Genomic DNA, 71412 nt, shown 5'->3' with positions numbered 1-71412 from the left:
TAAAATTGACAGTAAATATACCCCATGTACATTTGTTCTTCCAATTAAATACTAATTTAAAAATAATTCAAATTAATATGAGTCTTTTTAGATTTAATAATATAATATTAATTTAAATGTGACATATATATATTATTATAAGAGTAATATATATTATAGTATTTAGTGAAAAATTATATAATTTATAGTTCATTATAAACTAAATATTATAACATAAATAATATATATTATAGTATTTGAGATTAAATGTATTTTTTTTTCTTGTATTTATAGAATGTTTGTGGACCATATGGAGAATAAATGGAATTAAGAAAAGAGAAAGAGATTATTAAGAAGAAACAATTAAAAGAAACAAAAGAAAAAGATAAGGATAGTAAAAAAGAAAGAGGTAGCTAATCAAAGCAGGAAAAATTAAAATAAAAAAAATTAAAAAAAAAAAAAAAGAATTTGGTTTGATAAAAGATCAATTCGACAATATATTCAAAATACATGCATGTATAAGTATTTAAATAAATAATTAAGTGCATCTATAAATAATTTGTTTGAATTTTGATTTTATTATATTATAAATTATTTGAGAATTTCTTAAAATTTTGTGGGGGATTTTAGGTGACTACAATAAATAATTATACAAAAATGTAAATAAAAATAAAATAAATTTACAATTTATTCATATACCAAAAAATAGATAAAATATCACCACTACATAAAAAATAGAAAAAATATCTATAATAAGTGACTAAAAATAATCACCACTACACTCAAAAAAAAAAAAATTATCACCACTACATATATCATTCAAATATTCAAATGATTAAAAATAAAATTTCATTGAAATAAGAAGCCCAAATTAATTTTATATCTATGGGAACTATGGAGCAATTAAATATATCGAAATACCTTTATATATATTAATTAAATATGTGAAATTTTTATATATAATTACTAAAATAAACTTATTTATTAATTAATGCTGTACTCAAACTCATACATACATGCATGCATAAGTTGAGAATTATTACATAAGAAAAAAGACATGAAAAACAATACAAATATTATAATATAATAAGATCAATTTTTAGATTGAGATGCTATTGGGAATTCCTTTGGCAGAGAGGCCTTCCTCACCATTAGGCATAAGCAAAGTATATGGAAAACTAATAGGTCCAACTCTATTCTTCATATTCCTATCTTTATTTCTACTTGTAATTTTGTCTTCAATTTCACTAAGTTTCTTTCCAAATCTTTCAAAAGCTTGCAAAGGATCCGATTCCGAAGTCCAATCAGGATTTTCTCTTTGCCCTAGATAGATTTCATCCGAAGCATGCCTTGACAAAATCTCAACAAGGGAAATCCCAAGAAGGCTTTGAAATTCGGGTGTAATTATCGATAAGAAACCTTTTTCGGGGTCAGATTTAAGTTCCTCGTACTTTGGAGTACCCTTTTCGGGCATAAACTCTCGACTTAATGTAGGGCGATTTAGAAGGAACCCTTCGTAAGCATATTGTCCAAAGTTAACAGCTGCATGAAGAGCGGAAGATATCCATATAATTGTGGTGCATGACTCCACAAGTTCCTCAATGGTTTGCATTTTTGGCCACCAAGTTTCATCTTTCTTATCGCCATGACCGACTTCTCTAATTTCTTTCCACCATGCTTGAATTTCTGTATCGTTTTGAATTGTATCATCAGTCTTGTAGTAGTACGAGCAATATTCTTTAACCCATGAATTAATTGCAAACCAAATCTCTAGCCCATCAACAGCATAAGGATAGTCCTCTATTAGAAGACGAAGTCCGTGTGGAGAATTTTCATCCTTTACTGCCACTCCTCTGTATTTATAAAGTCATGCATATACAATATTATGTTACTAAAGATACAAAAGAAAAATTAGATATTAGAAAACAGTTTCTAAACTCTTAAAAAGTGTGTTTAGAAAGTCATGCAACCTCTAATTGAATCGAGGTAATTACGTAATTTAATGTGTTTGTCTTACTATATAATTACACTATAATCATATAATTAGAGGTAACTGAGAGTCCTAATTACTAAATTCTAATGATAATTCCATGAGAATTGAGTTACTAAAATCTTTCTATTTATTGTATTAATTATAAAAAAATATATATTTTTTTAATTACTAACTATTTTGTCAAACATAATAATGATAGTAATTCATATATAATTACTGCCCTAAACAACTTTACAACACAACCTTAATTTTTTATAACAAATTCTAAAACATGATTAATTTTTAAGTATTTTCTATGCCTAATAGAGACTACTTGCCTTTTAAGAAGATCTGTTGGGAGTGCTTGCTCAGTAAAAACCCAATCTTTATAAATCAATGATGATGATTCCATAGCATACTTTCCTTGAAAAAATGCTAACTCAACAAGACCATCTGCATTGATAAGAGTCTGCCTAGCAAGTGCATTTATGTTCATAGTATCACGAAAATGGGGTTGTAATAGTTTGTGAATTGGATGTAGTACACTTAATTGCCTATTTGTGGCTATCACAAATGGCTCACTCACACAATGTGTCTTCAACCTGTTAATTAAACCAAAATTTAATACATTAATAAAAGAAAAAAAAATTAAACTCAATCAAACCTATATATAATTAGGGTTTCGACCTTATATTTTGTAAACATTATCGTAGATTTTCAGTTTTGTTATATAACAAAATAGATTATATATTTTTCAAAATGGTACAAATATACTACTGTGAGCACATAACCAATTTTATCATAACACATCTAGGTTATATTATACTGGGTCCAATTTATCTTTTAATAAAATAAATGGTCTAATTAGTAGTTTTTGCAAAACCCAATATCTAAAACAATATATACTCATATAATTATGCAATTAAAACTCTTTGATATGTATTAGTTTCATACCAATGACTATAGACTTGATGGTAGCAAACATCATTTACAGCTACATAAGCTTTAGCCAATTGCCAAATGGTGCCTTCAACACCTTCTTCAGTTGGAGTATATACTTTACTAACTGCACCATGTTCATCACCATCTTGATGTGGTAGGCTTAATTCAATGGCAATAGGCTTTAATGTGCCATCCTTAGTCAAAAAGAGGATTGTTCGAGTTGCATAAGCCTTTGTAAGAGTTGTGTTTATCCTCCTCATGTATGGTATGAATGAATCATGGTGATCCAATATGAATAGTTTGTTTTGATTCAGTGCCTATTAATGAAGTCATGTAATATATTGTCCACATTAATATATAAAAAAAAATAAATAAACAAAAAACCTTAATTTCTTTAAGCACTTTAAATACTCCAGGCCTGAATTTGGGCATAGATGGACTAGGCCTGTGCCTAGAGCCCACTTAGTCCAAGGGCCCAAAAATATTTGTTTCCCTTTTAAAAATATAATTTTTTTTACTTATTTTTAAAAATACCACATTTTTTTTTCTAAAAAAAGGCCAAAAATATTTTTTTTTCATATGACCTACGAAATTTCAAGATCGACCCTAGGTATCCCTACAACTCTGGGCATAGGCGGGTTAGGCCTGTGCCTAGAGTCCACCTAGTCCAAGGGCCCGAAAAAATTTGTTTCCCTTTTAAAATACACATTTTTTTTACTAATTTTGAAAAATACCATATTTTTTTCTAAATAAAGACCCTAAAAATACTAAAATAATAGGGATAAGTTGAGGAATACTTCTTTTTTGTATTTAATAATTAAAAATACCCTCATATTAAATTTTATTAAAATGTACCCACTTTTATGATGTGGGTTCCCTAATATATTCTCACCCTCCTTAAATCTAGCACATAATTTATATTAACCTAAGGAGTATAATGGGGACATCATCTATAAAAGTTAAAGAATATAAAAATAAAAGTAAAATTTAAACAAATAAAATAAAGTGAATATACAATATAATTTCGTCAAAATAATGATCGAGCAATACCGTATCTACATCAAGCCCCTCCAAGTAATTTTGAATGTGTTCTTTTGTAATTTTGCTAGTGTGATCACCATACAATTTCTTGTCTAGCTTGCTGGTGGGTGGGAATTCCTGTAATTAAAATTAGACTAAATTATATATTCATATACAACAAAAAATTATATATATATATTTTTTGATAAAAAATTCTTTAATTATTTATCAAACTATTAAAATTAGATTACTTTAAGGCTGGCAATGAGGACAGGGTGAACACCAGCAAGCATTTCTCTTCCAAATTCTTCATCTGTTCTCCATGCAGATTTACTCTCTACAAATCATTGAAACAATTATATCTTAATTCATTTTTATTCATATGATAGTGTAAATTATAATTATAATAGAAATTCTATCAACTTTTAAAAAAATTAAAATAATTTAGTATTAAAAACGGAGTTCAAAATAACCAGTTTCACGGTTATAGCAAAAAATAGGCACTTGCACAATTGATTATTTGAAACTTATTTTCAATACTGTAAATTATTTAAAAAAAAAAAATCAAAAAGGGGTAGAATGTATACTATATATATTTAGTGGCAAAGCCAGTCCAATATTTTAGTGAGGAAAAAAAAATTAAAGTATTAATGACAAATATAATTTTTATTAAAAAAAATAATAAATTCTGTGAGAATACAAATAAATATATGTAAGAATAAAAGTGAAAAATATAAATTTTACTAGGATATAAATAAAAATATTTGAGATAAAGGTAAAATATTTAAAAATTTATATACAAAATTTATATGAACAAAAAGTGGGGAAAAATGGTCCCACATGCCCTTCTTCCCTTCGCCACTGGATATAAGTAATAACTATAATACATGCAATCATATGAAGAAGAAAAAATTGTGTTATAAATTGTGCAAATAGGATATGTTGTGAATACCTTTGATAACATCAGGCATAGGAAATTCAAGGAATTTTTCACCATCAGATCGGAGCAACTCTTTCAACATGTCGTCCGGAACAGCTTTCCTTATTTTATCAAATACTTTTGTTGGTAACTCCAATCCTCCTTCATACAACTCATGTACTTCTTGGAATTTATCGAACTCGTTTGGAGTTTCATCGAAGAAATGCTTTAGAGCAGGTACGACGGCATGAGATAAAGCCTTAATTGCGTAAGCAAGAAAATCTGACATCTTCAAGTGACCAAATCTTTCATCTCTTGGAACATAAATGTCTAAAGATTCAACAGGATCTAGTGGTTTTGTAAGATTCACTGCCTTTAGCCTACTCTCAATTTTAGGATCTATTTAATAGAGAAAGAAGAAGAAAGTTAGAGGGTGTTTGACTCAATAACTAAATATTTAATTTTGTTTTTAAAAACAAAGTTACAAAAAAAAATATATATTAAAATTTCAATGGCAATAAAATTAAAGTTATTTTCTTTCAAATTACTTTATTTCATTATTTATTACAAATTTTAAAAATATGTATTTTTCTCTTAATATATAAATTAATTTATTATTTACACTTTTTTTCAAAAAAAAAAAAAATCTAAAACATCAACTAGGCACCTTTTTTGTTTTTCCAATATTAGACAATATTGTCCCAGATGGATCAAATGTAAAAATATTGAACCATATATAAGAATATGGGCTACTCCACTCATTATAATTGTTTTGAGATAGAACCTCATGATTCTCAATATCTAAAATTACAAAACTTGTGTTCTTATCTTTTAGAACACAATTTTAAAAACCTACAAATACATAATTTTAGTGGGTCATAAGAAAAAAAATATGTGATATTTTCAAAATCAATAAAAAACAAATGTGTATTTTTGAAAGAGAAATTTTCTTTTTCGCCCCTAAGCTAGGTGGGCCTTAGGCACAAGTTTAGTCCACCTATGCCCAGGGCTAAGCTTGAATACATGTATATTAGTTAATGATTAGAGTTCACATGTATCCAATGACATCACCTGTTTTGGTGGGTGGTCTGCCTGTTCTTCCTCTCCGAGGGTAAGGAAACTCGCTATTCCCTCCAAGAATTTTACGAGCAAAGTCCTCACCTTTGTCAGGTTCACCCAAATCATTGTACACATCGTAGTCATAGACTCTGTCCCACTCTTTACGCTCTCCTTTTCCATCTCCTCTCAAGTTCTGAAGCTCTTCCTTTCTGTACTTAAGCAATGGTGCTGGTGTTGCACTTGGAAGATATGACTATACCAAAAAAAAAAAAAATTCATTGATGACTTGTATGAAATGGAGCATATTTCTTAAAAAACGTATATATACTCAGTGACGGATTTAAAATTTTTATTTTATCAAGGGGTTAATTATTATTAAAAAACATACCTAGTTAAATTATTATAAATATATTTACAGGAGCTTCTACACTATATTTTTGTGTTTAATTATCAAATAAAATAAAACATATATATTAAAAAAAAAAATTAATACAGTTTTTTTGTCTAGTGGATTCGTCTCTGTATATACCTTGTTTCTGAAAAATACACGATCGTAGTCGTATTTGTTGGCTGAGTAAACCCAAGAATAGCAAATGAATTGAACAACACCTTCACCAGGAACATCATCAAGGGTAATGGTCTTGAGGAAGAGCTCTTCAACGTGATTGTTCTTGAAGATCACAGCTTCAGGGACTCCGATAGATTCGTCCCACTCGAAACTCACTTTAAATACTGAGTCTCCCGGTATTATGGTTGGTGCAGAAGTAACCCAATCTTCCAACTTTGTTTCTTTACCAACTTTGTTCGCTGCAACAAAATTTATAACATGTGAAAAAGGCTATCAAGAATTTCTTTTCAAAAGAATTTAATATCATATTTTACATATTTTAATTTAATAATAATTATAAAAAATCGTTAAACAATCGTAAATCTCTTCGAGTATCATTGGAGATCATGGAACTTTTCGCCCCCCTAGCTAGCTAGCTTCATGATGCTATGAGATACTCATGGTACCTAGCACCACTATGAGGTGTAAAGATATTTTATAAAAGTTATTATATTAAATTATATAGGACTCGATACTTAATTGTACTATAATAATAATATAACATGTTAGAGATTGCTAGACCTACTAGTGTTTTAACATTTCTCGTTGGTTAGGTGGGGTCCATTTTAATTATGTGTGATCACCAAAGTTTTAACTTTTTAATCTACTTAATCAATTTGAGGTACTTGAAGAAAAATAAAACTATAGATGATTCAAAACGTGCACTATCTAACAATCTTTTCATATCAAAATGTCAAATGCTTAACACTTGAAAGACAATTTTTAGTATTTCTTTTAGCTTAAGAGAAATGTTAAGGAGCACTATAAAATGTGACATATCGTTATTAGTGTATTAACAATACATTAGTATAATATTAGTACTCTTTCTCTTATTATAAATGTATTATAAATATATATATATATATATATATATATGTTGATATACATACCATTGTGACCACTAACAAGCTGTAGAGAAACTCCACCACCTAAGAACTCGACGACTCGATCCAAAATAGCAGAGCCTGCATTAACTGAAGTAGCCAATGGATTGAACTCCAACACATTCTTTTTCGACAAAACAACTTTCCCATTTATCATCTTCTTATCATCATTATTTCCACCACTCAATGCATCCACCACTTTCCCAATAAACATATTTATCAACTCTTCAAGGACCAATAAGCAATTAACTGAAAATATATAAATATATATAACTGAGAAGACTACAAAAATGAATAAAAGTGGTATATATATATAGTTGTGGTGGGTGGTGGTGATGATGAAGAAACTATGGGAAAAATTGATGGTATTATATAGGGAAAATTATCGATAATAGTTAGATATATTTGGATAAGAATCTATCAATTTCGTGTGGTTAATTTTCTTAACTTTTTTTAATATATATATATATATATATATATATATTTATATAAGCACATGTTATATATTTATGGACCAAAATTCATTAGTCTATTTTCTCAATCTGTCATATACATACAGTCTGTCCAAACCAATTATAATATTACAATTATTATTACAGCTCAATAAATATTATGTTTTGCAATGTAGTGTCTTGAAGATTTAATGGTATGGCACACATCTATATTCATAATGATCATTTATTTATTTATTTCTATTTCTTTTTTGCCTTTATCAGTGGAATTTGTTTTTTTTTCTTTTTTTTTGAAATAATCAAAATTTATTAATTAGTATTGAGAGTACAATAAAAAATTTAGTTCTTCCCAAGCATTATACTCAAAAATAATTTTACAATCCATTCTTTAAAATAGTTAGTTAAGTTAGGGTATCAGACATTTACATATTAAAATCATAATTTTATATTCTAATATGGTATCAAACATTTACAATTCTCTCTAAAATCATTACCTTTATTTTTCATCCATGGCGAGAATAAGACCTACTGGTTTAAGAAATTCCGCCCAAACTCTATTGTCAAAAAACTCTTCTTCTATACCAGATGCTCCCTCAAATCCTCTAACCATTCCTCCGGCTTTTGCTCTTACAGGAGACAATAACAACCAACAGGTCGTCGCCCACACTTGACTTGCTCACAAAAACAGCTCCGAGCCTTATTTCTTGAACTCAGATGAACATCCTGGATTGACTCTGGTCACACCATGACTATCTGATAAAAACTTCCAACATTACATTCGATGATCCTCTCCACAATTACTGGCTTCGTTGCAAGCAGATAGTAATGTCATGGATTTTCCACTCTGTTTTACTAGAAATTAAGAGCAACATCATGTTCTTGGACACAACTGCTGAAATGTGAAAGGAGCTCAACTCGAAATACGATCAAGGCAATGGACATCACATATTCAAACTCAGGGAAGCACTCATAACTCTACCAAGGTGATGACACTCTACACATTAGTTTCACTTTCACCTGGCTACCATGTTATTGGGAACAAATGGGTATACAAAATTAAATACAACTCTAAAGGTGAAGTTGAAAGATATAAGCCTCGTTTAGTTGCAAAAGGATATAAACCAGCAACATGGCATTGTCTATGTTAAAACCTTTACACCAGTTGCAAAATTTAATACCCTTAAACTCTTTCTTGCACTGGCTAACATAAATAATTGGAATCTACACCAAATGGGCATAAAAATTAACTTTTTACATGGTGATTTAAACGAACAAGTCTACATGTCCATTCCTAAAGGATATGTGCATGAGGGGGAGTTGCCCCCAAATGTAATTTGCAAACTAAACACGAGTTTATATGGTTTAAAACAGTCTTCCAGGCAATGGTTTGCCAATCTAAGTACTACTCTCTTTAGCATTGGATTTCAACAGTCACATTGACCATTCCCAAGGTCATATCCTAATGCCTTCCTGGCCCTCTTAGTGTATGTCGATGATATAATAATTGCCAATAACAATAACACAGATGCTTCTGCATTTAAAGTTTTCCTACACTCCAAGTTCTAACTTAAAGACCTTGGCTATCCTCGATTCTTTCTTAGTCTGGAAATTGTTAGATCCAAAACAGGCATAGTTGTGTCTCAAAGGCCTTTCACTCTACAAATCCTAACTAAATCTGGCTCCTTTGACACAAAAGGTATATCAACATCAATGGATGCCAATATATCTCTCAGTAAGGATATTGGGGCTCCCATTTCAGATCTCACCTCTTATAGGAGCCTCATCGGCAAACTCTTATACTTAACAATAACTCGGCCTGACATAACATATGTTGTTAATCATCTAAGTCAATTTCTTAGTGACCCACGACAACCCCACATTAAGGCTGCTATGAGGATCTTGTAATATCTAAAAGAAACACCTGGACAAGGCCTTCTCTTCCACTCTTTTGTTCCTCAACAAAATAATGCTTTCCACCTCCATGCCTTTACTAGTGCAGATTGGGGTACATGTCCAGATACAAGGCGAGATCCATCACTGGTTTTTACATTTTTCTAAGCAATTCTCTCATATCATGGAAGTCCAAGAAGCAAACCACTATGTCAAAATTCTCTATAGAAGCTGAATAGAGGTCCTTGGCTAACACAACCTGCAAACTCCTCTAGCTCTTCAATATACTTTTAGAATTTGACATCTCTCATTCAACTCCATCTACTCTCTATTGCGACAACCAAGCTGCCCTGCATGTCTTCAAAAATGCAATATTCCATGAGCGCACCAAGCACATAGATATTGATTGCCATGTGGTTCGAGACTAAGTCACTAGAAATTGAATCAAGATCATACATGTCCCTTCTCGGCACAATATTGTAGATATCATGACCGAAACACTATATTTCTTACTCAACACAACTTTCTTTTGTCTAAGATGAGTAAAATCAATATCTACAACTCATCTTGAGGGGACGTTTTAGAATCCATTAATATTGTTTATCATAGTTAGTTATGTTGGTTAGGAGTTAGTTATAAAGAGAAGACCCAGTCTGTTATATATTCAGGGAGTAACAAACTTTGGTTACTGCACTTGTGTATATATACTCGATTATTACATAATAAAATTATAATTTTGCATTCTAATAAATACTACTATTAGAATAGAATCGAGAGCTTCTAGCCAAATAATGTGTTACTCGATTTGTAGATAGTTTAACAAAAAATAGACTAACATTATTTAAAGAATAAAACAATTTTTGGCAGTCATGAATGATCACCGGAAGTAAAAAACATTGGAAGATGATTGCAGATAGCTTGAACTGTAACCAAGCTACATGTTTCAATAACTAAGTTTGCAAGTGGAATTGTTTTATTTAAAAATTATAACTTAAATTTTATTATAAGATTCTTTATATTATTGTAGCTATTATTAGCAGATATTGCATATATATTTTTAAAAAAATTAAAATAATTTATTATGTTAAAAATAAAATTTAAACATTCAAGGTTACAAACGTGATTTTTTTTTGTACGTTTGCAATGATGCCAATGAAATGAATGGAAATATATTTTGTAAAATTAATTATTCAAAATTTTCTAAATAATAATAAATAAAAAGTTTACTATAACTATAATAGACTATTATATAAAATAAAATTTTATTATAATTTCTCCAAATAAAAAACATATATAAAATTAGTTTACTATAATTATAACATTTTACTCTTATTTCTTGTAAGTTGTATAATATTAGCTGGAAGTTGGAACCTTCATAAAATTAAGTCCAATCGACTATTAATGAATATTTTCATTTTCTTTAGAAAAAAAAAAATAATAAGTATACTTTTATTATTTGTGAACTGGTAATACATTATGAAATAAGTTATAACTAAGTTTAAAAAAAATATATATATATATATCTATATATATAGTTTTATTTATGATGAGATTTATTACTCGGTTGGTATGAAAATTTATGATTAAAAAGTATTTTTTATTTCATCTACATATACGTGGTTATTTCATAACCTTATTTTCCAAGCATATTAATCATTATAACATGTGGTGGTTTCTACTTTCTAAATATATGACTTTATCGATATAGGCTTCGAAGAAACTAATAATACTAATTAATTAATTAATTAATAATAATAATAATAATAATAATAATAATAATAATAATAATAATAATAATAATAATAATGTATTAGCTAGGGTAGGTTAGAGAGTAATTAATGTATTATTGAGAAAATCGTGTGTTGAAAATAAATGAAAAAACTAGTGTGCGTGTAAGAAAAAAACAAAGAACAAAAAAGACAAAAATCAAAATAGACATATTTTGAGGGTGATATACTATTAAATATAGGGGAAATATTGTTTTCAAACAAAATATAGGGAAAATATTCACGTGTTTACTATATTTCTATATTCAATTAGGGTAATTATGTGAAACTTTCTCATATTTTAATTTTTATATACAATTTTTTTATTTTTTTTAGTGTTAAAATCTCTTTAAATTTATTTTTTTTATAAATTTGAGACATCAGTTAAATATTATCTTTAAATACTAACTAAATAAGCACTGTGTACACAAGATAACCTAAATTTTTTAAGGGTCTTGTGTAAAAATTTAATAATGAACCCTTTAAAAAAATATCGTGTAAATTAATACCACAATTCTAATAATGATTTTTTTTTTTTAAAGAATTCGCTTTTAAACTTTCATTTATAATTTTATTATTTATTTATGTATTATAGGGAAAAAAATGAGAAAAATAGGTCTTTTTTCAAAAAAAAAATAAAATAAAATAAAAAAAAAAAAGAAAGAAATTCAGCCTAATAAAAAAGAGGGTTTTGTGCAATACCTCAAATTGCTCAATATTTAAAGTAAAATTTGAAAGTCAATAAATAATAAAATAGTTAATATTTAACGATAATATTCATCTAACACTTTAAATTTACAAAAAAAAAAAAAAAGATAAATAAATATAAAAAATCAAAACATAAAAAATTTCTTAGCAAATAACTCATCACTTATAGCCACATAAAATGGTAAGATATATAGCTACATATTATATTATCGTTTGCGCTACATTTTTTTTTCTTTAATTGAAATTTATTTTAAAAATATTACCCATATCCAACTAACAATTTTATTTTCAAAATATTTCAAAAAAAATATATATTTTTTATTTATAATAATATACAAAACAGCATTATATTTATTTCTTTCAAAAAATAAATCATAATTTTATATTTATTTTTTGTTTGTTTGCTTTGAGCAACTCCAACCATAAACACTATAATTGTGTTAGTTAACACACACAAAGAAAAAAAATAATAATAGTAATAATTAATTAATTAAATATATTATTTTTGTATTATTATATTATTACAAATGGTAAAAATAAATATATCTATATTTGAAAGCTATAATATTATATAGGAAGAAAAAGTAATTAATAAATGAAAAGGAAATTTTAGGTATTTTTAGATAAGTTCTAATTAGGTTAGAATGTATTTAGTGCTAAATCATTTTAGAGTTCATTGGAAATGGTCTTAATATGGTTTGAATTCTTTTTTTTTTCAATCAAATTTAATTTTAAGGAATAATTACATAAGGCTATTTTTTGTAAAATATTTACATTTTTACGTTCAAAGAATATTTTTTTATATTTTTACAATTTTTCAAAAAATAACATGAAAACAACATAAAATCAACAAGAAAATTACATAAAAGTAACATGAAAATAATATCAAAATAACAACAAAAATTAACATACAGATAACAAAAAATTAACAACAAATGAACAAGATTTCAACATAAAAAGACCGTATTTTATGTAAATAAAATAAAAAAAAATCGTAAAAATATTTAAAATTCTGTGAAACCGTATTTTTGTAATTTTTTTTTATTGTTTTTATGTTTTTGTAAAATAATCTTTTTTCTTTTAATTGAAAGAAAAGTACTAATGATTTCATGAACACGTTATCAAATTTAAGTTTTAAAACAACCAAGTGTGTCAATATCAACTTTTTGTCCTTTTTTCCATAGCACATACGGTCAAAATTGTAATAAAAGATCTCTTTATTTATTTTATTCTTTTTTGTAAAAAAGATAAGTTATGGTCCATGTTTCTATTTATTTATATATATTCTTTCTATTAATAGAAAAACAAGTTATAAGATATTCTAATATGTGGTTTTGTATGAATAATTAGACATCGCTATGTCTATTATAAAGTAACATTTTATAATAATTAGTTAATAGTTTTTTATAATTATTATTAAAATAAAATAAATGAGACTTAATATTAAATTACATTAATAATAATATTACATCACAAAGACATAAATATTCTTAAATATTTTTCGAAAAATTAACATTATCAAATATTAATTTTTTAATTAAGATATTTAAAATGTAATAATTAATTACATAAATAATGATAGAGGAATATAGATATACCTCTTTTATCATTTTTGATAAAGTGAAGATTAATTAGGAGCATTAATTTGTTGTGTCACGCCATATTATTTGCCTATATTGGAAGTATTATTGGAGTGTGACGAGTCACCTTTTTCAAATTGATTTTGCAAAAACGTGATAGAAAAACCCAAATGTCATAATATGGAAATATGATAAAATATGGTTTGAAAGTGTAGTGAGTGGACATAAAATTAAGACAAATCACATCTTTTTACCCATACTTGATATAGAAATACACATTTATCATAGGATATATCTAACCCAACATTTTCTTCTTTTGTTAATATTTTCTTTCTTTCTTCCTTAATTTCTTGCTACCTCATTTTCAAAAATGTTATTTATAACGTTTTAAATATTACAAAAGATATCATATTATTATAATTAGTGGTGTATTTTAATATTAAGTATTATATATTTATTTTTATGGAATCTTATAATTTCATTAGAATACAAAAAAGGTAGGATTTACTAGAGAAATCTCTCTCCAAAACTAGAGAAAGAATGACTACGTAGTCTAACACAATCTTAAATAATGAGTAAAAATTCATGCTTAAAAACTATCAATAGTAAAATGAAATTTAACATCTACAATATTGTGGAATACGTTGGCAACATGCCAATGAGGAATTTTATCTAATGTTAACGCTCAAATCATAATAAAACAATCTGAGAATATTGACAATGTAGCCCAATTGTTATTTATGGTCCTTACATATTTTGATATAGTATAACAATACAGAAGTTGCTAACTAATTATAAAATTTCATGTTAGTATGATGTTAAGTCAGAGCCAGCTTGAAATAGGATGGGAAGTAGGAAAAAAAATTACTAAATCATTTATTGAAAGATATTTATTATTCTAAAAAATTACTAAAAATTATGTATATTTTTTTTAAGCCATTGTGTAGGTGGGTCGTAATTATAACCAAAAATCTCATGTGCTTCAGCCCAAGTCTAGCTCTGATATGAATTGTTGGTCTATCAACCTTTGTCTCACATCGGAAGAATAGGCATGAGTTGCCTTTGATATAAGTGTTCTACCTACTCCATTTGTATAAGGCATTTAGGTGTCTAAAAATAAAAAATGTGAGGGCTTAGGCTAAAGATATAATATCATACTAATGTGAAAGTTAAAATGAGGTGACGACCCAACAAGATGGACGAACAGAGACCAATAAGTGGTATTAGAGCCAAAGATTTAGCAGCGCTGGGATAGTGGGTTGCATTTGTGATGTGTGGGAGAAGCTCTCAATGTGATGACCTCGCGACTGAAGATCAATATAGTGCTATGTATCGAAAGTTTACCTGATATTATGGTGGTAGGTGGCGTGTTCCATTAGAGATTACGACGATACAAGATGAAGATCCATGTTTGGTTTATGTCTTGTGTCGAAAGCCTTCCTAGCAATGTTTAAGGTCAGGCGACGAAATCTATTTGGTGATAGCAATGGTATAAGATGGTTTCGCTAGAGGGGAGTCCACGAATATATGGTCCTTAGATTGTTGGGATATCAACCCAAGTCTCACATCTGAAAAATAGGCAAGAGTTGTCTTGGATATAAGTGTTCCACCTACTCCCTTAGTATAGGATCTTTTGGGCAAATGTCCAAAAACAAAGACCATAAAGGCTTAATCCAAAACAGATAATATCAGACTAATGTAAAAATTAAAATGAGATAGCAGTCCAACAAGATGGACGAACAGGACCCAACATAAATTGACCACCTTAAAATATCAAATCACCACTTAAAAGCAAGCAACATTTAAAGATTTGGAATACTTATAGTCCTACCTAAAGTTTTTTTCTTTGTAAGGTCCTACCTCATAACGTTAATTGTTTCTATTTTGCCAAGGTTGTTAGGTACTCTTGTGGTTTCAAGCCTAAGGTCGGTGGTTGGAATATAACACTCCTCTATTTGTATATACTCGGAAAGACACAATAGAACTAAAAAATAGCTTCACCCGAACACAACCTCAGAAAAAGAAAGGATTATATAAATTGATGACAACTTCAGGATCACTCTCTATAAAAGAAATAGAAAGATCTCCACCAACGAACAACTTTAGGCGGGAGAGAATCGTCTTAGCTGCATGACTGAGAGAATCTTGTGCTTGTGAAAAATAGGCACAGTTATTAAGTATTAGTGGTGTTTAGCACTATCTAGAGGAAACACTTTATAATTGATTAATGATATTTCATACAAATTATTACTAAATTATATGAATTCTATATTTAATTTGTATCATTTTAGCATTATTAAGTTTGTAAAATTAAATGGTGTGAAAGGGTATTCAATGGAGGTGTAAATAATGCCAAAGTAAAATGATACAAATTAAGACTATATAACATATTGGCATGTGCATGCATGTAGTGCCTTGAATAAATAGATATTTACCTACTTTCATTGTTCTCTTCCTTAATTTACTCTTTATTAATTTGTATCTTCCTCATTGTGCTACCTCGTTTAAAATGCAAACTCAAGAAATGTTTAAAGTATTTCTAGCTAGCCAGAAAAAAAAAATGTTAAAAGTCAAAATATTACTCAATTAATTCATCTAAATCATTCATGCATGGAAACTATAATAATGAATAAGGTCACCAAGAAATTGTTTTATTTGATCGAAGTATTCATTTTTGGTGTTATTACTAGTGATCATTGAATAGAAAATATAATGATATATTGTATATCAATTTTGAAAAGTATATCTTTTATTTTGGAGCGTTGAGAATTATGGGGTTTCATCTTAAAACTAATTGGATATGGTCACTATCTGTATAGGTGCGGATCGGATAGGGCTCTGATACCATGATGAGAATCATGGGATTCCATCTCAAAACCAATTGGCAATGAGTGGAGTAGCCCATGTTCTTATATATATGGCTTAATTCTCTACTATTTATTCCATGTGAAACAATTGGTAATGAGTGGAGTAGCCCATGTTCTTATATATGATTCAATTCTCTACCATTTATTCCATGTGGGACAATGTCCACAATATGAAGCAACACACGTAAAGCATTATCAATGTAATATTATTTCTAAATTATTCAAGTAATTATAGAATGTAATATTATTTCTAAATTACACAATTACAATCCTCAACTTATGTGTTAAATAAATTCAATCTATTATATTCATTAATATGAGTCTTACTTATTAAAAATTATTCAATGCAGAAGATCAGCTTTGAAATATAGTCATACGAAAAGAAAATATATATTTTTAGGTCTTTGTTTCGAAAAAATATAGTATTTTTTAAAATTAATAAAAAAATGTATAATTTTAAAAGGGAAAAATATTTTTGGGCCCTTCGACTAGGTGCGCCATAGGCATAGGCCTACCCGCCTATGCCTAGAGTTGGGTCTGTTATTACAAAATTAGTCTTTTCCGGCATTTAAAACTGTCTTTTATACTATTTTCGTCAGTTTTTAAAATCGTCGACTATGTGTGTGTTATAATAATATGAAACTTTTAATGATAGTTCATAACTTTCGGGAAAAGTTATTTCAAATAACGGTGTATAATTATCGAGAAAAGTCACTTTAAATGATGGTTTATAACTGTCGAGAAAGACTTCTGTCGAACGGTAACTAAAAAAAATGCTACTTTAAATGACTGTTTATAACTATCAGGAAAAATTTCTGTCGGATTATTATAACTAACATGAAACACTACTTTAAATGACAGTTTATAACCGATAAAAAAATTACTTTAAACTACAATTTATAGCCGACTGACTAGGTCTTTTATATATATATATATATATATATATAAAAATATATATACATATATGTAAAAAAAAAATAAGGAATAATTAGATAAGACACTATTTTTTGTAAAATAATTACATTGTTACGTTCAAAGAATATTTTTTTACATTTTTACGTTTTTCCAAAAAATAACACGAAAACAACATAAAATCAACAAGAAAACTACATAAAAGTAACATCAAAATAACAACAAAAAATAACATACAGATAACAAAAAATCAACAAGAAATTAACAAGATTACAACAAAAAAAAAATTGTATTTTATGTAAATAAAATCAAAAAAATTCGTAAAAATATTTAAAATTCTATAAAACTATATTTTTGTAATTTTTTTGTTGTTTTTATATTTTTGTGAAATAATCCCAAAAAATAACATGGTATAAAAATATTTATTTTCATTAATTCTTGAACAAAAACCAAAAGTGAATCACATAATCAAAACACATATTTGACTAAATTCCATAAATAATATAAAAAAAAAATTGATAAGGAAATCATTAATTTAAGAGAGCATAATGACTACAATAGTGCAATATATAATTCAAATTTAAGATGTTACATAAAAGTTGAACAAGTAAAACGTTTTTAAAGAGTGATTCCAAATATTTGCCACATACTTTAAATTTATGTATATAAGTATCATTAATTCAAATGCATTAACAAAAATAATTAATAAAGAAATTTATTGATTCATCTAAAAAATTATTAGACATAAAATTTAATCACATGCCTTTTTTAAAAAATAATTAGTATTTTTGTCTTCTAACTTTTTATACTATCAAATTGTGTTCTTTAAAGTATAAGACTTGTTAATAATACCTTTATAATAATAAAATAAAAGAATTTTTTTTATAATAATTTCTAGTTTTAGTTTTTTAATCATTAAAATTAAAAAAAAAATAAAAAAAAAAGAAAGAAAGGTATTTAACTTGCATCATTTTATTAATTATTATTCAACTTGCATCATCATCATTTTTTTCAAAAAGAAAGGTATGATAAAATTGAATAAAATATAATAAAAAAACCACGTTACCGTAAAAGTTATATTTCGAGGGACACAAGCACTATACCTTCTATAGTGTAAAAAATAAACTTTATTAATCAGTATTGTAGTAATATTGTTCGTACAAATAAGCACCATATATGATGCAAGGAATTTAGTGCTGCAATAGCACAAGCCTTATTATTGTTGATACCAACAATTACTTACTCTATCCAAGAAAAGATAAGAATAAATACAATACTACAACACAAATTCAAGACACTTTGTCACACAATTACAGGAAAGGAAGGAAATGAAAAGATAAAATGACAACAAAAACAACACCAATAATGCAATGAGACAAGTCTTAGATTGAGATGCTGTTGGGGATTCCCCTGGCAGTGAGACCTTGTTCACTCGAAGGCATGAGCAAACCATACTCGAAATTGACTGGCCCAGCTCGGTTCTTCATGTTTGTATCCTTATTTCTGCTCGCAATTCTGTCTTCAATTTGAGCAAGTTTTGTTCCAAATCTTTCAAAAGCATTTAAAGGTTCAGCTTCTGCAGTCCAGTCAGGATTTTCTCTCTGACCAAGATAGAGCTCATCTGAAGCATGCCTTGACAAAATCTCAACAAGGGAAATCCCAATAAGGCTCTGAAACTCTGGAGTAATTGTCAACAAGAAACCTTTCTCTGGGTCAGATTTAAGTTGCTCGTATTCTGGAGTACCCTCTTCAGGCATGAAACGTCGGCTTAATGTGGGGCGGTTTGGAAGGTACCCTGTGAAAGAGTATTGTCCAAAGTTGACAGCAGCATGAAGAGCAGAAGAAATCCATATGAGTGTGGTGCATGACTCAACTAGTTCCTCGCGTGTTTGCATTTTTGGCCACCAAGCTTCATGTTTCTTATCGCCATGACCAACTTCCCTAACTTCCTTCCACCATGCTTGAAGCTCTGTGTCCTTCTGGACAGTTGCATCAGTCTTGTAGTAGAAAGAACAGTATTCTTTCACCCATGTTTTAATGGCAGACCAAATCTCTAGCCCATCAACAGCGTAAGGATAGTCCTCTATTAGTAAGCGAACGCCATGTGGGGAATTTTGATCTTTAACTGCTACTCCTCTGCATATAGAGCCATAAAATAATATATTACTAAGAGAAAAACATAACAAAAATGTGTTGAATATTAGAAAACAACATTAGCTTTTACCTTTTAAGGAGATCTGCTGGGAGTGCTTGCTCAGTAAGTTTCCAATCCTTGTAAATTATTGCTGACGATTCCAACGCAAATTTTCCCTGGAAAAATGTGGACTCTATAATGCCGTCAGCACTAACGAGACTCTGTCTAGCAAGTGCATTTATGTTCATGGTATCACGGTAATGAGGGTGTAATAGTTTGTAGATTGGATGGAGGGCACTTAGTTGTCTGTTTGTTGCTATCACAAAGGGCTCAATCACAGCATGAGTATTCAACCTGTATAACAACCGAATTCAAGTCCTTAAGAAAAAAATATTTCAAACTCAATAAAACTCAACATAATTTGATAGTTTCATACCAATGACTATTGAGCTGATGGTAGCCAGAATCATTTACAGCTGCATAAGCTTTAGCCAATTGCCAAATGGTGCCATCAACACCATCTTCAGATGGGGTATATACTTTACTAACTACACCAAATTCATCACCATCTGGATGTGGCAAGCTTAATTCGATGGCAATAGGCCTCAATGTTCCGTCGTTAGCCAAAAATAGGAGAGTTCGAGTTGCATAAGCCTTTGTAGGTGTTGTGTTTATCCTCCTCAGATAGGGAATAAATGAATCATGGTGATCCAATATATATAACCTATTTTGACTGAGTGCCTATAAAGTCATATAATGAGAAATTGCATTAGTTGTTCTGCCATAAAATTGAAGTTCTTGTACAAATAAAATGATCTCATCCAAAACAATACCGTCGAAACATCGAGTCCATCCAAGTAATTCTGAATGTGTTCTTCAGTAATTGTGCTAGTTTGATCGCCATACAATTCTGGGTCAAGCTTGCTGGCAGGTGGGAATTCCTGCATTCAAAATTAGACCAAATTATATGACCAAATATGAAAAAACATTATTTAATTGATAATCACTTATAATTATAGTAATGAAATTACATTGAGACGACGGATGAGGATAGGGTGAACTCCAGCAACCATTTCTCTTCCAAATTCTTCATCAGTCCTCCATGCAGATTTACTCTCTACAAATCATTGAATTTAAGATTATTTATGATACTATATATGAAGAAAAAAACAATGTATAACTTGATCAATTTAAGATTGGTTACCCTTAATAACCGCAGGCATAGGGAACTTAAGGAATTGTTCACCATCAGTTCGGAGTAATTCCCTGAACAGATCGACAGGAACATTGTTCCTGATAGTGCTAAGAACTGATGTTGGTAGCTTCAGTCCTCCTTCATACAAGTCTTCTATTTCCTTGAAGCTATCAAACTCATTTCGAGTCTCATCAAAGAAATGTTTCAGTGCAGGTACAATGGCTTGAGACAATGACTTAATTGCATAAGCAAGAAAATCTGACATCTTCAAGTGACCAAATCGTTCATCTCTTGGAACATAAATGTCTAAAGATTCAATAGGATCCAATGGTTTCATAATATTCACTTGTTTCAGCCTACTCTCACTTGTAGAATCTATTAAACATAAACATGTGAAAGTATTAAAAAAAATTAGTCAAACTCCCAAATATGCAAATACACATATACAATATACATTTACACAATTGCATCACCTGTTTTGGTGGATGCTCTGCCAGTTCTTCCTCTACGAGGGTAAGGGAATTCACTATTCCCTCCCAAGATTTTACGAACAAAGTTTGAACCTTTGTCTGGTTCGCCCAAATCATTGTACACATCGTAATCATAGACTCTGTCCCACTCTTTTCGCTCTCCTTTTCCATCTCCTCTCAAGTTCTGAAGCTCTTCCCTTCTGTACTTAAGCAAGGGTGCTGGTGTTGCACTTGGAAGATATGACTATACCAAAAAAGTAAAGCACAACTAATCAATAAAGTGATCTTTAACTATAAGTAATGTTACTGTAAAAACAACTTAAAATGTTCAAATCCTCAAAAAAAAAAAAAAAAATTGAGAAAACTCTAAAACCCTATATTTCTAATCCTTTCATCATTTTGGGTACTTATGAAAATATCCCAAAAATAAAATAAACACAATAAAAAATAAAAAAGTGATCTTTATTGAGTACTTTCATCAAACACATGGAGGGCTTTACCTTGTTTCTGAAGAAAACACGATCGTAGTTGTATTTCCTAGCGGAGTAAACCCAAGAATTGCAGATGAAACGAACAACACCTTGACCAGGAACATCATCAAGAGTAATGGTCTTGAGGAAGAACTCATCAACGTGATTGTTCTTGAAGATGATAGCTTCAGGGACTCCAATGGATTCATCCCAATCGAAAGTGACTTTGAAAACGGAGTCTCCTGGTGTTAAGGTTGGGAGAGAAGTAACCCAGTTCTCCAAATGGGTTTCTTTACCCACTTTTCCAGCTACAACAAAAATCAATGGCACCACAAACAAACTGTCAATAACAGAGCCATAGATTCCGTACAAGTTGAAGTTTCCATAAGCTTAATTAAACTTTAATGTTATAAAAAGTGTAATAATCAAAGAAAATTAGAAAATAGTAAAAAGAAAAGCCAATACCTTTAAAACGACAACAAAAACATAGAAACGACAAAGGAATATTAATAATGAAAACCAACATAAAATTTGCATTTATGGATTGGAATAAGTTTTAGTTAAACCTTATTTGGACTTTCAAACAATTAAAAATGGGATATTCAACCTAATGAGAAATTTATAAAGGGTGTTTTAAGGTATCAAACACAACTGGAAAAAGTATTATATTATTATTGGTATATTTTAATATCAAGTCTCACACATTTTAAAATAATATGAGAAATTGCTCATCAAATATAAAGTGTCATGTTAATATAGTGTTGGCAGAATCGAGCTTAAGGTTGGCTAATAAATGCAGGCATAAGACCTACCTAGTCCTAGAGCCTAGGGGTGTTCACAAATTATCCGATTCAATCCAATCCGCACGATCCAATCCAATCCAATCCGTAAAATGCAGATATCTGCACTTGTGCGGATTGGATTGGATTGAAAAAACTAAAATCTGCACTTGTGCGGATTGGATGTTGTTTGATCTCAAAAAGTAACCGATCCAATCCAATCCGCACTTAATTATATATTTTTAAAAAATTATAATATATAATATATATTAATTAAAAAAAGACACAAACTTCTAATTTCTTAATCTTTTTTAATAATATATTGAGTTGGTGCATTTTATTTATTTCATAATAAAAAACACAACGAAAATAATTCTTATTCACATAGACACATATATAAATTTAAATATATATACTAACTTATTTATTTTATTTATTTTAGTAATAGATACATATATATTTTAGTATAAATCTAAAGATAAGTACATATATATTGATATATGTATATTGGTTTGATTTATAGAGATGGAAATAGATTATTATTGGAGTTTAAGAAACAATAGTTTTTTTTTGAAATTTTTTTTCTATGAAATATTAAATAATTTATTATTAAAAAAATAATCGATCTAATCTGCACTATTGCGGATCGGATTGGATTGGATTTTAACTCTTATGCGGATCGGATTGGATCCAAAATATGAAATCCGCACTTAGTGCGGATTTGATGTTGTTTGACCAAAAAAGTGCGGATTTGATCGGATGAACACCCCTACTAGAGCCAGTGGCGGACGCAGATTTAATTGGAGGGTGGGCGTAAATTTTTTTCATATATAAAAATATTCAAAAAAAAAAAAAAACAAGTAAATATAAAGAAAAACACAGTTCAATATTTCAATTCCCAACTAAAAAGATATTAAATATCAAGCACTAAAAATCTTCTAATATATATAAAAAAAAAAAGCAATCTAAAACGAGGTTCAAAATATATAACATACTCAATATCCTAAAATTTTAGCAAATATATCAATTTTTGAGCTCATATATTTAGAGTTGTCCTCGTCGAGTTTGTGTGTTTTGAAAACGATGAATGATAAGCTCGTTATCAATAGCATTAAATACATTCTTTTCGAGATATACTGTCAAACTATCATTCAACTATTGATATCCCATTTTGTTGCGCATTTATTGTGGGCAATTAAAATAATTAAAAGATTTTTTTAGTTAAGAAGTAAAAGAAATATTTTTTTTCAGCATGGGTCCTTCATTGGATCCGCCAGTGCCTAGCGCCCAAAAAAATTATTTTAAAAATACACATATTTTTTTTTAGTAATTATTAGACTTGGAGCTCAATAATTTTGTTCCTACCAAATGAAATCTCCATTTTTTTTTATATATATGAGATAAAATTTGATCCGTTATTACTTTTTCGTACTAAATAATTATATGGAACTATTTAATAAGTTTTTTTTATTGAAAAATGAGTGGACCATTTTATTGAAAAATGAGTCCCTTTTAATAAGATTTAAGAGACTGATAATGACGAAAGTAATATAAATACAACTTTAAGTATTTAGTCTCCTAAAAAAAACATGTATGTAAATGTATGCAATAAAATATTAGATATTTATAGCGCAAATACTCATCTATTTGAATCTGATGTAACAACTAACAGTGACTAAAGTAAAAAAAAAAAATATAACTTAAAGTATATAATCCGTCAAAAAAACATTTAGTATATAAATATACGAAATTAAAAATATAAATTATTTATACTCCAAATATCTCAAATGTATATATATATATAATAATATAGTTAAGTATATACTTACCAACATGACCACTAACGAGTTGTAGAGAAACACCATTGCCCAAAAATTCACCCAAACGATCAAAAATGGCAGAGCCAGCATTAACAGAAGCAGCCAAAGGATTGAACTCTAAAACATTCTTTTTTGCTAAAACAACCCTTCCTTTTATTTTCTTTCCATTTAGACCCCCAGTTAGTGTGTCCACCAATTTCCCAGCTAGATTCATCTTAATAATAATAATATGCAATTAACCAACTCTTTAAGGATCAATAAGCAATTATATTTATACGTACTTGTTTTTGTAGAAGATGAGTGTTGTGAATAACAATGGGAGAAATGGATGGTATATATAGGCCACCCCACAGATCATCAATACGTGGCTTAGTTATTGATAACCCTTTTTTTTAGTACATAAGTACTATTATTATTATTATTATTATTATTACAAGGAACACATGTTAATGTGTATCTATATTTATTATTTTTTATTTTTTTAACTTTTTTTTGTGTTATTTTCAACATCTAATTAATAATAATGCACATATCCACATTTTATTCTCATTATATTTCTTTTTAATAATTAATGTACTTTGTAATTAAATTTTATTAAAATAGTACTAACTAGTGTATATTATTGAAAATTTCTATAGTGGATCTCTAAAAGATTGTTTTGGTAAATTCTTTATCTTTTGTGGCATTTAGAAAAAAAAAAATATTAGTCTAACCTTTTTTTAATGATAGTATATATTGTAACTATTTAGGACCACTTGTAAATTTTTTTAAAAAAATTAAATAGTTTATACTGTTTAAAAAGGCTTAAACAATTATCTACCAAGTGTATAAGAAAAAATAGTTGTGTGTAATAAAATATATAAATTTTATTATATTATAAACTAGTTAAAAATTTTAAAAAATTTACAAGTGGTCTTAAATATTTATAACATTTGCAATTATGAAAAAAAAAAAAATTAACTAAAAAAACTCTTTCGTATGTCTAAATAGATAAGGGTCTACTGAAATATTAATTTTTTGTAAACTTAACCAATACAAAATTAATTACAGAAATAATAATTAATTATAAGACGATAATATAGGGAGGGGCAGTACTACAACGTGGATCACATACTAATTATAAATATATATATATATATATATAAATATCAAAATATGTACGTACACCACCTACTTTGTTAAGGATATTTAGTTTTTTATGTTAGTGGCATTTAGTTTAGTATAATACATAATAGTAATAGTAATGATAATATATAATAATGAATTAAGATAACAATAGTAATGGGAATAATATTACTATGTTTGATTCAAATAAGTAATAAACCACTTGAGGCTAGTTCAAGTGGCCATAGATGGGTGTGTGGGTGTTGGAGGTCCTAGATTCGAGTCCCAGATAAAACATGTTGTAATATATAAACGCTTAAATCAAAAAAAAAAAAAATCAAATAAGTAATAAGAATGAGGCTTTGAAATTTCTTTCTATCCCTTGCAATCATTTTCCTATTATTGATTGTGTTATGTGACATTTATGTCTTCGGATTTTTATACTGTGAAAAGTAGATATTAAAAACTATTGGTTCATTGGAGATTAGCGAAGTTTCAAGTTTCGATGCTATGAACTAAAATTTAGTAATTAAATATTCCGGCAAAAGTGATATTTTTTTTGTGTGTGGAAAGGTGTTAAAAATTGGTTGCTTACATTTTCTTGTTTTTATACTAATTTAGAAAATAGACAGTAAAAATATAAAAAATAAATAAATAATATTAATTAGGGTTTTTTTTTAACAAATTTGGTAAATTATTATAAGTACATAAATTATATATGCACGATGATTTGCTGATCAATCTCTGACGATATGATCCAAAAAAGATTCCCATATTAATTTCATTTAATTAATAATATTGTCTCATCTAATAATCAAAGATTATCAACTTAATTAAATACTACTAATTAATCTATGAAATTATAATATATATTACATTAATTAATCGTTGGTGAAATGATTTATGATCTCCATCTAATAATTGATTTTGTGCTGTCAAAGTTTTTAATAATATATAATTAGATAACAAAGAATAATTTAGGTATGTGAAAACGTGGTTAAGTATATAATTATAATACTAACACTATTATTATTTATATATATAAATGTTAAATATTATACTATTAACACTATATAATTATTTAGATTATCAAATAATCCATATTATTTTATATAATACGGATATTGGCGATCACAATAAGATCATATACATACGTATTATTAAATATTTATTAGCTAAAAATGTATTGACTGACCATGTTCTCTAGTTATAAATTATAGAAATCTTATGTATATATAGTAGGCATTTAAAAAAAATTAATTAGTCTATTTTTTTTTTATAAACGTGTACATCATAATTATTTAAGACTATTTGTAAATTTTTAAAAAATTCTAAATAATTTACTGTATTCAAAATAAAATTAAATAGTCGGATATGTAACAAAAAATATAAATCTAATTTTTAGTATTGTAAATTAATCAAAATATTTTCAAATTTTAAAAATAGTTCTAAATAATTATAATGTAAATGATTGTAAAAAATAAATTGACTAAAAGCTCTTTATACCAAAATATAATTTTAAAAAAGTATACTGTAGATTTACCCTAAATTATATATTGTGTGTTATACATAGTAATATTGTAATTTTTAATTTTAATATTTTATAAAAAAAATTAAAAATTAAAACAAAAATCCAGATAGAAATTTATGTGTTGACAATAATGCGCCCATCGTTTATATAAAGAAGAGAATATATTGCAACTAGGGGCCTATAATATATGGAGAAGTAGTCACATCACATACTATAATTATATATTTCATTTCATTTTATATTAAAATTTGCACAATTAAATCGTTTTGAGTATTTATTTTATTTGAATCGTTTTTTTGGAATATAAAAAAACAGTTACTTTTAATAATAATTTTTTAGTTATAATATAATTTTTTTGTAATTAAATGTGACTTTTAGGGATAACAAAAAATTACTTGTAACTAAAATATAGTATTAAGATATAAATTATCACTAATTAACTTATAGTCATAACAAGTATTATGACTAAAAATATATTTAGTCATAATAAATTGTAATATTTGTGACTAATTCACAACTTTTTTACTTTTAGTTATAAGTAAGTTTTGTTGTGATTAAAAGTAAAATTTTTTGTAATGATAAAATAAAAATATGGGAATGATGATAAAATTATTTCATTTCAAATTTAGAGTTTCATAAAAAAAATAAATATATATTTCAGGAGGGAAACTTACAAAATATTGTAGAATAAGGCAAAGTTTACAAAAATACTAAGACATAGAGTTCTCTACATTTGTACTATACTAATTTTACAAAAATATTGTATTTAAAGTTTCAAAATTATAAAAATATTGTGTTTCAGTAAAAATTTTTTTTTTAAAAAAAAAAAAAACCCTATAGAACAACTTAACAAACAATATGAAAAATAATTATAAAAGAACAAAAAGTATAACTACAAAGCAACATAAAAATAACAAAATATTGACATAATTGCAATAAGCAAAATAATATCAACTCCTCAATATGTTTTTGTATTACGAATTTTTTTTTAGTTTTGAGTCAACAACTTGATTTATTTTTTTGTATTATTGTATTATTTTTTTATGAAATTTATTGTTGTAATTTTATTCTTTACTTTTTTTCTTTTTTTTTTTTTTTGTTTTTGATCTTAGAAAAAACTATAAAATGAAAAACAAATAAAAAATAACATAAAACAAAACAAAACAACCAAGGATTTCATGCCTCAACATTAAATCCCAATTTTGAGGCCCGCTTCTGAACCTTCTAAACACGGTCTTACTGCCAAATTTTTACCTTTTAGCACCTTGACATTGATTTTTTATGTCGTGGCGCTATTTTAAAATTTTCAGTTCTTCAATGTCGAAAGCTCCAATCACATCAAATCTTCTGGATTTTTTTCTTGAATTCATCTCCTTGTGCTCTAGCGACAAGACTTAACTTAATCCTTCCTTTTTATACATTTCTTCTCGACTTTAAACATTAACAATCAAAACTGTAAAATTGTAAAACTAAAAATACTAACAACTAAAAGCGTAAAATTATACAAAATACAACTAAAACTCACTAAAAATACTTTAAAAACCTACATAAAAATAGCACTAATAAAGTCCTAACAATAAATCAACAGGAATAATACTTTTTTCACTAGTAACATTATTGGATTTTAAACTAATTTCTTGAGAAGAGCACCCGCAACAGTTTCTCTACTCTATTCTTTAAAATACATTATCAAAACTCTATTTTACCTCAAACTTTTACATTATATCATACATCAGCTTTTCTATTTTTTCTCTATATCATTTAAATATTATATTTTTAATATATTTTATTCATTTTGTATTAATGATTCATATAATATTACACACATATAAAAAAGTTAAAAAAAAATAATATTAAAATATGTTTAGCTCAATGAATAGTTATCTCTACATTTAGCTAAGCACTATTCATTGAGCTAAAAAATATGTAAAATAACTAAGGTTTACCTCACTTATTGGAAGCTCAATTTTGTAATTTTTTCTCTATGATTTAAAAATTAAGCTATTTTAATTCATCTATTGGAAGTGCTCTTAAACCTTTAAGCCAAATTGCTTCTTTAAAAGCTTCTACTATTCTCAATGGTTGGGAGTACAACTACCTTTTGGATTTTCAACTGGACTTTCTTATGTCAATGTTTGTTGCATAGTTAATGTCAACATCTGAATCTCTTCCAATGACAAATCCCAAGTGAGTTGTTCCTGAACATATCTTATTATCCATTTCAGAGCTTCAAATGGTCTTTTTCAGAATGTGTCAAAATTCAAGAGACATAATTTCAGTATAATTAGCCAAATATTAATATTATAATGGGCAATAAAAAATTATAATTAAAATATTTAAAATGATTACATAAAAATTCTATAATTTTTATTTTTAAGCACTTCAGAATAAGCATTAAAATAAGCTTTATTAATTGGTATTGTAGTAATATTGTCATACAAATAAGCACCATATAAGGTGCAAGGAATTTAGTGCTGCAATAGCACAAGCCTTATTATTGTTGATACCAACAATTACTTACTCTATCCAAGAAAAGATGAGAATAAATACATACTACAACACAAATTCAAGACACTTTGTCACGCAATTATGGGAAAGGAAGGAAATGAAAAGATAAAATGACAACAAAAACAACAGCAATAATGCAATGAGACAAGTCTTAGATTGAGATGCTGTTGGGGATTCCCCTGGCAGTGAGACCTTGTTCGCTCGAAGGCATGAGCAAACCATATTCGAAATTGACTGGCCCAGCTCGGTTCTTCATGTTTGTATCCTTATTTCTGCTCGCAATTCTGTCTTCAATTTGAGCAAGTTTTGTTCCAAATCTTTCAAAAGCATTTAAAGGTTCAGCTTCTGCAGTCCAGTCAGGATTTTCTCTCTGACCAAGATAGAGCTCATCTGAAGCATGCCTTGACAAAATCTCAACAAGGGAAATCCCAATAAGGCTCTGAAACTCTGGAGTAATTGTCAACAAGAAACCTTTTTCTGGGTCAGATTTAAGTTGCTCGTATTCTGGAGTACCCTCTTCAGGCATGAAACGTCGGCTTAATGTGGGACGGTTTGGAAGGTACCCTGTGAAAGAGTATTGCCCGAAGTTGACAGCAGCATGAAGAGCTGAAGAAATCCATATGAGTGTGGTGCATGACTCAACTAATTCCTCGCGTGTTTGCATTTTTGGCCACCAAGCTTCATGTTTCTTATCGCCATGACCAACTTCCCTAACTTCCTTCCACCATGCTTGAAGCTCTGTGTCTTTCTGGACAGTGGCATCAGTCTTGTAGTAGAAAGAACAGTATTCTTTCACCCAAGTATTAATGGCAGACCAAATCTCTAGGCCATCAACAGCATAAGGATAGTCCTCTATTAGTAAGCGAAGGCCGTGAGGAGAATTCTTATCTTTTACTGCTACTCCTCTGCATATAGAGCCATAAATTAATATATTACTATTACTAAGAGAAAAGCATAACAAAAATGTGTTGAATATTAGAAAACGAAATTAGCCTTAAATAAACTAACCGTTTAAGGAGATCTGCTGGGAGTGCTTGCTCAGTAAACTTCCAATCCTTGTAAATTATTGCTGACGATTCCAATGCAAACTGTCCCTGGAAAAATGTGGACTCTATAATGCCGTCAGCACTAACGAGACTCTGTCTAGCAAGTGCATTTATGTTCATGGTATCACGGTAATGAGGATGTAATAGTTTGTAGATTGGATGGAGGGCACTTAGTTGCCTGTTTGTTGCTATCACAAAGGGCTCAATCACAGCATGTGTATTCAACCTGTACAACAAACAAAAATTCAAGTCCATAAGAAAATATTTTACTCAATAAAACTTATGTGGTAATCAACATAATTTGATAGTTTCATACCAATGACTATTGAGCTGATGGTAGCCAGAATCATTTACGGCTGCATAAGCTTTAGCCAATTGCCAAATGGTGCCATCAACACCATCTTCAGATGGGGTATATACTTTACTAACTACACCAAATTCATCACCATCTGGATGTGGTAAGCTTAATTCGATGGCAATAGGCCTCAATGTTCCGTCGTTAGCCAAAAAGAGGAGAGTTCGAGTTGCATAAGCCTTTGTAGGTGTTGTGTTTATCCTCCTCAGATAGGGAATAAATGAATCATGGTGATCCAATATATATAACCTATTTTGATTGAGTGCCTATAAAGTCGTATAATGTGAAATTACATTAGTTGTTATGTCATAAATTTGAAGCTCTTGTACAAAAAAAAAAAAAAAGATCTCATCGAGAACAATACCGTAGAAACATCGAGTCCATCCAAGTAATTCTGAATGTGTTCTTCAGTAATTGTGCTAGTTTGATCGCCATACAATCCTGGGTCTAGCTTACTGGCAGGTGGGAATTCCTGTATTCAAAATTAGACCAAATTATAGGGCCATATATGAAACTACATTCTTTAATTGATAATCGTTTATTTAATATAATTATAGTAATAAAATTACATTCAGACGGCGGATGAGGATAGGGTGAACTCCAGCAACCATTTCTCTTCCAAATTCTTCATCAGTCCTCCATGCAGATTTACTCTCTACAAATCATTGAACTTAAGCTTATTATAATAATTCGATGATCAACTGAATGATACTATATGAAGAAAAAACAATATATGATTTGATCAATTTAAGATTGGTTACTACAAATTATTGATCTTAAGCTTATTATAATAATTTGATGATCAACTGTATGATACTATATGAAGAAAAAACAATGTATGATTTGATCAATTTAAGATTGGTTACCTTTAATAACCGCAGGCATAGGGAACTTAAGGAATTGTTCACCGTCAGTTCGGAGTATTTCCCTAAACAGATCAACAGGAACATTGTTCCTGATAGTGTTAAGAACTGATGTTGGTAGCTTCAATCCTCCTTCATACAAGTCGTCTATTTCTTTGAAGCTATCAAACTCATTTCGAGTCTGATCAAAGAAATGTTTCAGTGCAGGTATGATGGCTTGAGACAATGACTTAATTGCATAAGCAAGAAAATCTGACATCTTCAAGTGACCGAATCGTTCATCTCTTGGAACATAAATGTCTAAAGATTCAATAGGATCCAATGGTTTCATTATATTTACTTGTTTCAGCCTACTCTCACTTGTAGAATCTATTTAACATAAACATGTGAAAGTATTAAAAAAAATTAGTCAAACTCCCAAATATGCAAATACACAAATACATTATACATTTACACAATTGCATCACCTGTTTTGGTGGGTGCTCTGCCAGTTCTTCCTCTACGAGGGTAAGGGAATTCACTATTCCCTCCCAAGGTTTTACGAACAAAGTTTGAGCCTTTGTCAGGTTCACCCAAATCATTGTACACATCGTAATCATAGACTCTGTCCCACTCTTTGCGTTCTCCTAGTCCATTTCCTCTCAAGTTCTGAAGCTCCTCCTTTCTATACTTAAGCAATGGTGCTGGTGTTGCACTTGGAAGGTATGACTATACCAAAAAAAAAAAGTGATCTTTAGTCATTTTTCATTGAATACTTTCATCAAACAAATGGTGGGCATCGTTAGAAACCACATCTAATTACCAAGTTCCTGAAAAATATCCATATGACTATACAAAAACTAAACTAAAACACTATCAAAAAAGTGATCTTTAGTCATTTTTCATTGACTACTTTAATCAAACACATAGAGGGTTTCCTTAAGTACCTTGTTTCTGAAGAAAACACGATCGTATTTGTATTTCCTAGCGGAGTAAACCCAAGAATTGCAGATGAAACGAACAACACCTTGACCAGGAACATCATCAAGAGTAATGGTCTTGAGGAAGAACTCATCAACGTGATTGTTCTTGAAGATGATAGCTTCAGGGACTCCAATGGATTCATCCCAATCGAAAGTGACTTTGAAAACGGAGTCTCCTGGTGTTAAGGTTGGGAGAGAAGTAACCCAGTTCTCCAAATGGGTTTCTTTACCCAACTTTCCAGCTACAACAAAAATCAATGGCACCACAAAAAACTATCAATAACAGAGCTATAAACTTTGGTGGCCATGCCATAGATATTCCGTACAAGTTACCATAACCTTAATTAATTACCATTTAATCAATTATATAAATGGTGGTATCTATTTTCTAAAATAACAATTTAAATTCTGTGTTTTATAAAATGGTATAAAATAAATTCTTAACTTATTTTCTTCAGTAATTTACTTTTTTAATATAATTAACATAAAATTAATATTTAGCACGAGCACATTAAAAAAAAAATCTTATAAGTATTAAATAATATATCATTCATATATGAAAATATCTATTTTCTTATTCAATAAGTAATTATTTAGGGGATTTACTTTAGATATTGTTGTTTAAATTTTTTTTTTTCAAATTTATGATTTGGATTTCTAGAGTAATTGTATTTTTTGTTACCATTTAGGTTGCAACGCTAGTTGCAATAGAGGTTTCTATGTAGAATTTCGTAAAAATACAAAAAAAAAATAAATTATTTTAAAGTGAAAAAATGAAAAAGACCCAATTATTTAAGGTTAGATGCTATGTTAGATTATGTGTTTGGTAAAAGTTACAGATTGAATATTTTTTTTTATAAATGATAATTTAAATTTTGCATTTTTTTAAAATAGTACAAAATAGATATTAAATTCAATTTTCGTCATTTTTTTTTAAAAAAAATTTAAACAATCTGAAACCAGTTTCTAGCATGAACAAATATAAAAATATAATCATTCTTGTCGTAACATCTCCAAGTCAAGTTATTATTAAGTTTTAATTTAACAAAAATTAAGCTTTGATTTTATTTTATACTATTTTGAAAAATATAATATTTAAATTATCATTTAACAAAATAAAATAAATTTTATAAAACACAAAATTTAAAATAATATTTATCTTTTTTATTTATTTATTCTACCACACATAATAATATTTACTCTTAATAATAGAAATGACAAATATAGAACACTAACATCACAATAAAATGGAGTCATATAATTAGTTAATAATTTTTGATGATATTATACCACATAAACATGTTAAAAACCATAAATCCTTTAAAAATTCTCAAAAATTAGAATGGATATTTATGCAAGTTTTATTTTAATATTATCTTTAAAAACAGCTGTATGCATCAGCCTAATTGTTCATTTTATTTTATATATATTTGAAATTCTGATTCATAATTAATTTTTTATTATTTTTATCAAATATCTCAACCAAAAACTTTACAAGATAAATTTTGAACACATGCATAGGTTAATTTATATATATTATCTAAAGAAGAAAAAAGCTAAATATTATAGAAAAATCACCATCTTCACTAATGCATATTTATCTATTTTAGTATTTTAGTGAATTTTTTAATTTTTTTTTATAATCGTTTATATTATAGTTATTAATTATTTAAGATAATCTGTAAAATTTTAAAAAAATAAAAAAAATATTTAATATGCCGAAAATAATATTCAAATAGTTTATTTCACACGCGTACAAATGAAAAAATTCTCGCTGTAACAGATTGTTTGAACCTTATTTTCGACATGTTAAATTTTTTCGAATCTATCAAAATTTTACATGATATCTTAAAAAAGTAGAACGTAAATACCCATAAAAAAATTAAATTAAAAGATTCTCTCAAATATTGAAATAGATAGAGGTGCATCGCTAAATCTCTTTTAAAGAGTGCATTGTAAAATCACCCGTGTATATTATTATAATATAGAGCAATTTGCGGCGAAACCCCCTTATGTTTTAATTTTTATACACTTAACCCCCTTATCTTTTTTTTTGGTGGCAAAACCCCCTTATGTTTTAATTTTTATACACTTAACCCCCTTATTTTTTTTTTTGGGGCAAAACCCCCTTATGTTTTAATTTTTATACACTTAACCCCTCTATCTTTTGTTTTGGTGGCAAAACCCTTCAGTTTACTTTTCTTTGCAAATTTAAAGTTTTAGTTAAATATTACTGTTAAATACTAATCAGATTACTACTATATCGACTTCGAGGTTTTACCGTTACATATACAAAGGTGTATACAGTGGTCATCCAGTTGATATTTAACGGTAATATTTAACTGGCGTGTCAAATTTGCAAAGAAAAATAAACATAAGGGGGTTTTGCCACACAAAAAAAAAAGATAAGGGGGTTAAGTGTATAAAAATTAAAACATAAGGGGGTTTTGCCACCAAAAATAAAGATAAGGGGGTTAAGTGTATAAAAATCAAAACATAAAGGGGTTTCGCCGCAAATTACTCTATAATATATGTATATGTATATGCATATATGTACGTACCAGTGTGACCACTAACGAGTTGTAGAGAAACACCATTGCCCAAGAATTCACCCAAACGATCGAACATAGCAGAGCCAGCATTAACTGAAGCAGCCAAAGGATTAAACTCTAATACATTCTTTTTTGCTAATACAACCCTTCCTTTTATTTTCTTTCCATGTAGACCCCCACTCAGTGTGTCCACCACTTTCCCAGCTAGAAACATTTTCTTTTCTTAATAAATATATGCAATTAACCAACTCTTCAAGGACCAACAACCAATTAATTATAAGTACTTGTGATAGTGATGAACAATTAATGGGAAAGATTGATGGTATATATAGGCCTCATCACACCAGATTGGGATCAGATCACATTATAATTATTATTATTGTTTTTTATTATAATTTTTTGTGTTATCTTCAAGATTTCTAACAATAATGCACACATCCACATTCATTTTTAAAAAATATATGTATATGGATTTTTGTAATTAAATTTTTATTAAAATTGTGGTATTATTATTATTTTTAAATGTTATCAAAGGGTCAATGAAAGTGTACTTGTCAAATATTCAAAATTACAGAAATTAAGAGGATAATTTCTTGGAACTTGGGAGCAAAATATATATATGTATACACATGCAACTACTTTTGTTAGGGATTTGTTTTCCATTTTTGTCTCTTTTTTTTAGTATGTGTATACAATTTATATTAAGTTAATTTTAATCAATTATTTTTATTTAAGATGACTTAATACGTATCAAAAATTTAACTTATTATATAAATGTGAATCATGTTTGTGTGTAAATTGTGTTATTTTTTGGGCTTTTATTTTACATTTATGGGAAATGAGATAGTCTAGAATGTATTATGAGATGAAGATGCTTAAAGACGAAAATTAATCAATACAAATATATTAAGTGGTTTATATACCTAGGATTTTTTATTGAGAGCATCAAACTCTAATGAAAGATCTCTAATCATTTACAAGTCACAAGAAGGGATCTCCTACTAAGCAAAAGGATAACACGTTCTCAGGCCAGGCCTTGAGTTAAGGCGGATTAAACCCGTGCGTAGAGCTCACTCAAACTCAGAATCTAAAATTTTTATATAATATATTTTTTTGCATTAGAAAAAGATAGTATTTTTGAAAATTTTTGTAAAAAGAAACTTAATAATACTCTCATTTTACTTTAGACAAAACACACATTCAATGAATTTCTTAAGCTTATCATTACTCAAGGTCAACCTTGCGAGTTCTTTCAATTGGCATTCATTCACACGGGAGGTAGAGTTTTTAGCTTATTTGAATATTTTTTTTTTTTTGAAGAAATTAATCAAATTTTATTAACTTTTAAATTCAGCCACCAAACATAGAAGCAAATTAGTTAGGACATCCCCACACTGAAAATACGATCAAGATAAGAAATAGCAACTTTAGCAATCGTATGAGCTACTAAATTTGCTAACCGTTTCACAAAAAAATAGTAACACCACTTAATTTGAATATTAATTTAAGAATATGTTTTACATGCATAATACATGATAAAGAAAATTTAATTATTACTAAATAAATTACAACCGGTTTATTTCCTAATTATTATATTAAAAACAAGGTAAAAATGATAAAGAAAAACAATATCTTATAACGATCTTATGAGAGTCTAACAATTTATTTTGAAATCTTACTCAAATTTTTAATACTATTCATAAACTTGATTCTTTAACGTTTATTAATTAATTATTTTTTTATATATATAAACAAGGACAATTACTACCTACCTTCAAAACAACGTGTGACAATTTATTATATGTTCAATTTTATATGAAAGATTCTTAATTCATGATTCATCATGTGGTAGAGACACAAATCTTTTCTAGATATGTTCATATAATCCCCAATTGAAAATTTGAAATAATATATATCAAGGTATTATCTTAAACATGATGATAATGAATAAATATTTTCTTATACGTACAATGCATTCTTTAAAAGGGTTCTTTATGTACGAGTATGAAAAAAAAATAGATTAAAAAATTCTTATGGATGCTGAAAGTAGCAAGATAGATTTGCATCGGTGTACTCCTTAAAATGGTTCATTGTAGAGAGAGAGTAGAGATGGAAATTTCTACCGCGGGGATAGGTAACCGCGGGGACTCGCCCCTAATAGGGTGGGGATTCCCCGTCTTGGTGGTTGATGGGGCAGTGGTGGGGGACAATTTCAATACCCGAAGCGGAGATGGGGCGAGAGCGGGGATAATACTATCCGCACCATATCCGACCCCGATATATATATATAATTTCCTTTTTATTCTTAATATATATAGTATATATATATGATTGATAATCAAAATTGTTTTGATTATCATCCATAATTAAAATTATATATCATATGCTTAAATTATAAAGATCTAATGACAATAGTGAACTGATGATCATTGTGGATTACATGTGTAAAGATATTTTCTTCTCGATTCTTAATTTCATCTTTGTTTACTTTTTAATTTGTTGGGAGGCTTGAGAGGTATGAGACTATCATCCTATACTTATGTTATGATTTTTTTGTTTTTTTTTAAAACTTTGAGACATATTTAGTTTTTATTTTCTATTAGGCTATGCTTTTTTTAGGTAGGTTTATCTTTTATCTTCTATGAATTATGAATGCATAATAAATATTTGTGAGAATATTGGTTTAATTTATTTGTTTCAATTATTTTAAATTAATTTTTTTTTTCATTTTACCTTAATGGATACCCGATAGGTTCCCCATAACCGATGGGTATTCCTATACCCCAAATCCGTTGGTTATTAGACGGGGATGGGGGTATAAATAGGTAGCGGGGATGGGGGCGAGGATTGCATTCCCCGTACATTAACCGCCCAATTTCCATCGAGAGAGAGAGAGAGAGAGAGAGAGAGAGAGAGAGAGAGAGAGAGAGAGAGAGAGAGAGAGAGAGAGAGAGAGAGAGAGAGAGAATCGTTGTGTTAGTTATAAAGTCCCGTCAATTAAAAACATACGCAAAATTTTAAAGGTAACCAATTGAGTCGGTTTTTCGGGTAAACTGATGTGCTGATCGACGCAAATGGATCTTTTTGTATTCAATATCAAGTTCCACATATTTTAATTTAATTATAATTACCACTTGTAAGATTCCACCTCACTAATTTTTTTATTTTTTTTTGAAAGGACCACCTCACTAATTCAACTTCGAGACTTCTCTTGAAAAATGAATAGCAATATTCATTTTTAAAATATGCTAAAATATAATAATGCTGTAAACAAATAAGTTATGAATATTAAAATATAAGATTAAATAATTTTTTTTCATAAGAATGAAACAAAATTATAAAGCTAACTATCACAAAAAAACAATATATATTTTCTTACATGCTTCTTTTTCAAAGGTATTTTCTTACATGTTTAGATCTTAAGTTTCTTGAATGATTTTTTATTTTATTAAGAAACTGTTAAGTTCTTCTTAATTAAAATAAATTAACCTCATTGAATTATTTTGACCAAAAGGATCTACTCCTTATTTACACATTTTCACAAAACATATGCTCCAAAAAAAATTAAAATATATAAATTTATAATTCGTGAGTGGCACACAAATGTTTAAAATAACCAAAATATATAATTTGGATTTCTCCAACCAATGCTATTTCTTTTCTAAATCAAGATTTGAAACTATATCATATGTTAATGCAAGTCTCTCTTTTTAAATCAAGATTTGAAATATATAATATGCTAATGCAAGTATGTGCTTGTATAATAAGTTGTAAGAGAAAATACCAAACTAATCTTAAAATTGTAAAAACAAGATGCATAATTAGGGGTGTGGATTAATTGAGTACCTTATATTTTATTAATGCTTATATGATACTAAATATAATGTCATATATATATTTAGTAACTTGACCTCAAATTTTATCAATAAAGTAACAATATCTTGAATGAATTTCAAATTTAATTAATTAATACATATATAATACATTGAGAGTGGAAACAAAGCGTTTAGAAGTCAAGTATCTAAAAGGGAAGGATTTTCTCAGCTGTAGCTACAAAGACTCGGATTCCTGGTTCTGGAAAAATGTTGTGAAAGCCAAAGCAATTCTAAGGAAAGGGGCTTGTAAAGTACGGTGGCAAATGGAAGGGCGACTAGTATTTGGAGGGATCCATGGATTCCTCATTATAAAAGTTTTGTCCCGAAACCAAATGGCGGTGTTTTAACCAATGATAACTGTGTGGCTGACCTCTTGCTTGCTAATAGAGACTGGGATGTCCTAAAGCTAAATGCCCTTTTTGACAAGGAAACAGTGTCTGCAATCGTTAAAGGTGGTAAATCCTCATGTCAAGGAGAAGATAGATGGGTGCAAACCTTGGAGAAAAATGGGCAATTAACGAGCAAATCGGCTTACCTGTCTCAAGCTTTGGAAAGAGCTCCTCATTGTGAGGTTGCTCCGGCGCTCTGGAATAAGTTATGGAATAGCAAAATTTTGGAAAGGCATAAGATCCTCTGGTGGTGCATCCTCTCTAACGCAATCCCTATTAGATCCGTGATTGGAAGAAGATTCCACATTGAGGACAAGTGTTGTCCTTTGTGTGGATTAGGGGAGGAATCCATGGAACATCTATTCCTCTCCTATGATGTGGCATTGCATTTATGGCGAACAACTTCACCATGGGGCATCTATCCTATCTGTAATACTAAGATTTGAGTTTGGGATTGGGTCAAATTTATATGGAATCTCACTAATAGGGGTATCCGAGTAGAAGAAGTCTTTCTGTATGCTTCGATTGTTGTTGAAACCATCTGGAGGATGAGAAATGATTTTATACATAACAACTCTCCTCCGGATATTTTGAAATGTATTGACCAGATTTGTACTTCTTATGCAGAGCTTCATGATGTTTTCTTGCCTTGCCCTACACCAACTTTGAGGGGGACCTAGAAGCCACCACCTCATGATTGGATAAAAATGAATTGTGATGTTATGGTGGGCTTAAAAAGCATGTGCATAGCGGTGGTAGCAAGGAGCCATCTGGGTAGAGTGGTTCGGATTCATACGGCTCGGTTGGACTTCTCAGATGTGTTATATGGAGAAGCAGCGGCCTGTTGTTTAGCTGTTTCGTTGGCTCAAGAGTTAGGATATAAGTACGTTTTGGTGGAGAGTGACTCGAGAATAGTTATCAATGCTCTTAATGGGACGGAGTCACATTGGGCGCTTGAAAACTATGTCTCCTTTTGTTCTAAGTCATCTCCCTCTTTTATTTGCTGTAATTTCGTGTATGTTCGTAGAACTTGTAATTTTGCGGCCCATAATGTGGCTAACTGGACTTTTATTTACAAGTTGTATGGTTCTATTCCGGCCTCGTCAGTTCTGGAGGACTTTCTATGTAATGACCGCGAGGTCTAACTCAGCTTATTTAAAGGAATGAATACGCTTATTTTCAAAAAAAAAAAAAATACTTGTATGGTTTAAATTAGTGTGACAAGAATTTGAGATTTGATGAGTTTATGAACAGAAGAATAAAAATAAATATGTAAGAAGTTCTTATAATAGTTCTGTTTGCATGAAGTGGATATATGAAAAGTTTGGGGTGTTTCTATTACTTGATGTAGATGACATAATAATTATTTTAACTAGATTGTGATTGAAATTCAAAAGTTTTTAGTCGATTGAATTTTGAATTTGAAATGAAAGATTTTAGATTATTAATAAAATTTTAAGCATGAAAATTTTTAGGAACAAGAAGAAAGGCAAACTTTTCATGAGGAATTTACACTTTATACTCTTTTTATACTGTCCTCTTTTATTTTTATCCTCTTTTTTAAAGTCTATCATTTTTACCTCTTTTTTTAAATATTGTACCAATATTGCCCCTGTCACTTCAAGATACTCTCCATGTGACTCTCTTATGTTAGAGTATTTGGGTACAATTGTTAGGTTATTTTTAGTATTAATTTTAGATTAAGTTTAGTATATTTTTAATTTAGTTTTAATCGTGTTTGGAGCATTTTCACGCTTGTTATCTTTTATTTTTGTAGATTTAAAATAGAAGAAGATTAGAAAAATATAAGAGAAAAAGATGGGAAAAAAGATAAAAATATCTCACAAAAAGATGATATTTAAAATAAAGAAAATTGTGCAAGAAAATAAAGCTAAAACTTCAAGCCTGAATTCGACTATCTTCTGATTAGATTTTGGAAAAAGTCAAAACATAAAAGTTCTAGATCTCTCTTTTATCTTTCCGGAACATCTTGAATCGTCTAATTCCGAGCAATATCGAGAGAGTTATGACCAAAATACTATCAGTCAACGCATTGAGGTTTCCCAAAAATTTAAATCCGAATGGGAATTTAAACATGTGCGTTTTTTCCATCTTTTTAGGCCTTCAATGCCTATATAAAGGGAAGAAGGGAGTTGATTTCAGCAAGCAATTTCAGAGAGAAAAAAAGAGAGAATACAGATGCAAAGTGGAGAGATCAACTGCAATATTGGAGGCATTCTTCAGAGGGTTTTCAGCATTCTTCTCTTCTCTATTTTCATCTATTTTCTTAAAGTTAATATGTGTGATTGTGCTTCCATGAACATGAGTAATTAAACATTTAATTAGGGTTAGATGGAGATTGTTTAACATTGTTTTATGGTTTTAATATGATTTATTTCCCCCCTAATTTCTATGTATTCTATTTTATTTGTGCTTAATTACTTTTAATTGTCTGATCACCAATTAACTGTCTATAATTTTGATGCGAGATCTGAGAAGTGAGTGTCAAATATGCTATAGTAAAATAAAACTGAATTTCGATATAGGATGAGAGTACCTATATGGTTTAGATAGCTTATAGGGTTTTTATGCTTAATGCCTGTTGCATGTTAAATTTATCACGAGAGTAGAAAGTTTGCATGTAATTGAGGTTTATATATCTGAGAAGACTATAAATTACCTTAGTAAACCTGCTATTGCATAGAAATTATCATTAGGAAAATAATCATATTAAGCTATAATCAATAGGAACAATTGAAGTCGAAGCCCTAGCTTTCATTAACTGTCAATTATCAATAGGAACAATTGAAGTCGAAGCCCTAGCTTTCATTAACTGTCAATTTTCTTGAATAATTGCTTCTTATTAGTTTTCTTATTTTTAATTCTTTCTTAATTTTTATTTAACCAAATAGAAGTAAACGTTTAATTTCAACGTACTTAACTACAATTCCTGTGGGATCGACCTTACTCCTGGTGAGTTTACTACTTGTGACGATATGTACACTTGTGTGTGCAAAATATCACAACAACAATACATATAAAAAGAGGTATATTTCAATTAAATATAAAATTTGAAGTAAATTTGATTAGTTAATTAATAAAAGTGGTATTTTTCAACTTACCCCATTTTTCATCACTCAAGGAGGCCCATCTCAAGTCAATTAGGGGTCTTGGACCAAAATAAATTAATTGGGTCTTTTTTTTATATATAATTTTCTTTTATATTTTTTTTATATAGAGTAGTAAAAATTTAAAATATAGTATTTTAAAGACATAACTGGACTTTTATCTTAATTAAATATTAAATGCAATATTTTAAAAAATAAATTAAATATTTTTTTAGAAAATAATTATATTTTTTAATAATAATAGTTAAATATAAATATGGTATTTTTAAAAAATAAATTTAGAGTTTTTTTTGGGTTTCACCGAAAGGCTTTGGGCGTGGGCCCCTACTGTCCCACCCTTGAGCCGAGCCTACACTGAACAAGACTATGTCATGAAACTGTTAGAGAAGGTCAACATGCGTAGCGTGCAAGTAGATTGTAACACTTTTAGCTTCTCATTTTTACGTAACATTGCTATTTGGCACCTTAAGGTGTGTCCAACACTATATTGTGGTACCTAATAATTAATCAGCGGTTCCTTATTATTTATTAAATTAAAATTTATATGACCCGATTTTACAATATAATATACCAATAATAATATATCATTTATTGTAATGCTTGACACCTTACGGTGACACTTAACATTTCTCTTTGCTCAATCGCTTATTATTAAAGAATAAATGCATAAATGCTTAACCTTCCATATGCTAGTGAAGTTGGGACTTGGGAGTATTAATCCATGGCTTGCATAAGGCTAGATTTGGCCTATAACGTTACCAATACCATGGTGAGTGGTTAATTACATGGTAAATCTATCCACTTAAAGATTATTGGAATATTATTAAAAGGGTGTTCATACCTTAAGGGCATTCCTAATCATTGTTTACACTTCAAGAAGATAGAGAGTATAGATGAAAATATTAAGCTGGTTGGCTATGTGATTCTGACTATGTTGGGAATTTTTATAAGAGAATAGATACTACAAAAGTTGTTAAGGAAGGAGGTGATTTAGTTAAATGGACTAGGAGCAAATTTACTTTTTAAAAAATTTACTTTTATTAGTCACAAATTTTATTGTAATTAAAAGTAAAATTTTTGTAGTAAGAACGGAAACATAGAGGAAATATAGGAGACCAAAATGTAAAAATAAAAATTAAAGGGGGCCAATATATAAATTTATATAGAAGAATAAAAAGAATTACAAAATTGTAAGTTAAAAAAATACGTCTATCGGACCTTACTATCCAAAGTCTAAAGTTTCAGATTTTATTTATATTTTTTTGGTAAAGACCCCTAACTATTTTTTATTTACACATTGTATAGAGTCATGCTAGTTTTATCTTCCTAGTATATATATGTAGTGTTTCATTTTTAGTAGACTACTATTATTTACATGTAAACTATATGACTGAAAAATAAGAAGTGTATTTTAATTTTACATTTAAAATATAACTAATAGTAACTCTTTTAATAAGTTATATGTAGTAGTAACTTGTTATTCTTTTAGTGTATATTTTGTTATAATTCTAAAGTAATTATAATTTACTTTTGTACTTGGTTAATAGGAAAATCTATATAACTCACATATTAAATCTAAGGATACTTGTAACTTTCTCACTTTAATTCATTTAGCTTTTCTTTACAGATTTATGACTCTTATACACGGATACGTCATATTGGCTACTTCTCAGAATGACAACTGATCTTACAAACTAACATGAGTATTTCCAGCGTGTCTTGTCTTCACTTGTACACATCCTGAAAAACTTTTCAAGAGGTCACACATTCTAAGATTACTCTAAGTCAAGAACACTTAACTTTAGAGTTATCAAGTGATAGAATACTAGAAAATAAGATGCACCTTGTTGATAAAAGTAGTTCCTATCAATCCATTTAAGTTCTCTTCAAATGTGTAATCCCATACATACACAATCTCAGAATCATCACACGAATTTTCTCAAGCGATATGTGTGATTACACAACTTACCCAATATTTCCATTTACAGATCAAGGAACTATTGATTGTCACAGTTAATTTTGAGACTATGTAGGTATGAAATACACAGTTGAAGATGACTTAAATAGATTGATAGATACTACCTATATTTTTTTTCTTTTGAAAATGAAACGTGCATAGATAGAAATTAGACCTCACGATCATTACATAGGATATTGTTCGGAATAGAAGAAACACACAACCGACCATACCGATTGTTTATGAAAGCCCACTTGATCACATTATGGGTCATATAAATTACAAGTTCTGCTAACAAATTAAAAATTACAACAAGTAAAAAGTTGAGAGAGTCTTATACACAACTTAACGTAGTTCTCAATATCCCAACGAAAATCTAGGTCGTTGAGCGAATTGATAACCACCCTAGAATCACTCTCTATAATATACTTCTAGCTTTCCTCTTTAGCAACATCCAGCGCCAAACAACATGCAGCCGCTTCACCACAAAGAGCATCAGAGTACTCTAATCTAGCTGTATGTACCCCACAAACCACTCCAAGGTGGTTTCTAGCCACAACTGCAATGCACATGCTTTCCATTCTAATTTTAACATCACAATTTAGCTTGACCCACTCAAGAGGGGGTGGAAGCCAACCTGCTTCCAGACACAGGGAAGGAGTGGGGAAAAAAAAGAAGCATTATAATCTGCATAAGAGTAATAAATATAGTCAATACACTGATTAACATTGGTCAAACTTCTATTGTGTACCTTATCATTTCGCGTCCGCCAAATTGTATTGACAACATTCGAAGCATAAAGAAAGACTTCACCTGTATTAATGCCTTGTTTTCCTAGTCCCCAGATGAATTTGACCGAATCCCACAAACGAATGCCAGAATCAAAAATGGAAAAGATCCCCCATGGGGACGACCGCCACAAATGAAACGCCCGATTACAAGTGAGAAATAAATGCTCCAAAGTTTCCTCACCACCCCCACATAATGGGCAGGTCACATCCTTTATATGGAATCTCTTAAAAAGAATAGCGCGAACAGGGAGGGCCTTAGAAAGTATGCACCACCATCATCTTATGGCGTTCTAATATGTTACTATTTCACAGTTTGTTCTAGAGGGATGGAGCTACATCATAATGAGGAGCCCTTTCTAAAGCTTAGATGAGCCAAGCAGATTTACACGAGAACCGCCCATTACTCTCTTTTGTCCAAATCCATGCCTATCCGTACCCTGGCCAGAGGGTCTACCCCTTTTAGGATGGATGAAACAGATTCTTTATCAAAAAGATAATTTAAATTCTGAATATCCCAGTCCCCATAATTCGTAAAGAGATCAACCACTTTGTTATGATCCGTCGCTCTAACACCTTTCGCCTTAGGATAGAACTCCCTGCCATTCTCGTATCTTTTCTATTCGCGATCATTTTACACGCCCCTTTATTTTCTAATAAGTTATATTAACAATGTGTATTTTATTTTATTATTTGAGAATTCTAAAGTTAAACGTGCTCGTTAGAATACTATGTGCGTAATATGTTAATTTAGAATTTATTTATTTTTTTACATCGTGCGTGACAAGATATTATTATAATGTTAATATTTATAAAAGTAATTTTGAAATTAATTTTCATTTTACGTATAAAATGGACGTGATTCTTATAAATTCTTGTAAAATACAGGGCTATTATGGCAAAATAAAAGATTGTAAGTGTCCCACTTAGCAAAAATAATAAAAGTCATGAAACAAAAGTGGTAAGTGGTAACAGCTTTTACCGTTTTCAGTTTCGAAAGAAATGTTCACACGTGTCAAGTGTGTGAAAAAAGCCAATCCCAAATTGATCACACTCTTAAACCCTAACCCTAAAACCCTTACTGAAATTAACAGAAAAAAAAAATCAAAACTTTTTCGATCACCATGGCCGAAGACGCCATGAACGTCGATCAATACTCACCCAACAAGGCTCAATCCCTATATACTCTAACCAACGGTCCATTAGCATCGTCTCTATCCAAACTTTCAGGCTCATCGCGAGGAATTCCGTCGAACAAAGACTTCTATTTTTACAACAACTTCGATGATTTCCGAGCTCCAATTCAAGAAATCGATAATAAATCACAGTCTTTGCTCGAATCAGTTGGTTCTTCTTCGTCACGTATGTGGAACAAACATATGCCTTTTCCTGTAGATATGGATGAGGCTATGGATTGGTTAAATAATGCTAACGACGAGATTTTCGAGAGGGTTGATATGTCGATTGATGAATTTCAGAGGAATAGGAATAGTGAGGAGGCTGCTGGGAAGGTTATGAATGCGAGTTCTTCGGTTGTTGATGATAATGATGGGTTTCAGTTGGTATGTGGGAAGAAAAAGAAGGGGGCAAATCAGTTGCCGAGTGGGTTTCAAGATTCTAATTCTTCGATTACGGTTGCGACTAAGGATAAGAAAACCACTGTTGGTTCGAAGCCGAAGATTCCGTTTCATATACCTTCGATTACGAGACCTCAACAGGAGTTTAATATCTTTGTTAATAATAATAACCAAGCGTTTGAGCATGTTTGGTTGGACAAGAGTGAGGATGGAAAGTATGTTCATCCTCTGGTGAGTAATCTTTGGTTTTCTTTAAGTTCATTTAAGCTTGATTCTTTGTTTTTGTTTATGATTGGTAGTGTTTTTTTTTTTTTTTTTCTTTAATGGGTTATTGCAGAAGAAGTTTTCTTTTATGGATTTTGTTGATAAAGATAGTGATGTTCTGCATATTGAGCCGGTAAAGCCAAGTCCAGTTGAGACTACACCATTCACGTTTGTAGATGAAGTAATAGATTTGAAGAACCTAGCTATTAAGCTGAGTGGTGTAAATGAATTTGCGGTAAGCTATTTCTAAAGTTGTTGTTTGTTTTTGCTTTTACTTTGTGGATGATTAGTTTCTTGAATTGGATTCTTTGAAAGAAATGGATTTGACATGTATATTATGAAACTCATACTTAAATTTTTAATTGAGAAACCTCTGCCAATGTGTAAGCATTTCAGCACATGGTGTATCACGAAACTCGATATTGTTTCTTACATTTTCTTTGATCACAACAACAATGATTTTGCTGAAGTGGGCATTAGCTTTCTTGTTGTGATCTTAGATGTTTACCATCAATTTTCTACTTTTGACAAACCAAAGCCTCTCTCCATCATCAAATGAAAAGAAAAAAAGAATTATGCTCATGTGGCACTTCTTAACTTTGATTTTTCCTATCTAGGTTGATTTGGAACATAATCAATATCGTTCATTCCAAGGATTGACCTGTTTGATACAAATATCAACGAGAACCGAAGATTTTGTAATAGATGCTCTGAAGCTCCGAACGCGTATTGGCCCATATCTTAGAGAAGCTTTCAAGGACCCAACAAAAAGAAAGGTTGATTTCCTGACACCTACTTTTCTCGACTCATTAAAGAACACCAGAATTTATGATTATATGTATGCTGAATTAGGTGATGCATGGAGCAGATCGTGATATTTTTTGGCTTCAAAGAGATTTCGGCATTTACATCTGCAATATGTTTGACACTGGCCAGGTATTATACCATAACATTTACTGGTTTGGAGTTAATTTCAGTTGTTTTTTCAATTGATTAATCTGTATAATTTTTCTATACATGGAGAAGTAGTTTCCTATTGTCACTGGTATCTTAGCCTAACATTTTTGTTTTCTTATAATGCCTCAAATTTGGTCAGTTAATATTCTGATGATAGCATATTACCATACGTGTGCAGTAATTATAGAACAAGGTTATAACGATTTTCCTTTTAATTAGCAGTTCTGAGCTTTGCTGTTACTGAAATTGTTTTTCTCTTTTCCTTTGCCTCAGGCCTCAAGGATACTGAAATTGGAGAGAAATAGTCTGGAATATCTTCTACACCACTTTTGTGGAGTAACTGCTAATAAAGAGTCAGTTTTTTTCCCTAACTGATATTAATGTCTTTACAATTTTCGTTTAATATATATTTATATTGCCACTTTTGCTGCATCATCCTTTCTTGTGTTATTTCTTGTCCTCAAAATCTGTAAGGTTGATCTCTCAACTCTTTGCAGATATCAAAATGCAGATTGGAGATTGCGGCCACTTCCTAAGGAGATGCTTAGGTAGAACTGCAAATTCTTTATATGCTTTAAGTAGTTATTATTAATGTTTATTTTACATAAACTGTGTACAAGTTTTTCAACCTCCATGGTTGTCTAATATGCTTTTATGGAATGACAGATATGCTAGAGAAGATACGCACTATCTATTGCATATATATGACTTAATGAGAATGAAATTGCTCTCATTGTCAAAGGAATCTGAAAGCTCTGAAATTTCTTTACAAGAGGTATGATTTATGTATTTGGTGTGCCCTTCTTGCTATTTGTGCAATTTAAAGTCTCCCCTCTTATTTGTTTAATACAAGCTGTTAAGCTGTACATAATGTCCTATTGTGGCATTATTAATCAACACTGAAAATTATTATGGTCAACAGGTTTACAAGCGCAGTTACGAATTATGTATCCAGCTCTATGAGAAAGAGATCCAGAACGAAAATTCGTATCTATATATATATGGGTATAGTTTCTATTTTATGTTTTTTTGCTTTTCAACTATTTTTGTATATGATAATATCTGTCTAATTAAACTATTATTGGCTTAAAATACAGGTTGCAAGAGGCTGGTTTAAATGCTCAGCAGCTAGCAGTTGTTTCGGTATGTTATATGTGACTTCTTGCTAAGAATGGTTCGCTGATGAATGGGATGAATTGTGTCTTCTAAAATTGTTCGCTGAGGTTTTTTAATTTTTCTTTTATGTCCTCGAAACATGATTTGCAGGGACTTTGTGGGTGGCGAGATCTTATGGCGCGTACTGAAGATGAAAGTACTGGCTATATATTGCCAAATAAAACTCTTATAGAAATTGGTAAATGAGAAGATGAAAGTACTGGCTATATATTTCTGTATTAGTTTCTTATATTTCGGTTATAGTGGTCTAAAACATGTTTGCATCTTTGTTTTTTGTTGCTATATAGCTAAGAAGATGCCTGAAACTACCAGTAAGCTACGACAGTTGGTCAAGTCAAAGCACTCATTCATTGAGCAGAAGCTTGGTGCTGTTGTTAACGTCGTTAGGTCTAACAAGCTAAAGGCTTCTGAATTTGAAGCTGTTGCTGAACAACTGAAAGAGGGGCGTGCTGCTTTGGTAAGCAGTAGTAACGATTTCCACTTCAGATGAGCTAACAATGCCTTGTTGTTGAATGTTTTGATGTATTTCCGAGAATGGACCAGTTAAAATATTATTTGTTTTGTTTTTTTTTTTCTAAGAATTATTTGGTTTTTTTTTATCATTTGTCAAATTGTGCAGGCATCTGAAGAAAATGTAGTAGTCGACGACGACCCTGAAGCATCTGAAATTGCAATAGCCACTGTGGAAAGCATCTCTGATGGCACTCTAATGGATAATAGTCCTAGCACTCTATTGTGCAATGGAAACTCTGGGGTTCTGAAGGAGGGTCTTACCGTTTCAGGGCAGAGAGAAGACAGAAATACCAGTACTTCTTTACCAGTTTTACCAAAGGTAAATTCTTGATGATGCTTTATTGGATGGTTTTCGGTTTTTGGTTAATTCTTGATGTTTTTGAAAGTTAAGTTATGTTACTCTGTTCTTGTTTCCAGGCCTCTGCTGTAACAGTACAAGCGCAAAAGAAACCTAACCGGGCTTTTGGTGCACTCCTGGGAAGTAAAATCCCCAAGAAAAAGACTGATCTAAGTAAAAAGGTTAGAATTAATTTAACTCTTGGATATTCCCTTCATCTCTGAATGGTCCAAGCCGAGGCATTTGTTTGGCTGTTTTTATTTTGTTTTGGTTCTCATAATGTTTCTCGTGCTTACAGGACAAGGAAGAGGCCACATTGGAGCAAATTAGAGCTTCAGTACACTTACCATTCCATTCTTTTTCCAGCACCTTTGAACAACCGAAGCCAGTTGTGGAAGCACCTGTTGCAACCCTTGAAGTTCCAGTTTCCGATCATCCTGCAAACACATTACCAGTCAGCTCTAAATTGGACGATATCATAATGTTGCAAACTGTTAATTCTGATGCCGAGGAATCAAAAAGTGATTCAGGAACAACCTTGAAAGACACTGATAACAATCCAGCGGTGTCCAGCTCGAAGATAGATAAAGAGGAAGAACCAATGAGTCTCTCCGATCTGTCATCAAGCTTCAAACAATGTTTCCAGGATAGGAAAACCAAACAAGTAGAAAGAACTCAGGAATCCGGTGGTGGCTTGAAATTGGAGCCATTCGACTATGAAGCAGCAAGGAAGCAGGTCCTATTTGGAGAGAATAATACAAAAGAACAGAGGAAAAGTGGCGCGGGAAATTCTAAGGGTAAGAAAAAGTCTGATAAAAGTCGAGCATCGAACAACGATGAAGAGTTAGGTGATTTCTCTCAAGGTAGACGTCGTAAAGCTTTTCCAGCAACAGGGAACCGTAGTTCAACCTTTCGCTGATTTTTTTGGTGGCGATCGATGACAATATCTCAAGTCGGAAAAGGGTTACAATGGTTTTGACTCCATTTGTGATTAGTGTGAACAGTGTTGTGTTATTTATTATTTTCTTGCAAGGCAAAAGAGCTAAAGCATTATCAGCATAGTTCACACTGTTAGTGTTACATTTTAGATGGCTGCCATTTTTGTTTTTCAAAAGAATTATTTGATGTTAAAAAATGAAGAAAGTCAATGTTGAAAATGTTTTTTTATTTTCTTTGATGATGATGATGATGATATTGTCTGTTTGTGGTACTGTTTCTTCCCTTCAGCTTATGTAACTACAAAAATTTAGACTTTGGGTAAAAATAATAAAAATAAAAAAAGTTATATAGAAGTTTAAAGAATTAGTTATTTTAAGTAATATGAAAAAAAATATTCACTAGTAAGAAAATTAGTTTACATATTAAAACACTATAGAAATCAGAAAATGACATAATTGCTAACAAGATACTTAAGGAGATTACTCAGTAATTATTACGGTAGTAATTATATAAATTATTAATTATATTACATATTAATTATATTATATTTTAGTTAATTATGATTTTTGTCTTTAAACTTTAATAAAATTGTTGAATTTAAAAATATTTATCTACTTTCATTTAATTTTATTAATTATGTGATTGTTCATGTATTAAATTATGCTTCCTAAACTTTAATATCTATCAAATCATGCACATTAAATTTTGACATGTATCAAATCAAATTTTTAGAATTATTCTTACTAAAATTGAAAAAAAATCTTTAAATTTAATAATCTTAATATATTATTTAAAATTAGTACATGTTAAAATTTATGAGATAATAATTACTAATTAAACATTATTTTTAATATATTATTTAGTCAAATAATTTTTTTTTTTTTGAATGAAAGTTTGATCTTTATTTAAATAACGACTTCCGCTACCAAACTTAGTAGCAACTCAGTTGGAACAGACTCCAAACTGAAAGAACAATCAGGGTACAATATAGCCGCCCTTGCAAAGGAATGGGCCACTACATTAGCTGATCGCTTAATAAAGGAAACAGATACATTGTTTAAATTAGCAAGCAAATTCTTACAATCTTTAATAACCAACCCAAACAAAGAGATCATCTCTGTCGAACAATGAATTGCTTGCACTACATTGAGGCAGTCCGTTTCGACATACACATCTTGCCACCGACTGTCCTTGATCCAGCTTAGGGCCTCACGGATGCCAATTGCTTCAGCAAGCACCGGTTCAACTTGGCCATAGAACAATCTGGTGCGACCTTCAATGAGAAGTCCTGAGCCATTCCGAACAACCAACCCGATACCATATTGCTCTCCACTGTTGAACATCGCTGCATCTACATTCAGCTTGACGCTATTACCATGAGGAGCGGTCCATCGCTCAACAACGTCTCTAGCCCGAAGTAAAGGCCATGACGATTCCATATCGGAACTTTGAGCGCATCTCCATTGGTCAAGATAACGATTTGCAAATGCAACAATATCACTCGGGTTGAAACTTTTCCTTTTCCAAACTAACTCATTTCTAGCACCCCAAATAGCCCAACAAACCGTAGCAACTTTGCGGCCGCGTCGCTACACCGAAGACAAACTCGTGCACCCGCCGAAAAAGTTGGTCCCCGTCGGTGTGACCGTGCCTATCCCCACTCTGTCCCAGCATTTCCTTGTGACCCGACATGTGACCAAAATGTGCAAGATAGACTCATCTTGTTCTTGGCACAACGGACAAAGAGTACTGACAGCCACATGTTTAGTTCTTAATTGAACCAAAGTAGGGAGGCAGCTCGTGCAAGCTCGCCAAACCAGGTTCTGAATTTTCGAAGGAATTTTCATGCTCCACAGTTGATGCCAGAAGCTTGCATCCTCTTCCCCATACCATTGACCCTTCAAGCCTTGCAAGAGAGTATAAGCACTCTTGACAGTATAGATGCCGGAGCCATCTTTTGACCAAAAATAATGGTCCTCAGTTGTGACTAAATTGAGAGGGATTTTTGTTATCAAACTCCAATCCCGTTCCTCAAAGATATCAAGCAAAAGCTCAGTTTCCCACTTTGCCTCTCCCACGGTCATCAGGTTACAAACTCTAGTGTTGGTAAGGCTGGGGTGATTTGTAGTGATAAAGGGGTTTGTGTCATCAGGGAGCCATGGCTCTCCAAGGACCGGGATGTTGCAGCCATTTCCCACTAACCACCGCGTACCATTATGCACTAAATCTTGTGCTTCCAAGATACTTCGCCAAATGAAACTCGGATTGGATCCTAGTTGAGCATTGAAAAAAGTACCTTGAGGATAATACCGAGCTTTGAATACTCGAGAAGACAAAGAGTTTGGTCGGGTAATCAATCTCCAACCTTGTTTACCAAGAAGAGCAATATTGAAATCCCAAAAGTTGCGAAAACCCATTCCCCCACCCTTCTTTATTTGCAAAGTCTATCCCAAGCCATCCAATGAATCCCTTTGTTGTCATCTTTAGAAGAACGCCACCAGAATTTTGTAATGAGTTGTTCAATATCTCTACTAATTTCCAAAGGTAGTAGAAATACATTCATTGCGTAACTTGGAAGAGCTTGAACTACCGACTTGATGAGCACTTCTTTTCCCCCTTTAGACAGAAACCGCACTTCCCATGTCTTCAAACGAGTTCTGACTTTATCACGAAGATAGCCAAGAACCGTGGTTTTGTTTCTACTAATAGTACTCGGGAGTCCCAAGTAGAAGCTTCCATCTTCAGCAATAGACATATCAAGCATCGAACAAATCTGATTACGGACCGCCAACTCAGTATTACTGCTAAAAAAGATTGATGATTTTGCAAAATTCAACCTCTGTCCTGAAGCCAGCTCAAACTTTCTCAGCAACTCTTGTATACGCATTGCTTCCTGGGTTGTAGCTTTACAATAAAGGTAGCTATCGTCTGCAAAAAGCATGTGAGACACTCGAGGCGCACCATTAGCTACTTTACAACCATGTATCAAACCATTACGCTCATATTTCTGAAGCAAAGCCGAAAGACCCTCAGCACAAATTATAAACAAGTATGGCGAAAGGGGATCACCTTGTCTAATGCCTCTAGTTGGAATAATAGGACCTATTTCATGGCTGCCATGAATGATGTTATACTTTGCCGAAGTGACACAAGCCATAATCAAGCGAATCCAATGCTCCAAAAAACCCATCCTCCGTAACATTGATTCCAAGAAAGCCCATTCAATTCTATCGTAGGCTTTACTCATATCCAGTTTAATCGCCATGAAACCCAATTTACCTTGCCTTTTCCTTCTCAAGTAATGAAGAATCTCGAAGGAAACCATCACATTGTCAGAGATCAAACGACCCGGAATAAAGGCACTCTGAGAATCCGAAATTATTGTATCCATGAAAGGCTTCATTCTGTTTGTCATGACCTTAGTAACCACTTTGTATAAGACATTGCACAGAGCAATAGGCCGCAGGTCTTGCATAACTTGAGGAGATTTTTTCTTCGGGATTAGGACCACATTTGCATCACCACAACCATTTAGGAAAGACCCAGAAATGAAGAATTGTTGCACTAGACCTATAACATCGGTTTTGACAATATGCCAACATTTTTGATAGAAGGCCGGGGTCATACCATCCTCGGACCCGGGCTTTGTCGGGGTGCATCCGAAAGACCGCTCTGCCTTCACCTCTTCTTCGAAACGAGCCTTGAAAATTCCAAATTAGCAAAATTTCGTGGACAACTCTCGAAACACTAGCAACCACTTCATGACAATTGCTATTAGAGGCAGTGAACAAGGTTGAAAAATAATCGTCTATTAAACCAGATAAACCATTCTCCCAATCCACCCAATTATTCTGAGAATCTTTCAATTTGATAATCTGGTTATGGTGTTTTCGCTTAGTAGCAGATAAGTGAAAAAACTTACTATTTTTATCTCCACCTTTGAGCCAAAAATGTTTAGCTCTCTGCTTCCAAAAAGCCTCTCTCTGTTCAAGGACCTCAAATAATTCTTTTTTAGCTTCATCATAAAGTTGTAAGGATGCCGAGTCACGGTTGCCTTTGAGTAAACGTAATTGATCCTTGCAAAGCTTTATTCGGCCTTTGAAATTCCCAGTAATTTCCTTTCCCCACTGGTCCAACATAGAAGCACACAACTCCAGTTTATTCATGATACCACCGCTTGTAGTTTCCTCCCAACAACTTTGTACAATCTGGTAGCACATAGGTTCCCTTAGCCAAGCATTTTCGAAGCGGAATCGATGAAAAGTTGAGAATCTAGGCCGTGCCACAAAGTTCTAGAAAAATAGGACAAAGGGTCCGATGAAGATGTACCGAGGTTAACAAGCTTAGAAGCTGGAAAAATAGCTGCCCACCTACTGTTGTATAATACTCTGTCTAACCGAATTTCCACCCAAAGATCAGTACCTCTGCTTCTTTCCCAGGTGAACGGGTAGCCAAGCATCTCCATGTCCTCTAAACCACAATCGACAATGCAATTGTTGAAGCCTTCTAACAACCGTCTCGGGTAGGCATGACCGCCCCGTTGATCTTCTTGGCTGAGGATGTTATTAACATCTCCGATGACACACCAAGGGAGGGTATCGTCTTTTGCTAACTCCTTCAACAATCTCCATGTATTCTCCCTTCGGCTCCGATTAGGCTCACCGTACAGCCTTGTGAGTCTCCAAAGAACACCATCCTCCATAACTATTCTCATATCAATGTGATTATGAGAAAAGCCCAACAGACTACCCTCATTCCCATCTTTCCATAACATTGCTAACCCCCCACTTAACCCTTGTGGGTCAACTACAAAAATACAATCAAAACCCAATAGCCGGCCCACCCAATCAATTCGACTTTTACCACACTTGGTCTCACACAAAAATAAAAATTTGGATTTCTTTTGAGTAACTATCTCTTTAAGGAATTGAACGGCCCGTTGGTTCCCAAGCCCCCGACAATTCCAGCTCAAGACATTCATAATGCTTCAAGGCCCACTTGCGAAACCACCCGCCCCCAAGAAGTTTTTTGGATCCATACCACCATTTAGCATTTCTACATCATCAACATTCACACTATTGCTATTATCACCATTTTCCATTGAACTCTTTTGAATATTATCCATTTGAAGCCCATCTTCAATCCCATCTTCAGGCCCACACTCAAGCCCAACCTCAAACCCATTAATTTGGGTCCTTCTACGTTTGACTTCAGATATCATCAAGGCCTCCTTTTGACTCTTTTCGTATGGCATATATTCAACATTAAAAGCCATATTATTTTTAGGATTGCCAGCAATCAAATCTGATGGAGTTATTATGGGTGCCATTGACCTTGGAGCAATTATAGGATTAGTCACTACTTGATTTATGGAGATATTCTCCACCAAATCCGTAGGTGTAATGGTCAATCCCTGAGAATGCTCCATCTGTCTTCGTGGATCATTCACAGCCGTGGTAGAACTTGAGCCACCGTATGATCCCGCCGGTTTAGTGGCCGCACCTGATCGCAACCATGGAGCCCCAATGGTATGTTGCCTCCTACGTGGTGCCGCTTTCAGAGATAAATCGAAAGGTTTTTGGATTAGCCCCGGTGGGGTATCAAACAAGCGATCACAAAAACGTTCCGAGTGTTCAAGTATCCCACATATAAAGCAAAAAGTTGGTAGGTCTTCATACTTAAAATGGACCTCACATGTCTGACCATTCTTTTTCTCTAGCTGCATCTTTTTCTTTAGAGGTTTTTCAATGTTAATCGTGGTACGAACTCTAAAATAATCTCGCCAAACTCCGGTAAAATTATTAGGATCCGATTTGACAAACGTTCCTACATAATTGGCAACATGGCGGAGTGTGCTTTCAGACATAAAACCAGAAGACAAGTTGTGGAGTTGCATCCACATTTCAAGTTTATTCATAACCACTTGACGAGGATTCTCCCCTGGCTTAACCCTCTCAAAGATCAATGGAACTTGATCAAACGTCCACGGGCTGCCTTCCATAACTCTCTCAATGTCTAACTCATGATAGAATTGAAAAAGAAAGTGATTTGGGTTCAGTTTTTTGACATACATACCTCTCCCGGGTTGCCAAAGTGACGCCATTTTGTGTTGCATAGCTTGAAAATCTATGCCTCTTCTAGTGAGAAAACGCCCTACTAAACACCATCTGAGATCTATCTCCTCCAAATCACCGTCATCATCATCCAGGACCAATCGCTCAACCCCCTCATCCATAAAATCATTCTGTGCATCCAATTCATCCATATGTAGGAATAGTCAATCCGAACACTTGCAAAACAAACAAGAATAAGACAACGAAAAAACGACTCCCCAACCAAGAATAACGGCTCAGACAAAGGCAAACATCATCGGACCATGTCAATATGACAAGACTATTTTGATAATGAGGTTATTTAATTAATTTTCAACTATTAGTTTAGTTTAATCATAAAAAAAAATGGCTGACTTGTTCTTATGAGAAATAGTCAAATAATTAATTACATAAGATAATAAGTTTTTTAGTTAATATTTTTAGTAATTATAGTGTAATTACACTCCATTATACACAATTTCATTTTATTTTTTATTTTTTAAAATAAGAATTAAAATTTTGAAAACAAAAACAGTTTATTAAAATTTGACTAAAAAGTTCAAACTTTGAACACACAACCTGAATCTCAATGACACCAACAAGAACACCTGAATTTGTATAATGAAGAAAGGTATTTTGGATTATAAATACTGATGATGATGATGATGATGATGATGAGCCTTGAAATTCCTCCTTTTTCTTAAAAAAAAAAACAAGGTAACTTCTTGCTACTCAATTCTGGAATTCATGTGCCTTAGATGAAGCTAAGACCCTTCATTATCGAATTCTTTACAATAGCTTTACTTGTGATTTAATACTCTTATTAATACCTCTATTAGGATTAGTAATTTAATTTGGGCTCGTTACTTGTTTGATGTAATGCCTGAGAGGTAACTATGTTTAGTGGGATAGCAAGTAGATTTGGATTGATTCCTTCAACAGTTAAATTTAATGCATGCATAAATTTTGAGATTCTGAGCTTATGATTTTAATTGATTGTGTTAAGTTAAAATGGTTCTGCTGATCTCTGATTTAATTGATTGTGTTAAATTAAAATGGTTCTGCTGATCTCTGATTTATTTTTGTACAATACCCTTAAAAATATCTCAGTTACCTGTTTGATGAAATGTCTGAGAGGAACTCTGTTAAGTGGGATAGCATGATTAGGGGCTATACTGAGAATGTCATGCTAAACGAGGCATGTTTGTGTTTCATAATGATGATTTCTGCTAGTTTTGTTACCCCATCACTGTGCATTTGGTAGTTCCCTTCGATTTAGTCTTATGGAATGCTATGAAATGGATTTTTGTGATGTAAGTAGATTTGGGTTGATTTCTTCAACAGTTCAACTTAGGATGGATCATATGCTTTGTCAAGAAATAAAATCATGAAGCATCAAATTAGTGTTTATGTCTTACGACTGTAGAGCTTTCATAGCTCTCAATTGTAATTTCTTTAGTTTGGACTTAATTTCTTTAGTTTGCTACTAGTTTTGTTTGATTATTCTTCTTTTCTGTATTCTGTTTTTTGTTTACTTGTTCACTATTGTTCTCATTCAGTATTTTACAAAACTGCAATTGGTTTCTCCACCAAAAGATCTTTGAATATATATGTTTGAATTAGCATACAATATACACTGCCATTGCTATATTATTGGGGCAGTTTACTGTTTTTGTTTTTCTCAAAGTTTATGAAATGGGATTTGTAGGTTTGTGAAGGTTCCACAGTTAGCTCATTGATTTGTAGATTTTTAGGTGTCTCTGGTGAACAAGCCAATGCCCGCTAACGTTCATCGTATTCTCAGCACAGTCGAGGTACAACCCCAAACCCTCAACTCACTCCTTATAAGGCATTCCAAGAACATTGATTTTCTGAACCAGTTTTTGCCTTTTGATTTTCCCATATTGGATGATTCTTTAAATGGTATAAACCCATATGAAAGGCGCAAAATCGCTGTTGGGTTATCAAAAATAATCAAAACTCGGAAAATTCACACACTTGAGTGCTTCTCAAGAGAGTTTTGCCCATGCTCTCTTGTACATATAATGAAGATGTTGGAAACTCGAGACACCGCTTTTGCTTTCTTTAAATTTTCTTTTAGAGACCATTCTGATAGAGTTTTGAGGTCTTGTGGCCTCGCTGCACTTTTTTTCGCAGCAGAGGATCTCCAATTTTTGGCCCAGGACATGGTTTCTCATGTAATTAAGAGAATTGGAGCTGTTAGGAGTAGATATTTGGTTGAGTTCATGTGGGAAAATCACTATAGATACGAATCACATTTTTCGGTTTTGAATACCCTTATGCGAGGCTTCTTGAATGCTGAAATGGGATATGAGGCTTTGCTGATTGTGAATAAGATGAGGGAAGTTGGAGTGAGTCCAAGTTCATCAGCTTGTAGAATACTGTTCAAGTTATTGATTAGAAATGGTGAGTATAGTAGTGTGTGGAAGCTTTTCAGAGATATGGTTAGTAAAGGGCCTCCCATTTCGACTCATACGTTTAATGTGATGATTCTCGGGTTTTGTCGAACAGGGTTTCTCTCAACTGGTGAGAGCTTGTTACATGTGATAAGGAAATTTGGTTGTGAGCCTGATGTTTATGGATACAACATTGTAATCAATGCTAATTGTATGATGGGGAAGATTTCAAATTCACTTGAATGGATTCATTTTATGATTTCAAATGGATGTGAGCCAAGTATTGTTACTTTTAATACAGTTATAAATGGCTTATGTAAAGAGGGAGACATGGTGAAAGCCAGGAGTTTCTTTGATGGAATTCTTGAAGTGGGTGTTTTTCCAAACACAGTAACGTACAATATCATGATCGATGGTTATGTTAAGTCGGGGGATATCGATGAGGGAGACAAACTTTACGAGGAAATGAAGAACAAAGGTGTTAATCCTGATGGCATGACATTTAATATCCTGATTGCAGGTCACTACAAGTATCGAAAGGAGAACATTAGGGACATGTTGTTAAGGGATTTGGTAGTACAGGAAGTGTTTCCATTTAGCTCTTTGTTCGATATTTCAATTGCAGGTTTGTGTTGGGCAGGGCGGTTGGATGAAGCCATGGAATCCGTAAAAAATATGCTCGAGAAAGGATTTCCTCTCAGTGTTGTTGCATTCAACTCTATTATTGCAGCTTATAGTAAAGCAGGGTTGGAAGAACAAGCCTATGAAGCTTATTCGATTATGAGTAGACTCGGTTTAACTCCATCGTCTTCCACATGTGGTTATTTGCTATTGGGTTTGTGTAAGAAGGGTTGCTTAAACAAAGCCAAAAAGCTTTTATGTGACATGATTGAAAAGGGTTTTCCAATTAACAAGCTTGCTTTCCTTGTGCTTTTGAATGGGTACTTGAGGACAAGGAACCCGAACGGGGCATGAAATCGCCCTGATGCTGTTTCGGTTGGTATCTTCATCAATGGACTGGCTAGAGCAGGTGTTATGGAGGAGGAGGCATATGATGTGTTACTAAAACTAGTAGTGGGAGAATTTGTGCATAGTGTTTCTGCATATAGTTTTTTAATTAATGTATCATATATCATGTTTGTAAAAGTCTGAATTGACACTAAAAATATCCTATTATCTATTTGCAAATCTAATACACTAAAATCTATGATGAAATGTAAATTTTTTGTGTTTTTGACATCTAAATAATTTTAATTTTTTCACTAATTTTTTGCAGTTAAATTTTTTCAATTATTATTTTATTTGCATTTAAATTCAAATTTTAATAAATATTTTGGGAGAACTTAGCCAAAAAAAAAAAAAACTATTTTTTCACTTATATTATTAAAATTAAAAGTATTTAGAAATTGTAAACCCAACATCTAAATTTTATGAAAACAAATTATATTCTTACATGAAAAGAAATTAACAACTAAAAAAAAGCGAAGGACATGACGTGGCAAAATGCTATTGGAGGGATGAGGTGGGCAGCCTTTTCAATTTCATTTCCAAATTTCATAAAGTAAATAAATAAATAAATTGTTTTTAAGTCAGAGACAGATCAAAGGTGCAGAGCTTCGAAATCGAAAATCAGAATTCTCCGATCAACAATGGCCGTCGAATTTGGTGGCGCCGGTGGCGGCGGAGTTACGCTATCGGAGATGTACCAGAACTCCAGGAAGCTTCTCATCAGGACAAGAGACGGCCTCGAACGCCTCGAACGTCTTGAGTACTCTTCTTCCACTTCCACTGCCATCGATTCCCCTGACCTCTCTTTCTCCGTCAAGAAAGACATCGCTCAGATCCAGTCACTCTGCCTCGATATGGACCGTCTATGGCGCTCCGTTGCTGCTAAGTCCCAGCGCGATCTCTGGAAAAGGTATAAATCTATTTCGGATTCGATTTCGATCTTAGGGTTCAACTGATTCGGATTGTTTGGTTAATTGATTACATTATCAGTCTTAAACACAAATCTTGATAAATAATGGTGCAGAAAGGTTGAACAAGTAGCAGAGGAGGCTGAGTCTTTGAAGCAAAGTTTGGACAAGTATTTTCTAAGAACTCAGAAGAGAATAAATGAAGCTAGAGAGAGGGCAGAGTTGATTGGAAGAGCTGTATGTAAAAATAAATATTTGTTACAATTTTCTTTAGTGTTAATCTTTATTTTGTGTCTAAAATGTGTTCTGTTTTCTTGGTGGTTTAATTGTATAGAATGGTGAGTCTTCTCATGTTTTGAGAATTTTTGATGAGGAAGCACAAGCAATGCAGTCAGTTCGAAATTCGTCTCGGATGCTTGAAGAAGCTAGTGCCACTGGAGAGGCCATACTTTTCAAATATTCAGAGCAAAGAGAACGCTTGAAGGTATATTTCAATTATGTTAACCATTCAAGAAGAGTATTATATGGACTTTATTTCGTCTGAATTAGCTTTAGTTGTTAACATAGTTCTTGTTAAATTATTCTAGGTCTCTGCATAAGTATCTTTTAGAATACAATGCAAGAGTTTCTTTTGAAATAAGCTTGAAATCAAGAGTTTTTTGTGATAAACAATCCATAAGATTAGGAATACAAACAATGAAGATTAGAATATGACTAAGATTAGGAATACAAACAATGAAGATTGAGAATAAGTCTAAGATTAGGTACCTATCATACCTCCTGGCACGGCTGTTTAATTGGATTTATTTCCTCACGGTGTAAGGAATATGCATGAGGAAATTACTAATTGGATTCTTTTTCTCTTAGTTACTTTTAGATGACTGTTGGTTTTGATGGAAGATTTTGTCACTAATGTGTGTGCCTTGGTCCTTGATACCTTCTCTGAGTGAGTGTTAGTTATGTTGAATTGGCTGTATCTTAGAAAATTAATGTCCAGTTCTTCATAATAGGCTTTACAGTTCTGTTCTGTATAAATGTTTTTATTGATGTATAAAGAATTCTCATGTATTTTCAAAACCCAAAAGGGGTTGTCTATAAGTATGTTTGATTTCATATGTAGAACAAGAAATGGAACGATAATAGTTGTTGGGGTGTTATGTTCTCTGCTTTTTGGTTCTGTGTTTATATCCAAGTATTGATTTTTTTTTTGTTGGATCAGAGGGCACAAAGGAAAGCACTTGATGTTCTTAACACAGTGGGGCTGTCCAACACCGTGTTGAAGCTGATTGAGAGGAGGCATCGGGTCGACAGATCGATCAAGTACGCTGGCATGTTATTCACTGTGATCATTGTGTTCTTCTTTTGGAGGTGGACAAGGTGATATGATATATTATAGCAACTGAGCTGAGCTGAGAGAGAGAGAGAAAGGAATGTGAATTTTGGTGAGGTTGGTCTTATACTTGTACATCCTTTCTTTGTTATTAATAGCTACATATCATATATAGGTGAATTTTTCTATAAATGTAGAATCATTATGGTCCCCAAAATTGATGCAAAAATTTAGACATTGTTGACCCTTGTTTGTCTATTAGAATCTTAAATGATATATACTGATCAATTTGTAATGACTGATTTTGGATAATGGATATAGAGATACCTCATGTTCAAATTACTAATCTTCTCTTCCATTTTAGCAAATAATTAGATTAGGCAACAATATAGTTTGAAATTTTTAATTGAGTGACTTTAGATGACTATATCCGGATGTAACAAATATAATATATATATTCATAAGAATTGGTATTACATCAGTAAAAGAATAGAACAAATAAATGATAATAATGTGAATTAATATACAACAAATAATGAAATGGTTAATTATAAAATTAAAAGGAAAATAATTATATCTCATCAATTTGATAAGCAACTATTAGGTTGAACTGTGCCAAAAGATATTCCCTTGGCATTGGCACAAAGGGATTGAGCTGGTTTGTTTTGGAAAGTTAAATTCACATCTTCCAATCTAATCCCACTACATGGATTTTCAGGCTACAATCGAATTTTGTTGCAATTGTTGTTGCAGATGTTCCTTTGATGTTTTCATATGTTATATCCTTAATTTTTATGCCCGATGCCTGTAAAATATACATAAAAAAACATGATCAATATTTTATATGTAAGCAAATAATCAATATTAGGAAAAGTGATTAATTAGTTCTTAGAGTAATTACATGATCTGGGCAATTGACGTGACTTGGGCAGTAGTTTTGATCAATTATGATTGGATTTTGGACGTTTCTCATAACGATATTCGAGAAGTGAACACTTTTGACGAAGCCCTTACTAGGCTTGGCCCATGATTTGATCCTAATCCCATTTTGAGTGCCTGTGAAAACAACTTGCTTCACGGTTATATGTTGGACTCCTTCCTCATTTATGTCCTTAGCCAGACTCCCGATGCTAATGCCATGGCCAGGACCACAAGCCATGCGTTCGATCCAGAGATTCTGAGTGCCAGGGCCGATGGAAACACAATCATCCCCAGTTCCTACCGCAGAGTTCAAGATGGCAACATTTTTAGAGAGTTGAACGTGGATGCCATCAGTGTTGGGACTGTCACGGTGGGCAATGATTCTCACTCCTCTCATCTCCACATTCTCACAATGGTTTATCACAATGTGGAACATTTGACTGTTTAACGACAATAGTCCAGTAATTTTTATGTCTTTGGAGTACGTAATGCTCAAACTCTACATGCAAATAATAAAACAATTATTATTTGATAGGAATGATTAAACAAGTTAAGCCTAAACTTAATTTCTAACAAACAAACAACTACATATAATATAATTTGAGTAAGAGAAATGCTAAAGGACACTATTATTGGTGCCTAGTACCCTTATGAAATGTAATATTAATATTAATGCAATTTAATATCAGGTCTCACTTATTTTAATTTAATAAAAATTATAAAAAACCACTAACCAATTATAAGACACTGTTAGAGATATTATTACAATGGAAGAAAATCAAGACATTACAACACTATTGCAATATAATACAAGGATCAACAAAGAGATTAAATAAATGTTACAACAACATAATATACAACATATATACACTATATATATATTATATATAAGAAATATAGAAGAAGATAAGAACACATGTAATATAAAATATGTATATATATAACAACAGAATAATATATATACACTCACTCACAACCTTGAGTGTAGATTAGTAGGGATCACCATGACTTGAACAAGGTATTACACCTTTGTCCAAAAGCTTATTTCCCCCTATCTCTAAGCACTAAGGGAACTCTCTAGGAAATAGCTTTGGGAATTATCAAGCCTTTTAGGGTTTTCTAGCAAAGTGCTTTCTTGATAGAAAACTTCATCTCTTAATGAGCACATTAGACTCCTTTATATAGTGTTTAGGTGATCACTCTTAGGATTCAAACACACCATCTCATTTCTCTCATAAAATGAGCATTAATATAGTTTGTAACAACTATATTTCAAACCATTTGAATCCTATCATCAAATTGTGTAACATCTCTTTTATTACACAATATTATGATCAACCAAAAGAAGTTACAAAAGCAATTAACTTTGTAACTCTTCTCCATGTTATAAAGTGTAGGTTACAATTTTTAGGTTAAATAAATTATATGTTACACAATTTATTTACCAAACACCTAATACATATTATTCACATAATAATATATATTACTACATTTTAATCTACACTTATTATATTATAAAATAATATAACAATCCCCCACTAGATTAAAATGTGTAACACACTTGTAACACACTTGTAATATTTATTTAATCAATCAAAATATTATATCAAAATATAACATTCCCCCACTTTGATTGAATAAATACACACTTTCAAAGAAGTCTTGCTTAGGTGCATTAGGTAAAATGTCTTTCGACTTGAATTTTACCTTAGTGTAGTTACCACAAAGTTTGATGAAATTTTGGTTGCCGTAGCATTGAACCACTATTTCTTTAGTACAAACCGGTGATAACACACACACCCTCGCTAATGCTCACTTGAGACCGCGTGTCTCGCTCTTGCACCGTTAATGGCCATGTACAAAATTCCAATTCATAGACTCTCTAGAGAATACTCCCAATTCTCATAAGAGGCGGCACCACCTCTAGTCCATATAGGTGGAGTTTTAGTGTCTCACCACTCGTTAGACACTTCTTAAGCTTAAGTGAGTTTTCTTAAGCTTAAGCTCCATTAAAAAACCTTTTGGTTTTAACCCTCAATTTTACAACATGTACTCATCCATAGATGGGACAATTGAGTATCATATTCACTCTATTGACTTGTTAGTACCTATTGAACTTAAGACTAGATGTTTACTAGTGTTAAGATAGGTTACCATCAATGAGCAAAACACTAAGGGAGTTTAGGTCTCATCCCTCGAAAATTCATGCTTTAATCTTGTACGGAGATTAAGCGATTTGTTATAACCTCTCAATATTGATTCCATGTGAATCATGCATGCCAAAATATAGTGTTCACTTTGTGACCACTTTTCTCCTTAAGTACTTAAGCTTTGAAAATTCAATCATAAAAGATTAATTTTCACACAACTCAAATTCTCAACAATCTTGATACCAAGTATATCAAAAATACACTAATTTAGACACCAAATATGTCTAAATTACATTTTATTTTAAGACACCAAGTATGTCTAAACTTTCTCATATTGGAGTATACACCCCACACTTTCACATTTCATTATCAAGACAATATCTTGATTTTAAAATATAGAAGACCACTTTGTCTTTATAATTTTTCTTAAATTTAATTTCCTTCTTGAAATTATTTTCACTAAATTTTGACACCAAAATATGTCAAAATTTTACATATACACATAGCTAAATTTGATTTAGAATTTGAATTCAAAATCAAATAAATTAATCAACAATGTCTCAACACATTGTGGCTCACCCCCACATTTCTAGCATAGTGTATATAAAATATCACTTTTGTGTATTTCCTCTTGAAATGACTTTTTAAGGTCACTTTAAAAAATATCATTTGACATTTTTAGTTTTCTCAACAAAATTAAAATATCAAACTCACATTACTACTCATAAAATAATGTGATTATTTTTACTCATAATTTTAAGGTTATCTCCTTATTGAGATTAGCCCAAAATTATACCAAAGTTAACAAAATTCTCATCAATTTTGTTCACAACTTTGATCATTTAAGATTCAAAATTGCCTCTCCAATTTTGTTATCTTTTTACTATTTTTGAATCCACATTGATTCATTTACTTTTGAGTCCAAAATTGCTCTTCCAATTTATGGCTCATTTCACAAGTTTGGATTCACTTTTAATCCATTTGTTCTTGCTTATGACAATGCAAGTCCAATAAAAATGTAACTCTCATAGTCCACTTTCTCTTATCTCAAATATGAGATGATTATCTCTTATAACCCAATAAAAGATGTAACTTCTCAAAAGCCATATTTTATTATCTCATAAAGTGAGATGTTCACTACCAAATTGAAAAGAATTTAAAATATTCTTTATTCACAAAATAGATGATTATAATTCTCACAATAATAATAAACATTATTTTATTATTATCAATATTATTATCATGCTATGTAACTCATATATTAATATAATATGTATGTTACTAATCAACATTTTATATGTAACATACACATGAGATCAATATTAAATTCACAATATATATGTTACATATCTCATATATATATATAACATATATATATTATAATATACATATATATCATATACACATAATATATACATTAATTACACAACTATATATGTTACATACCTCACACATATATAACACATATATACACATTAATATACATGATATATATTATATACACATATATAACATATATTATGTATGCATGTCTCATATAAATATATAAAAATAATTATTTCTACATATTTAATCTCACTAATATATATTATATCTCATGCTCTACATATATATAATATATATTACTCATATATATACATGTTATATATTATATATCTCACATATATACATACAATAACATGATATAAATTTCAAATATCATATATATAATATGATATAAACACATGATCACATATATATAACTCATATATATATCATATATATTACTATCATATAAAAAATATAGTAAATCACATAATATACACCACCATGCTCACCCATGAATGGTTTTCACATATAATCTCTTATCCTTGTGTTCTCACACTTGATTTATCACCTCTTCCATTGAAAAGGGATAAGCTTTTGATTGTTAGAGATATTATTACAATGGAAGAAAATCAAGACATTACAACACTATTGCAATATAATACAAGGATCAACAAAGAGATTAAATAAATGTTACAACAACATAATATACAACATATATACACTATATATATTATATATAAGAAATATAGAAGAAGATAAGAACACATGTAATATAAAATATGTATATATATAACAACAGAATAATATATATACACTCACTCACAACCTTGAGTGTAGATTAGTAGGGATCACCATGACTTGAACAAGGTATTACACCTTTGTCCAAAAGCTTATTTCCCCCTATCTCTAAGCACTAAGGGAACTCTTTAGGAAATAGCTTTGGGAATTATCAAGCCTTTTAGGGTTTTCTAGCAAAGTGCTTTCTTGATAGAAAACTTCATCTCTTAATGAGTACATTAGACTCCTTTATATAGTGTTTAGGTGATCACTCTTAGGATTCAAACACACCATCTCATTTCTCTCATAAAATGAGCATTAATATAGTTTGTAACAACTATATTTCAAACCATTTGAATCCTATCATCAAATTGTGTAACATCTCTTTTATTACACAATATTATGATCAACCAAAAGAAGTTACAAAAGCAATTAACTTTGTAACTCTTCTCCATGTTATAAAGTGTAGGTTACAATTTTTAGGTTAAATAAATTATATGTTACACAATTTATTTACCAAACACCTAATACATATTATTCACATAATAATATATATTACTACATTTTAATCTACACTTATTATATTATAAAATAATATAACAGACACTATGTCATAGAAGCGCTAAACACTTTGGTGTCCTATAACAATGCTCTTTGAGTAATGGTACGTGTAAGTTATATTACGTACCGTGGCTCCAGGAGGGCATGACTTGGTTGGATTGGCCTTACAAGCCCACAAGGCAAGACCTTTGGCATCAAGTGCACCGCCAACAATAGAAACCCCACTAACCCTTTGGAAGTTAAGCCAATTCTCAGCTCCACCCAAAACCCGATAGTCGTGTGGGGCAACAAGGGTGCCATCAATTCGGAAGGTGATATGGGGGCTTTTGCAAGGACCCTTAAAGGCCAGTGGGCGAAGTAAATACCTACCCTTGGGGACATATATTAGGGCAGCATGAGTAGAGGTACATGCAGCTTCCCATGCACGTAGGAATGCATTGGTGGAGTCAGTTAGGCCATTGGGTTTTGCCCCAAAACCCATCAAAACATTGAAAGATGAAGTTGATAATGTTGGTGGTGCTGACAATATTAACATGATTAGTGGGTATAAAATGAATAAACTCATCTTTATCATGAAAATGTTATTGGAATAAGCCATAATATTCAATGATGGTATATATATGGTTTAGAAGTTAGATGTATAATGTTGTGTGATTTAGAATGATCTCATGTGTGTGTATTTATATATAGTGATGGAATATGTAGTTTGATTAGGGTTGAAGGGTATACATATAGTATTAGAGTATTATTAGTGGCATTAATTAATAATGGCTATAAATGCATGTACCATCTTCCATGTGAAGAAAGCTGCCCCCATTATTTAATTTGTGATCATAATTAACAATAAATAAAATTTTCAATAAGTTAATTTTTGCCAAATTTTCAATTGCTATAACTTGCTAATGAGGTATATATTTGGCTGCGCCTCATATAAATCTTTTTTTTCTTAACTATTTAATATTAATGATTTTGTGACTATATTGTAATTAAAAAGTTCATGATTAAAAGTATTACTCACAAAAGTTATAATTTATTGTGCTAAACGTGTTTTTAGTCATAATTTATAATTGGTGTAAAATTTAATCAGTGACAACTTGTATATTATATTTTATTCATAAGTAATTTTTTGTTGTGATTAAAAATCACATGACTCGTAAAAAAAATTATACTGTGACTAATAAATTGTTAAGATAACTTTTTATAGTAATTTATGTATAAATATATATATGTACAGCTGAGGAATATAGTACATATACTGTTCTCAGTTCATACCCAGCCGATTGCTTTATTAACAAAATTATATGAAACAACCAATTACTATGTACATGATTAATATATTAATTCATACCTATTATTTGATCAAATTAGTGGATTAATATTGTATTAAATATATTGTTAAAAACATTATCCCCTTATTTGGATATAACGTACACTGCAATTATATATGAAAACTTTTCATTATCTGTTATATATTTTCAATATATTGTTGCCAGTTGGTACATAAACTTATCATTATCCCCTATTTGTTTTGGCTCAGAAATTTTTAATCTCATCCCGTATGTAATAGTTATTTAAAATTAGTTGTAAATTTTTTAAAAAATATAAATATTAATAGTGCAAAAGAATACAGTTTTATCCATATAATCAAAAAAGTAGTTTTTTTTTGCTAAGAATATAAAAAGAAATAATTATATGTGCAACAAGATAATTAAATTTTATTTTTAACATTATAAATTATATAACTTTTTAAAAAAATTTAGGTTTTAAATTACAACAATCATAAAAAAAATTAAACTAATTAAAAAACTTTCTTAAATGTCAAAACAAATTAGGTCAAATGCACCAAAATGATCAGATTGATCATTTAGAAATATACATTATAAACTTACCCAAAATTTAAAATACAATTATGTAACTTAATTTACTGCTAGAACAATAGCAGATTTATCCTTGGGTAATGCTTGGAATGAGGAAGTTGTTTTACAATTTTTTGGAAAGGAAGTGGGGGAAATTTTTTTAGAGATTCCTAGGCTCCCTTTTCCTAACAAGGATCGATTAATTTGGAAAGAGAAACAAGATGGAAGCTTCTCAGTTAAAAGTGCATACATTGTGGATCAAAAACTCAGATATTCAAGGAGAATTAGCCAGTTTGGAATTGGCTTTGGCAAAATTGATCTTCACCCTAGAATTGTAGTTTTACTTTGGCGAGTTTTGAACAATGCTATTCCGGTTAAGGAAAGGTTACCATTTCTTGTAGACAAGGAGTGTGCTCTGTGTAGATTCCAGAAGGAAAATTGCTTACATCTCTTCAGAGATTGTAGTTTGGCAAGATCTATCTGGTTTCTAGGCAAAATTCCTCTTAGAATAGAGAAAATTCTAGGGGATAGCATGCTATAATTTGTGAAGAACTTGGTTCAGGAAGTGACTGCGGCCGGAATGGAGAGGAAGGAAATTCTAACTTATTTGGGTTGCATTGTGGATCAAATTTGAATGATAAGGAACAATCATAGTCGTCTTGGCGATTTGGTGAAGATAGATGAAATTTTAAGGAGAGTGAGGAAGGCTTTTGATGAATACTCGATTTTCTCAAATGGTGCTGATCCAGAAGTAACTTGCTGCCGTGCTGATAGATTACTGAGTGCTGATATTGGTACCCTGGAAGTGGACTGGGTAGTGTTTACAGATGCGTCTTGG

The 71412-nt window shown here is 30.9% G+C and overlaps 8 protein-coding genes across 11 annotated transcripts; 3 read left to right on the top strand and 5 right to left on the bottom strand.

Annotated features, from left to right (window-relative positions):
- Window positions 1-882: 882 nt before the first annotated feature.
- Window positions 883-7728, bottom strand: LOC115722276 (probable linoleate 9S-lipoxygenase 5). Its single transcript, XM_030651442.2, has 9 exons — window positions 7389-7728; window positions 6421-6698; window positions 5904-6144; window positions 4866-5231; window positions 4165-4250; window positions 3944-4051; window positions 2906-3210; window positions 2290-2553; window positions 883-1832 (listed from the first exon to the last, which is right to left on the bottom strand). Exons 1-9 carry the CDS (start codon window positions 7594-7596, stop codon window positions 1079-1081), a joined length of 2610 nt encoding a protein of 869 aa, XP_030507302.2. The 5' UTR covers window positions 7597-7728; the 3' UTR covers window positions 883-1078.
- A 10936-nt stretch (window positions 7729-18664) lies between these two features.
- LOC115722275 (probable linoleate 9S-lipoxygenase 5) lies at window positions 18665-24740 on the bottom strand. Its single transcript, XM_030651441.2, has 9 exons — window positions 24435-24740; window positions 21857-22134; window positions 21360-21600; window positions 20896-21261; window positions 20723-20808; window positions 20525-20632; window positions 20128-20432; window positions 19782-20045; window positions 18665-19693 (listed from the first exon to the last, which is right to left on the bottom strand). The coding sequence occupies exons 1-9, from the start codon at window positions 24637-24639 to the stop codon at window positions 18940-18942; spliced, it is 2607 nt and encodes an 868-aa protein (XP_030507301.2). The 5' UTR covers window positions 24640-24740; the 3' UTR covers window positions 18665-18939.
- A 4708-nt stretch (window positions 24741-29448) lies between these two features.
- LOC115723988 (probable linoleate 9S-lipoxygenase 5) lies at window positions 29449-35575 on the bottom strand. Its single transcript, XM_061104342.1, has 9 exons — window positions 35356-35575; window positions 32759-33036; window positions 32300-32540; window positions 31836-32201; window positions 31539-31624; window positions 31334-31441; window positions 30931-31235; window positions 30577-30840; window positions 29449-30473 (listed from the first exon to the last, which is right to left on the bottom strand). The coding sequence occupies exons 1-9, from the start codon at window positions 35558-35560 to the stop codon at window positions 29720-29722; spliced, it is 2607 nt and encodes an 868-aa protein (XP_060960325.1). The 5' UTR covers window positions 35561-35575; the 3' UTR covers window positions 29449-29719.
- A 10871-nt stretch (window positions 35576-46446) lies between these two features.
- On the top strand, window positions 46447-51517 carry LOC115722268 (protein RRP6-like 2). Its single transcript, XM_030651430.2, has 14 exons — window positions 46447-47291; window positions 47398-47559; window positions 47942-48100; window positions 48177-48260; window positions 48555-48634; window positions 48779-48829; window positions 48948-49056; window positions 49204-49286; window positions 49379-49424; window positions 49548-49635; window positions 49745-49914; window positions 50077-50289; window positions 50388-50489; window positions 50606-51517. The coding sequence occupies exons 1-14, from the start codon at window positions 46608-46610 to the stop codon at window positions 51224-51226; spliced, it is 2652 nt and encodes an 883-aa protein (XP_030507290.2). The 5' UTR covers window positions 46447-46607; the 3' UTR covers window positions 51227-51517.
- Window positions 51518-52151: 634 nt separating this feature from the next.
- On the bottom strand, window positions 52152-53663 carry LOC133031539 (uncharacterized). Its single transcript, XM_061105063.1, has 2 exons — window positions 53064-53663; window positions 52152-52835 (listed from the first exon to the last, which is right to left on the bottom strand). The coding sequence occupies exons 1-2, from the start codon at window positions 53661-53663 to the stop codon at window positions 52152-52154; spliced, it is 1284 nt and encodes a 427-aa protein (XP_060961046.1).
- A 4193-nt stretch (window positions 53664-57856) lies between these two features.
- On the top strand, window positions 57857-61000 carry LOC115722092 (pentatricopeptide repeat-containing protein At1g64583, mitochondrial). 4 transcript variants are annotated; one of them, XM_061104339.1, is made up of 3 exons: window positions 57857-58055; window positions 59047-59152; window positions 59281-61000. In XM_061104339.1, the coding sequence occupies exon 3, from the start codon at window positions 59384-59386 to the stop codon at window positions 60728-60730; it is 1347 nt and encodes a 448-aa protein (XP_060960322.1). In that variant the 5' UTR covers window positions 57857-58055; window positions 59047-59152; window positions 59281-59383; the 3' UTR covers window positions 60731-61000. The 4 variants fall into 4 exon arrangements, with proteins under 4 accessions (XP_060960322.1, XP_060960321.1, XP_060960323.1 ...); XM_061104340.1 differs by having other exon boundaries at window positions 57859-58055; window positions 59496-61000; XM_061104338.1 differs by having other exon boundaries at window positions 59047-61000.
- Window positions 61001-61303: 303 nt separating this feature from the next.
- LOC115723394 (membrin-11) lies at window positions 61304-63343 on the top strand. The gene is made up of 4 exons (XM_030652867.2): window positions 61304-61673; window positions 61788-61908; window positions 62006-62155; window positions 62891-63343. Exons 1-4 carry the CDS (start codon window positions 61405-61407, stop codon window positions 63050-63052), a joined length of 702 nt encoding a protein of 233 aa, XP_030508727.2. The 5' UTR covers window positions 61304-61404; the 3' UTR covers window positions 63053-63343.
- A 94-nt stretch (window positions 63344-63437) lies between these two features.
- On the bottom strand, window positions 63438-69408 carry LOC115723987 (polygalacturonase). The gene is made up of 3 exons (XM_061104337.1): window positions 68846-69408; window positions 63903-64421; window positions 63438-63806 (listed from the first exon to the last, which is right to left on the bottom strand). Exons 1-3 carry the CDS (start codon window positions 69314-69316, stop codon window positions 63681-63683), a joined length of 1116 nt encoding a protein of 371 aa, XP_060960320.1. The 5' UTR covers window positions 69317-69408; the 3' UTR covers window positions 63438-63680.
- Window positions 69409-71412: the final 2004 nt, after the last annotated feature.

Source organism: Cannabis sativa, chromosome 9, assembly GCF_029168945.1.
Source record: "Cannabis sativa cultivar Pink pepper isolate KNU-18-1 chromosome 9, ASM2916894v1, whole genome shotgun sequence".
Lineage (NCBI taxonomy): Eukaryota > Viridiplantae > Streptophyta > Magnoliopsida > Rosales > Cannabaceae > Cannabis > Cannabis sativa.
This window is presented reverse-complemented; position numbering and strand designations above follow the sequence as displayed.

Excerpts from the sequence above, each read along its gene's own strand:
- LOC115722276 (XM_030651442.2), bottom strand. The coding sequence starts at position 7,596 with ATGTTTATTGGGAAAGTGGTGGATGCATTGAGTGGTGGAAATAATGAT. Across the intron at positions 6,699-7,388 it reads GCTTGTTAGTGGTCACAATG|CGAACAAAGTTGGTAAAGAA; the intron begins GTATGTATATCA and ends ATTTTGTTGCAG. Across the intron at positions 5,232-5,903 it reads CAGACCACCCACCAAAACAG|ATCCTAAAATTGAGAGTAGG; the intron begins GTGATGTCATTG and ends TCTATTAAATAG.
- LOC115722275 (XM_030651441.2), bottom strand. The coding sequence starts at position 24,639 with ATGAATCTAGCTGGGAAATTGGTGGACACACTAACTGGGGGTCTAAAT. Across the intron at positions 20,433-20,524 it reads ATGGACTCGATGTTTCGACG|GCACTCAGTCAAAATAGGTT; the intron begins GTATTGTTTTGG and ends ATGACTTTATAG. Across the intron at positions 20,046-20,127 it reads CATCAGCTCAATAGTCATTG|GTTGAATACTCATGCTGTGA; the intron begins GTATGAAACTAT and ends GTTGTTATACAG.
- LOC115723988 (XM_061104342.1), bottom strand. The coding sequence starts at position 35,560 with ATGTTTCTAGCTGGGAAAGTGGTGGACACACTGAGTGGGGGTCTACAT. Across the intron at positions 32,541-32,758 it reads GTGTTTTCTTCAGAAACAAG|TCATACCTTCCAAGTGCAAC; the intron begins GTACTTAAGGAA and ends TTTTTGGTATAG. Across the intron at positions 32,202-32,299 it reads CAGAGCACCCACCAAAACAG|ATTCTACAAGTGAGAGTAGG; the intron begins GTGATGCAATTG and ends TATGTTAAATAG.
- LOC115722268 (XM_030651430.2), top strand. The coding sequence starts at position 46,608 with ATGGCCGAAGACGCCATGAACGTCGATCAATACTCACCCAACAAGGCT. Across the intron at positions 48,261-48,554 it reads ATATGTTTGACACTGGCCAG|GCCTCAAGGATACTGAAATT; the intron begins GTATTATACCAT and ends CCTTTGCCTCAG. Across the intron at positions 49,287-49,378 it reads TCGTATCTATATATATATGG|GTTGCAAGAGGCTGGTTTAA; the intron begins GTATAGTTTCTA and ends CTTAAAATACAG.
- LOC133031539 (XM_061105063.1), bottom strand. The coding sequence starts at position 53,663 with ATGGGTTTTCGCAACTTTTGGGATTTCAATATTGCTCTTCTTGGTAAA. Across the intron at positions 52,836-53,063 it reads CTTCGAAAATTCAGAACCTG|CGACGCGGCCGCAAAGTTGC; the intron begins GTTTGGCGAGCT and ends TCTTCGGTGTAG.
- LOC115722092 (XM_061104338.1), top strand. The coding sequence starts at position 59,114 with ATGCCCGCTAACGTTCATCGTATTCTCAGCACAGTCGAGGTACAACCC.
- LOC115723394 (XM_030652867.2), top strand. The coding sequence starts at position 61,405 with ATGGCCGTCGAATTTGGTGGCGCCGGTGGCGGCGGAGTTACGCTATCG. Across the intron at positions 61,674-61,787 it reads CAGCGCGATCTCTGGAAAAG|AAAGGTTGAACAAGTAGCAG; the intron begins GTATAAATCTAT and ends ATAATGGTGCAG. Across the intron at positions 61,909-62,005 it reads CAGAGTTGATTGGAAGAGCT|AATGGTGAGTCTTCTCATGT; the intron begins GTATGTAAAAAT and ends TTAATTGTATAG.
- LOC115723987 (XM_061104337.1), bottom strand. The coding sequence starts at position 69,316 with ATGGCTTATTCCAATAACATTTTCATGATAAAGATGAGTTTATTCATT. Across the intron at positions 64,422-68,845 it reads CATGCCCTCCTGGAGCCACG|AGTTTGAGCATTACGTACTC; the intron begins GTACGTAATATA and ends ATTTGCATGTAG. Across the intron at positions 63,807-63,902 it reads ACGTCAATTGCCCAGATCAT|GCATCGGGCATAAAAATTAA; the intron begins GTAATTACTCTA and ends TATATTTTACAG.